General features: G+C 39.0%; 1 protein-coding gene across 1 annotated transcript; it reads left to right on the forward strand.

Moving 5' to 3' along the window:
* The first annotated feature begins 15,110 nt into the window (after window positions 1-15,110).
* On the forward strand, window positions 15,111-29,152 carry tmem38b (transmembrane protein 38B). The gene is made up of 6 exons (XM_059358274.1): window positions 15,111-15,529; window positions 24,287-24,443; window positions 24,834-25,018; window positions 25,103-25,190; window positions 26,555-26,672; window positions 28,207-29,152. The coding sequence occupies exons 1-6, from the start codon at window positions 15,406-15,408 to the stop codon at window positions 28,498-28,500; spliced, it is 966 nt and encodes a 321-aa protein (XP_059214257.1). The 5' UTR covers window positions 15,111-15,405; the 3' UTR covers window positions 28,501-29,152.
* Window positions 29,153-72,089: the final 42,937 nt, after the last annotated feature.

Genomic DNA, 72,089 nt, shown 5'->3' on the forward strand with positions numbered 1-72,089 from the left:
AGGGTGTACCCTGCCTCTCGCCGATTGTCAGCTGGGATCGGCTCCAGCCCCCCGCGACCCGAGTGCAGATAAACAGTTAAGGATAATGAATGAATGAAAGATAGTTGATGGGAACAGACAGATATAAAAACTCCCTGGATGGTCCCATTTACCGAGTTGGGACCCTACATAGAAGATGTGTTATATTGCACATAGGGTTTAAATATATGTTTATTCCAACACCACATAAATGCAGCATAATTGCCCATCTCACCGCCACGAAAATGAATTGGGTTGTTCTTTGGCCCATTGTACCCTTTCACCAAGTTTTATGAAAATCAGGCCTGCAGTTTTTCCATAATCCTCCTGACAAACAAACAAACAGAGCAGAAAACATGAGCTCCTTGGTGAAGATAAAAACAACAGTAATCCTGCAGTATTAAAAGAAGAACACACGTATGTGCACGTATAAAACCCACATTCCCTTTTCTAAATCAGTGAGAAAGTGTGTGTGTGTCCTTTCCAACATGTCTGGACATGTATCAGAGGAATGTGTGCTATGTATTGTGGTGGACAGAAGAGGCTTTTTCGGCCGTTCGTGCACTGACTATCAACACAAGTCCAAGAGGCTGTTGCCCCAAGCCCATGCACCACCCTCAGAAGCTACCAGCACCACCCTCGGCGTGGGAAAATCACACTGGAATGTCTTTAAGAGACACAGCAGCTCAAATAAACAAGCCTCCTCCTCTACAGGTATGTGCTGGAACAGATAATGGGGGAAAGTGTATATCTGCCTGCATGAGCCTTTGTCTGCACGTCGAGTGTTTCTTTTGGGGACAACAAAGTGTGTCTATGTGTTTGTGAGCATCTGTGTGTCTGAGCCATTCCTCATCAGTGAGCAGTGAGTATACACAGTAAGAGGCGGTAATCAGTACCAATTATCCTCAAACACGAAGAGAGTCAAGAGGAGCATTCCTCCTCAGCACGACAACCGCTTAAGTCAGGCCTGATTAATCTAAATGTCTCCCTGAAGCAGCACGGGAAATTGGTGGGACTAGAGATGCAGAAAGAGGGAATTATATTCATTTTAAAATGCAGAATGATGATGATGATAACATGATGTTTTAATCATGAAAATAAGGGAAGAAGTTGATTTTTGTGCAATCAATCATAAACATTTATGTCACTCAGTATTTAGGAGACATAGTGAATTCAAAGAGTCCTTGACAGCATGCTTTGCATTGCTTAAGTTGGGACTTGGCATTGAGTTTAACACAGAAAGCCCAAAGTGCAAAACACTGACAGTTTTCCTTCCGACACTTTTTTTTTTCTCTCTCACCAGTTGAAAACAAACAATGAGCGGGCAGAGCCTTTGGCAGTCTCTCAGTGGGTTTAGCTGTTTTAATTGACCTGCAGCCCAACACCCTGTTAATGGTGATTTTAGGAGAGAGAGGAGAGATTGATCACTGGACTTTGGCCCAAACAAATACAACAGATGGTCAGCTAGAGGAAGAGGGAGAAAGAGAGAGCAGAAAGAGAGAAAAAACAACAAATTGGAGCTTCAAAAAGATAAGAATGTGTTTTTTCCTCGCAGACTAAAACTGAATACTAAAACATCCAAGCTTGTGGGAAGCTGGAGTTTTGGTTCACTTTACTGCTACTGTTCTTACTAAACTTACATTAAGATATGCAGATACACTGTGTAAGATAATCCTGTGAAAACAAGTTGCATAAAAACACCAGTTTTATGATTTGTTGTTGTCATTTACTATTTTTCAGGATTTTTAAAAATTGTTAGACAATGAAACAAGTATTAAATTGTGATAAAATATGCCAATTATGACAAAATACACTTAAAATAAAAAAATAAAATAAACTTCTTTCAATTTTAGTCTGAAAATAAAAAAACCCAACATCTATTAATTTCATTTCTTACACTGTACTGCTTATTTTCCATGAAATTGATATATGGTATATGATATATGATATGATATATCATGATAGTTTAGCTTGTTTTTATTTTTCAACTCATTTGGCTCTTTAATGTTCTTAATTGTATTTAAATGTCCTTTTAATGTTTTATGGAAAGTGTTTTGAAATGTCTTGTTGCTAAAATGTGATACATATATAAACTTGCCTTAATACCTTTAAAAATATGTATAATTAAATTCCTTTAGAGTCTTCACTCTGGACAGACATGGATGTTACCTGTAACTTCAGAGGTAAGTGGAGGCATACAACCGGGAGGCAGTAATTCTAGTTTCATGATGGCAACATCATCTGATATGTCAATTAGTGTTTAAAATGATGATTAAAAGCAAAAGTATCTTCCCCTTTCATTCAAACAGCCCCCAACCCTTCTCATGCACATCATCATTTTGCATTTTGCAAAAAAGAAAATCTGTTTTTCCGTACATCCTAAAACACCAAGACAAAATTTTAAGATTTATACACTCTGGTTTGGGGGGAAAGCTCAGTTGAGAAAAGAGATATAATGATATTTTGTAATTTTAATTTGCTTAATGTGTGACTTTCTCATCTTTTAACTATAAAATAGGCTATTTCCATTTACATCAGTAGGTATAAAGTTAAGTGATGTTTCCTTTAAAATTTCTGTCATGGGAACAACATGGCCTATTTACCCAGGGTGCAATGTTGCGGGTCATCTTCTCTCACTGATGGTCAACAAGTTAAAGGCCAATGTGAAAGGTGACAGTGGCTTGACCTCCATCATGCCAGAGCAATGTCTGCCTTCTCTCTCACTCTTACACGTGTCTTCTGGTTAAACCTCCAGTTTTATATTTACCCTGTGATCCACAAGTCCCTCATTTGCAAAGAGTAGAGGCACAAACACAGACTTGAGGGTTCATCTTCATCATCATCATGTAATTTTTTCTAAATCGCCACTTTTCTTGCCACTGAGCTCTCTCTGACTAAACAGCCATAGTTTCTATTAAGGTATTGCCACAGCCATTTCTCTAACCAGCTGGTTTCACCAGAAGCAGACAACACCCACATTTGGCCTTTCTAAATGATACAGTGTGGCCTGGTAGCAAAGAGAAAGTGCACGTGTGTGTTTATGAGAAAGAGAGAAAGGAGGTTAGTGAGGTTTGTAACAGGGTGTAGTTCCCCCTCCACCCTTTCCCCTCTGTGTCTGATTGTATGATTCATGCAGAGGTGTTTCATTTGTTTTAATGACTGGAAGGGATCCAGCAGAAAAACTGAGCTGGCCCGTGTGTAATCCTCAGCGTTACCCTGGTGAGACACACAGGAGCATTTAACACGCCTTGTGTGCTGATTGCACACGGAAACAACGGCTGCATCCGGAGAAAGATGGAGAAGGAAATGGAAAGGGAAACCTGACGGTGCACTCCAGAAACTAATCAGAAAGCTGGCCTAGAAATATGACTTACATTATTTCTGAAAGAAGCACTCAAACCCTAGTACCAGTACAACAATATACTTCAAGTATGAAAAGGAAAAATTACTCACTATGTAGTCAAATTATGTATGACATTAGTAGATTGTTAATACTGATGCATCAGTGGAAAAGCAGCATTTTACTTTTGTAGCAGGTTGAGGTGGAGCTGCTTTAATTTTCTCAAGTAGTTCCCTATCTAGCAGTCAGGCCCTCTCCTCTCTCCTTATGGTCTTAAGATAAATCTAAAGACTCCTGAGGTGATTAATGGGGACCAACATGTCACTCTGATTTTTAAGGGGTCCCAATACAAAGGTTGGTTACCACTTCGATGTATGTACTGCATTTTTAAGTGTACTTTTTATCATAAACATAACTTCTTATGCTGGTGATGTTATAATATGTTGTTCAGCTGCTCATACAATATAACATGAGCACTGGGAGGAATTTTCTTTAAATTTGGCACTAACCTCCACTTAGACTTAAGCATGAACTGATTAGATTTTGGAATGATAGGTAAATGTCACAATGACCTCTCATGAATCATTTTGGTCATAACTGAGCAATGCATACTCAAATTGTGAAAAAAATTCACACAAATGTCTCATAATATCTTCTTGGGCATAGGTCAAAGATCACTGCGACTTCAAATCCATCCCATTCCTCTGAATACAATATCATAGAAAGTCCTTGAGGGCATTTTGTTCAACTTTGACACAAACATCCACGTGAACTTAAGAATGAACTGATAAGCCTGCTGGTGAAAGTTCACTGTAACTTCACAAAGCATGTTTTTTGTCATAACTCAATAATCCATATACTAATTGTGACAATATGTTACACAAATATAGGAAATATGGGTAAACATATGAATTCATAACCATTTTTATCCAAAAGGTCAAAGGTCAACTACACTAAAACATCATAATGTTCTTCATAAACTGCAAGGTGGTAATTTTAGTTTGTTGTATAATCATAATATGCAAAGTAACTATTTCTGTCAAATAAATGTTGTGGAGGAAAATGTACAATATTTCCCTTTGAAATGCAGGTAAGAAGAGGTATAAAGTCACAAAAAATGGAAATAATCAAGGTAAAGTTGTAATTATTATTTTCCAACTTTCATTACCTTTTTCCCAATTTCTGTCAATCAATAGCATCTCTAATAATCCCAATAAACACAATTTTTCATTGCATTACAGAAGATTCAGCTGTAGATGTTACAGTGATAGCTTTATCCTTTTTGGAATCATTCTGTGCAACTTTCTTTAGTATAATAATTATCGTACAGACCTCCTCTGTGTAATCAAAGAGAGGACACTTGGGCAGAGTCACTGGTGTTTAAGCTAAGCCATCATTTGGTACGTGCGTAATCAGAGACTAAAATAATCTGTTTATAACATGACTACTAATTTACCACAGAGTGACGCCAGCCACACGACTGCCTGTATCGTTGTGTGGTCAGACTGACACACACCAGCACACATGCTTGGTTTGATGATGCTGTAGATAGAATTCAGTGCATTTATGTGTCGTTGGCGTGTGTGTTTGTGTGTAGTTGGCAGCTGAGAGCACTGTGGAAAGGTCTCGAGGGTGAGAGGTTTTTCCAGCCAGACCCAGAGGCAGCCAATGTCCCACATATATCTAGTTTCCTGAGGCAGAAAACAACAATCTGACTCACTGACTGACCTTCTGTGTACATTTAATGTACTGGAGACCACATTGTCTCATGTGTCACAGTCACAGGGAATGGTACACTTCAGGCTATTGCTGAGACTTGAGAAGTTTTCTTGTTAAAGCTTGTGTAGTGAGATTATTTGCAACATTGGGAACTAGTATACAATTCAGACATAGTGATACAGCTGATAGCAGGTCAATGATGTTGCACAAACCAATAACACTACTTGGCCCCTTAAGATCCAGTTTCTAATTTAAAAGATGCTATAATTTAAAAAAATCATTTAAGCAGCTGTATTTATTATTGTGGTTACTATATTATTACTATAAGTTGTTATTAAGTGTCCTAAAAAAAAAAAAAACCCAGCTAAATATGTGTCAAAAAGACTAAATTATTTGATCAGGTATTTGATAAAAGTGAAGCAGACCGAAATGTTATTAATCAATAAATATTACAACAATATAAGTGAGACAGATTGTGGGAGTTGTTTTATTGTTATTAAAAAAGTTGTTAGTAAAGAAGTGCCTTTTCACCAACTAGCAGACACCGAACCATAGTATTATTTTGGAGCTGTGTTTGTATCGATGTGAATATATGTCCAGTATCCACTGTCTTTTAGCTCTGTATTGGTCTCCAGCCAATAGCTGCCTGCTGCATCTGAAAGCGAGGTAATGAAAGCAGTGAAGGTGAACCAAAATAGTAAAGTTGGGGGCTAGAAAACCAAAACAGTGGGTAGTTCGGTGTTCACTTCCCGTTTATTAAACTAGAAGTCAACATTGTTATCTTAAGTGAACTTGAACAGGGTTTGCTTATAATGTGGGAATTACATATTTCTTATTCCTGTCCATGAAATGATTGTGACAATGTGATCTATACAGACAGATAAAGTGTATATTAGTACCTAAGTATATTTACTCAAGTACTGTACTAAAGTAAAATTTTGAGGTACTTGTACTTTACTTGAATGTTTTCATTTTTTGTAACTTTTTACTTGTACTGCACTAAATTTCCAGGCAAATATTGTACGTTTAACTCCACGACATTTAGCTGAAAGCTTTAGTTACTTTACAGGTTGAGATTTAACATAAAATATATGATCAATTTAAAGTCATTAGACTTTAAAATAAATAAATTACATCTCAGTATATGAAGTACTTAACATTAAAAAACTGCTTGCATAAATGCATCAATACAAATAATGTAATAATATATTTGGAATATAAAAAACAGTTTGAGTGGGTCCACTCTGCATAAAGAATACTTTTACTTTTGATACTTGAAGTACATTTTGATGTTGATACTTTTGTACTTCTACTTCTTGCATGTTTTGCATGCAGAACTTTTACTTGTAGTGGAGTCATTTCACAGTGTGGTATTAGTACTTTTACTTAAGTAATGGATCTGAATACTTCTTCCACCTCTGTGTATATCTTCTCAAAACTTTATTTATCAACCAACCACAATTAACAGAGGATTGCGTCTGAAAACAAAAACTATCCAACTTTATGGGCTACTGTGTAAATAAACCTCTGTATGTGAAATGCCATGGCCCAATGTCACTTTCTACCTCACCTATTCAAATGCCTCCAGTAGTGATGTATGGAAGTAGTTATTATAACTCAAACTCTGATCTTTTTCCTAACCTTAACCACTTTAAAGTATAGTTTTGGTGCCCAAACCTAAACACTAGTTAGAGGAAGGGCCATGTTTTCATAAGATACCATACAACCAGTGCATTATTTTTCATAAGATATGTGGTGAATTTGTTCATGAGAATATGTTCAGTCAGAGGCACTCAAACAACAGATTTGGTTCTCTTCAGTGCCCAAAACAAAAATCACAATGAATTAGATGAGCAGGCCCAAAATACTAAAGAATCTCAAGAAAGTGATCTTCCCTGAGCACAATACAACAATGAAGGTGGTAACATCACTAAAAATTTATTTTTTTGTAATGTATATTGAGAGACAAAGGGATATTTACAGACAGCATAATTATGTGCACAAATGTGATGTTGTTGTCATACAGTGCATATAATTATACATTGATTATTTGTATTTTATCCTGGATGTCTTTTTCAGGACTGGTCTGCGTTTTGCTTTGTCCTCAGTCAAAAAATGCTACATGGGCTATTTATACATATATTTACATAGACTGTCCAAAGTATACACTCTAGATTTTCTCACACACATATATACATAATGCATAGTCAGCCCTTCTGTTCATGCAGTCAGCCTACAGTTCTTTGTCAACACGGCCAGGGATAAGCTGCAATTGATGCAATGGCCGTTTGATAAGATTGAACTACAGCATTACGGTATTAACACAGTAATCACATTATTTTAATCGACATCAATGTAATGATGAAGGAAGTCTAAAATTCAAATGAGCAATACAGAGATTTATTGTAAAAAACACACTTCATGTATTTATTTTAGAAAAAACACTTATAAGGGGGTCTTTCTTGGATAATTTTAGTGTAGGGTTTGTGAATGTGGTTTACCAGGACACCACTACAGCAGGGTAGAGGCTTCATTCTTTAGTTAAAGCTGTTTTATTTTGGGGGGGAAAAATCCAATACCTGTGTCTGATTAGTGCGAGTGAAAGGATTAAATGATTATATGCTTGTGGCTACAGCTCAGAAATGGTGTTTGCTCATTTACACCTTCACTTTAAGCATCTGAAATCAATGTTGATGCAAGCCGGATCAATGCTGCTATTCACTGTCTGATTGAAACTAGTTGCAGTGGTTTTATTCAGCTGGATGTGGCCAGCAGAGAGGGGGAAGGGGTTGGGATTACTTGAAGGAACTGATCCTGAACCCCTTTTGACCTTTTCAGTCATTATGAAGGCAGCACTTCTGTTTTCATATAAACGTGGTGTTAAGGATAAAGACAAGTGAGTCTTTGTGTAACCAACGTCTTTGTGTCTGCTGAGGAAGCTTGATCATGAGACTCGTGGCAGCGAGAGGAACCTCAGGAGTTCGTCACACTGTTGAAAAGAATAAAGCATCATCGTGCTGTGTGTCTTTGTGTTTATAGCTGGAACCGTGTTGCTGTTTTCCTGGGAAGTCGATCCCAACACGAATTGCTTGTGTGTTTGTGTAAAGAAAGTTCAGTAGAAACAAACACAACGAGGTAAAAGGTCCAATATAATCTCCCCCCACCCATGTTCTTCACACAGCTGAAACCCTATACGACTGGTTTCACATCGCTATCGCTTGACATATTTAGCTAACCACAAAAATGTTACTGGTTGTTCCAGAGCAATTTAGGGTTAGTTTCTGTTTTAAGCAGTGTTGCTGGGGATGAATGTTTGAAGGGGACGCGTCACAGCGCCTGAGTCACCAGGTCTCAGATAGATGTTGATGTAAGCAAATCTTTGGCGACATTGTTTACCTCGCTGCAACCTCCAGTTTCTGAGGAAAGCTTTAAACTTCTCACTGTAGTGATATAAGTACTCATGTCTTTCACTTCCTTAAAAGTATACCACAAAAGATACGTTACACAAGTGAAAATCCTGTTTTTAATACAACTTAAAGGGTACAGTATGTAACTTTTCTGCATTGAAATGATGAGCACTAAGCTATTTTGTTTTATTTTGTTGATTTGTGAGCTTACATTATCCCAATCTCCCAAATGCAACTATTTTCAAACCTAGAAAAGCATGTTTCATTTGGTCACCTTTCATGTATCAACATTGTGGATGTCTGCGGTCACTGTAAATTGACAATAAACTTTGTGTATGTTGGTTCTTTTTTATCTATACATTTTAACTGGATGAAGGCTTCTAGTCATCGGACATCTGCATCTTAAGTTATTCGAAAACCAAGCTGAGCAAATGTTCTTTGTCTGCCAAACAGTTTTGGAGAAAAATTTCTAATGCGCAACAACTTAATTTAGCGTTTTTATGGTGGTTTTAGTCAACTGTTCTGTTTGTGTTGGAGAGGAGACCTCTGCTGATAATTCGGCCTACAGTTAAAACCTGAATGAGGAACACTGAAGGAATTCAGGATGAATTTGGGCTATTTTATCTTCGTAACATCTCTTATTTCAGTGGTAAGAAAAGATTCAAACACACATTGAGGTTTTTATTTTACTACACTTTATCTGTTTGAGTCTAAAGATTTCTTTTAAATTTACCGAATGTTATCATTAAATAATGCTTCATGTGCATATTTAAACGTAACATTTTAGAAAACCTGCAATACAATAAATCTATACAAACGATAAAGTAACTACTATAAAATACATGCATGGAGTACAGAGAATTATATTTATCTTTGAAATGTAGTCGAGTAGAAGTATAATGTAACATAAACATAAAAGTACAGTTTTTGAGTAGATCTACTTTGTTTCTTTTCATTACTGGTATGCTGAGCTTAATATGCATATTCTCTTGACTTTCTTTAAGAAGAAAAGTGAGTTTCTGCAGGAAACTAAAGAACTGCTTTTTCACTGAGCTACATGTTTTCTTTTGTAAATGTGTTTACTGTAAGTCTTGCTCTTGTCAAAAATGCATCCGTCATTGACAATAGGGTTCAACTTTGAAGAATAATTGTTTGCAGAAACATAAGCAGGCAGTTTAGGAAGATTAGGGGTTCAACCTATAATTAAAAGCTGTTTGAATGAATGATTCACAAGAGTCCAAGAACGCATGGAGGAGAAATAAGCCGCAGCTGTGAAGCAATCTCACAGTCAAGTATCAGATGGGAGCTCGGTTGTGGAAGAATATGTGACTTGAATAACAAGACATTTTACTTTGTTTATCTTCGTTTGTTTGAGATAGTTTTAATAAATCTGAGAACTAGAGATGTATTCTAAAACGTGCTTTCATTGTTCAAATAATTGTGAAACCACGACCCACTGACCCTGACCCTGACCTTCTATTTAAATTTTCTGCCTGTGTTGATGGGAAAAACTCATCAAAGTCTGTACAAGTTTATTTTACTTGGAAAGTAATTTACTGCAGAGCAAAGAGAGAGTCACACACGTACACACAAATAATGGATCCGCTCAGTGGTTCAGTTTGATTAATGGGCTGGCGTACTGCATCTCGCTCACCATACCAAGGAATTCGCTCTGTTGCTACACAACAACATGCAGTAAAAAAAAGCTCCTGTGTTTCGTGTTGTTTGACCAGTTGTGTGTCATGTGGTTGCATTTGTAGGGGAAATTCCACATGGACGTTTTTACACAGAAACAACACCTGAATTATAGTGTAATTTGAACAGATGTAGGACATGTTCATGATTACTCATCCTTTCTTTATGTCATCTTTCAAAGGTGTGGCTTCTGCCTGGTTTCTGCTTTCCTTTATCCTGATTCTCATCTTCAAATAAAACTTAAAATCATAAGCTTATGTTTCCTCTTGCTGCATTGTGGTGCTTTAAAAAAATCGCAACCCATTGAGTCCAACATACAGGTAAAAGTAGACACCACAACAGCTATTGTTTGTTAATCAATGATGTCAATAAGGCTTTAATTACACAATTACATTGCTCTCTGTGCTGGAAATACTACTGATATACCAAAACATCTCTTTTAAAGCTGCTATAATCTATACTTTATATGGAACTGGTGACTGTAGTGACAAAAGATAAAAAAAATATCCCTTGACTGTATAGTAGGATCTTTAAAGCCAGTGACTAAGTTTACCTGCACACTAATGGTCCAACATTATTTGATAGTTTGATACAGGTAATTCAAAAGCATATTAAGTTTGGATAGTACAAATTTGGCCCCATTCCAAATGGCGCATTTTTTCCGATTAAAACATGTGGGATATGGCAATATTATTAGGGTATCAGGAGCAAACTTTGGACACAATGCAGGTTGTGATCATACCGATGAACAAGTCTGCCAGCAAACTTAGAAAACATTTTTTTAAAAGAAAAAAAGAAGCCAAGTTGCATTCGCGGCTCTAGCTATGTCAATTTCCCATATTTTCACATGATAAACAACATGTTTGGGCATCAACCCCTGTCAAACACAGCAGTCAGCCAAGTATGTTCCATTAATTGGTGCATGGCTGCATGTAAACACAAATATTAGTGGAATATGTATTTTCATTAGCCATGTAAACACCTTAGTGGGAATATTGTACCTTTTGGAAAAAGGGCAAAAAATTATATCTTGTATCTGTAACTGTAGTAATGATTTTGCTTTTATGGCCTGCAACATTACTGTTTTGGTTCACTCCTACCACTACCACTCATGAGCATCATTATCTTCAGATGCAGCCTTTTCCTGTCCACTGTACGCTACCATTAGCCCAGTCCCAAACAGCAGACAGAAAAAGTTAGCAACTAGCCGATGAACACAGCATGGAGCATTTAGTCCAAACAATGTTAACTTTGTGTTTCACTGCCCCCTAGTGGCTGAAAAGAAAGCACCTAATGCAAGTTATATACAGCATAATAAAAGCCGAAAAGTTAAAGATGATCAACAGTTATTTTTGTTTAATCTAGAAAATGACCCACATAAATATATAATTGGATGGATGAATTTAGGTTGTGATTCCCCAAATGCTGTCGCCTGAGTTTTCTCATTCATCGTCACTCTTAAGCAAAGAATGAAACGGACAGAAGGCAAACACCATAGAAAGGTTGCTGCTGAGCACAAACAAAGAACCAGATTCATAGAAGCCATGTCAACAATAGATGTTTAAAGTAAGACCTTTCACTATTTGACTGCACGGTTGTCTTACTTTTTTAAAGTGGAAGAATATTGAGCAGAAAATCAAATTTTTCACATAACCAAGCTTAAACTGTGTGGTTTATTTTTAGCTGCCAGCATCTTAGTCTTACCTGACCTTCAGCTGTTTGACATGAATGTATCAGGAGCTGTTCAAAGACCAGCAAACTCTTCATGTACATATTAATTAGAAACACCAGCGCTTCAGCCTGGCACGACTTCCCCTGAGAAGACAGCTCTGTGGGGTTTGAACTGAGGGGTAACAAGCTGGTGACAGGCTCGGCAGCAACAGACGTAATTGAATAAAGATTCCAGTTGTTCTGAAATCCCCGGTTTTAGCCTCTGGGTCTTTGAGGTGGGCCCCAGAAATCTAAGGAATGAGAGGCCGTCCCTGTGCTGTCAGTGCTGTGGACACAGTTTAATCCTGCACCACTGGGAGAATACTGATGAGAAGCACTCAGAGGAAGTGAAAGGTGTGTGTGTGTGTGTGTGTGTGTGTGTGTATGTGTGTCAGTGTTAAAGGCATTGACAAGCGCTGAGCCTTGACCCTGAAGGACCCTCGGCCCTATAATATATTTATGGAAGGTGTCACACAATATAGCTGGGCGATATCTAAAAAGCAGGCTCCAGTAATAATGTACAGCTTTCAGTGACGTCATATTGTACCAGTCAGAGGTTTCAACAAGCTGATACACATCACCGCTCTCTGCCAGCTACCAACACAAATACAGGAGTGGTCTCTGGTGGAGTTTCACATACGTGGTTACATCATCGCCCGGCGATGTTAAGTATTGTGCTTTGTCAATGTTATCAGTCCAAGATCATCGTGGCTTTGGAATCATCTCATCTCCAAAAGGTAGTTTCCATTACGAAATAACAAGTCATACAATGGCTTAAAGGTCACAAAAACATGGTCCAAACCTCAGTTCAGCCCAAAGTCGGATGACTAATCAACTTTTCATCCACTATATTTCTTTTTGACAGTCCTCTGCATGCATTCACCTACTGATTTATCTTTTTTAATAATAGAACATGAAATATTACTGATTATTAGACTGTTGCTGTTGATGGATGGGTATGTTTCAGTAAGATTTTATCTGAGCAGATGTCAGCATAGTAATGTAAGTAATTGATGGCTGACTGCTGCCACCCAGTGGCCATCACCACACACTACAGCTCTTAAAATATAAAAAGAGATTACTGTGGATTTCAAACTGTGGATCATAAATTAGTTGGGTGCTCTTGGAAAAGTCGTAAAAAAAAAACCCAAGATAAACAGGGAGAAAATCCAGGCACTTCAGAATATAAAAAAACTTATCAACGAGGAAGGTAATATCATAAAAAGCCTTGATTGTAGGAGGTAAATCATTCAAATTGAAAAAACAAAACAAAAAAACAACCACTGTATGTCTTTGTCAGGGCTTTTAATAAACATCTGCACAGTACCAACTTCCAATGTGAGGCCATCACCTACTCCGGATAATAACATGACAGGTGAAACAAACAAAAATTATTAAAACATGAAATAACATGAGATAAGATTAGACAGAAAATAAATCTACATCATAAATGGAAGATAGCTAACCATATATATGTTCTTAGTTAACGCCAGGATACTTGTTGTATTGATCATTGATATTTTCTTTTATTTCTTTGTGCCTGGATTGGGTTTCTGTTTAGCTCTTAAAAAACCTTTACACATTCCACTATTTTGACTCATATATAATTGACTAATAAACATTGACTTTATCTGATTCAGTTGTTATTAAAAGCCAAACAGTCAAAGGTGAAAAAAAATCACAAAGAAACGAAATAACATGGAGCCACCACCAGGTGTCATGCACATGCAGGCCAGAAAATGAGCTGATAACTTGCATGGATAAAGACTGGTGTTGAATGCACCAAAAAATTAAAATTAAAATTAAAAAATCAGCTTTTTAGTGTGTTTTTTGTGTGCAGTACAACCAACCTCGCAACTTCTGTAAATATATCACGGTTTGCTATGAAACCACTGTTTTGAATTTGTTTAGTGTACTTATATCTGATATTGCTGAAACATGTACAGTGATAAACTGATGTTTATAACTGGTTGTATCAACAAAGTTCCCATGTGCTATCAAACAAAGCAAAAATGTCTCTCAGTGTGAGACAACACACTAGGTGGTGACTACCATATATTTTGTTTTTAGTCATAAATACACTGTAAAAAAAATGTACGCGGAAAAACTGCTAAACCAGGACAGTAAAAGACCGTAAAATGATAAATTACTTAATTCAGTTTCAGTAACAATGAAACACTGTAAATGTATATATCAGCCAAAACAGTGTTTTTTTTTTACAGTTTTGTTTTTTGAAAAATACATTACTCCACTGTAAAATACACTGTAATATGTATTTAATGTAATATATATACAAGCCACCACTGTAATTTTTGCATTTATCTTTTGTGAAAACAACAACAACATTTTCTCACTGTGAAATGTTCTAAACACCATATCTCTAACAAAAATATATTGTAATATTTAATGGTAAAATCTTTAATCTATGCATTTTTATTTATTTTATTGTCAATTATGACAAAACAGCATTTCTTTTGATGGAAAAAAAATATTTATACAGTAAAAAATGGAATAAAATTGCAATCTTAAATGTGAAATTAACAGTGCTAATATCATTTTACTGTAATATTACAAAAAGTTGCACCGTATTTATTACGGTAAAGTTCTGGCAACCACAGCTGCTGGTTTTTTTTACCGTAAAAACAACAGGGTTTTTTTTATTTACAATGTACATGCATTCCCTCACGTTTGCAGGTGAATGGTATTTCAAATACCATTTCAAGGCCCTCAGTACAACATTTGAGCATGAAATCTTAAAAGTGCAGTGTAAAAATGCACAAAATTACTTCTTGAATTTAATGTTGGTCTGCTGTTCTTGCACTGAAAAAAAAAAGAAATCAGTAAGTGTTTATTTTTTTATTTGCCTCAAACCTTTTGTATTCCTATTTATATTGTTATACATGCATTTGAGCATGAAATATGTTACGTTACTGCACTGTAAACATATTTAAAATTGCAGTTTTATCATACATGGTTAAGTGCACAGTCCTATATGTGGCCTTTTGGTAGAGTCGATGAAAAATTGTGTCCCCCTCCAGCATTTAAGTTGCCCATCTCTGGGTTAAACCATACTGATCCAGTGTGTTTACGTGTGTCATGTGTGTTAGCATCATCACCTCACAGCGCCACACTGTGACACGTGATTGGCTGGCCCGTGCTCGGCTCCTCCAATCAGAGAGCCGCTCTGGCTCCGCCCGCCACATCACTAGCATGGCGGAACACGGAGCAGGAATTCCGGCTATGCGCCGCTGACAGCGTCGTCGATGTAGTAACACCATGATGACCATCCCCTGGCGTATCAGATCTGTTGCCCGGCGATGAGCAGCGATCAACTAACCAGCTGTGAGCAACTTGGCAGCAGTTTATCCGCAGACACACACAGCTGTTTGGGCCAGGCGGTGGATCATGAAGCCCTGATGCTCTGAGTTGGACCGGTGCCCTTTTCTCCACTCGAACTCCTCTCCGGGATTAAGCAGACTAGCTTCCTCTTGCTGAAGAGTTTTCACAGATAGGATCATGGATTTGTTCGGGGTGCTTCACTTGGACGAGCTGTCCCACGGACTGGCAAACTTGCCCATGTTTCCATACTTTGACATGGCGCACTATATCGTGTCGATCATGTCCCTGAGGGAGCAGCCAGGTAAGTGGCTGACGCGAAGTTAAAGCGGATGATCACTGACACTTACAGCTGTCACCAAGTTTATGCAAGTTATTTTATTTGTTTGCGAATTGTAGAAATGTAGAAAATTGCAACTGTGGCCTGGAAAAACTTCTTCTTTGGACCGTAAACTATCCTGGTATTTCACGCACTCCAGCAAAATGTCACGCAGGAACAACAAGAGGATGTTGTGTTGTAACTTAACTCTCATTGCACAAACACTCACTATTGCACATCCCGGAGCTATTCTTCATGTCTTATCTCACAGGTGTTTTATTCCATTATTAGTTGTTTTCATGTTTTTTTCCCATTCAATTTGTTCCTAATAATTTTATATTAATGTTTTTTGTTTTAATAAACATACTAATATAGGCTAATCAAAATGACCCAGTTGCACCAATCCACTTTTAATAGATGAAAATATTTATTTAGTCCCAGTTTGCTTGAGATTAATCAAAATATGGTGGATAGGTTTGTAAATAATAACGTGGATTGTACTTTGGGATAAAATGCGCAATTTGTATTAAAGAAAGTAGATATTTTAATTTGTTAAGATTTACTGTAAACAACTTACTGTTGCTAATTTACTGTAATTTTTCTAAAATGTTAATTACATTAATTACATAACTGAGCCTTATGTTATTATGCATTATTTATTGTATTAACAGTTATCACCATCTTGGTAAGGAGGGTAAATGTAGTTGAAATGAAGACTGTGTAATAAAATGCAATTAAAAAGCATCACAAACTCCTCCAGAGTTATCATAAAGTTGAAGCAACACCACAAAAATAGTTTCAACAAAAAGAGATCATTATAATCTTAATAAACAATGAATATATATGATGATATGATGATTAAAAGTATAGTTTATTATTGTTATGATATTATATACCGGTATGTTTGGTTATATTTAAACATAAAAATGTGTCTTAATAGGAGTGTAAGAAAATATTGATACACTTGAGTATTGCAATATTGTGTTTTATGATACAGCATCGTTTTAAAAACACTATCAACATCTATGTACAGGGACTAAGATAGATACATATGCAAATCCAACTTTTCAGATTTTGCATCATGATACGTATCGTTCATTGCTAACACACAACCCCAGCAGATAATGAGGCACTTTGGTATCCTATCTTAATGAGATAAATGATTCAAAAATAATCTAACTTTTAAACACGACATTGAGCCGCAGCTGATTGTATCAGCTCAGACCAAAGGCAGACACTCAGCCAACAGTGACAGTTATGTCACTGAGATAATGTCTGCAGGAACAGGTGGACTTTAACTTTCCACACACACAAACACACAAGAACACACACTCACAGTCCATTGTAGTCCCGCTGCTGTAAATCAGCAGTACGTCTATTTTGGAACTTGCCTTGCAAAGAATCTGAGCTCCTGCGACCTTTAACCCTTCGTCCTCTACTACTATCTATCACTCTGTAGCTGGGAGAAAGATACACAGAGAGAGAGCTACAGCAAAACACAGGCCTAAATCTCAGGATCATTTCAAAAGAAACTCAATGAAACCAGAAAAAAAGACACTTGGGGAGCCAGCTCCAGTTCCGCTTTTCCCCAAAAAGGAAAGGAATGCCATGACACACTTAACCCTCCACTTATTTTCTTCTTCCTGTGTGAAATCTTTCCTTCCTGCTCTGCAGTGTCTGAGAGTTTAGTGCTGCTGAAACTTCTCCAACACCTTCAAAGATTAGTGCTTTTATAATTAAGAATTAAACACAAAAGCTAATAGGTTTTCCACGAAGCTTGCCACTTCTCCTCCCATGTTAACGAGACACTGTCACTGCAGTTTACTGTGGAGTTATTTAAAGCAGATGTGTAAACATTGCTGTGACTGGATTGTACAGGACGCAGGAGAACAGGGACGGTTGAGTGTCAATCAGTTGCCCTGTCTTTAAGGCCAAATTATGCCAGAGTTATCTAGTTTAAGGAGAGAGGAGGGATGCCTTATTTACAGGCTTACATAATGTGTGTAATTTGACAGCTTGTGTCTTGCAACAAGCTGCAGCACAAGGCACAGTCCCTCTGTCTTTTCTTGCCTAGCTGCTGGAGAGTGAATGAAGCTGCCTTCAAGTGCAGTTGGAAATGTCAATATTATAAAAACGCACTGATGGAAAACAATAATTGGGAAATAAAGAATCTGCTTGTGCTACACTGGGGGGTTGAAGTTTGCAACATGATGTCACACAAAGGGTTATTTTAGTGACAATTTCCCAGCCGCCACACAACCTGGAGCGAATCACCCCACTGCCTGATCTCATGTGAACGCAGCCTAACTGTGTGTGGTGGGAGAGAGACTGTTCTGGTTAAGGCTTTAATTACTGTTTTCAATCAGGCTGCTGCAGCAATGACCAGTTTCTCAGATACAGTAAGGCATTGTGTGCTCTGTCTCTACTGAATGGGCTTCATCACCACTATAGATATGGCTCACAGGCGGCCTGTAAAGCGGCGACCTCTAGTGCTGTATTACAGGGTGGTGGATGGCCCCTCATGAGTGAAATGAAACATCAATTCATGAGTCTATTTTTAAGTGTCCAGACATGCATACATTGAGTAACATAAGGTATTTAATCCAGACTATCGTTTTTTATCCGAAACTTAACCACATAGTTTTATCAAGTAATATTTGAGGTATATAATCCCAAACCATTATTTATTTATTTATTCATTCATTCATTATCCTTAACTGCTTATCCAAACTCGATCCCAGCTGGGATTGGGCACGAAAATGGAGCTGATACATAGAGACAGACAACCATTCACACGCTCATTCACTCCTACGGGCATTTTAGAGTCACCAATTAAACCTCAGCTGCGTGTCTTTGGACGGTGGAAGCTGGAGGACCTGGAGAGAATGCATGCTGACACGGGGAGCCAAACCATTATCTTTTCCCTAAACATAGTTTCAGCAGCTAAACCTTTCAAAACTGAAAGTGAATCCTTATTTAATTAATATTTTTAAGCACACAGTTACAATCAACAGCAGTCAAACAACTTCTGCATTAGTATTCATTACATAAAAACACTTGTTACATTACATCCTGCTGATACATTTCCCTTAGTTTTCCCTTCTTTGTTCTGAAAGAAACGTGACTGGTCATTTATTGGGCTGATAACAGCGTCTCTGCACATACTAGTAGGCGGAGCAGGCCCCTAACTGTATGCATGAGGCAGATAACAACTGTTAACAGACATTTAATGGGCTAATAACGTTTAAAATAGTTGGACTTTTGTGCATGTAAATAAACTCATGCATTAAATATGTATGTGTGTGTGTGTGTATATATATATATATATATATATATATGTGTGTGTGTATAAGAATATGAATATAAGACACCTTTGCTTTAGGCATGCACAATATGTTTCTTATAACTGATAATTACCTGCCTCATATGGCTTTTAATCATGTATTTAAAAAAATATTTTTTCAAAGAAGTCACCCGTAGTTTATCCATTTGTAAAAATAAGAACGTCAAAGATGGTGACAACTGACATCACTATTGTTAACACAACAAAAACAGTTCTGACAAAAACTTTTCAAACGTTTTTTTTTCTTGCAAAAACTTCACAAACATACTTTGGCTTTTATAGAGTATTTTACCTAATTATACTTTGACTCAATCTGTCGAATCAGACATGTCAATGTGATAAATACTCAATCCGAGAACAAAGGCTTTTATAAAGCAGAAAGCCAAAGATTGCTTAGTCTGCAGATAAACAGAATGATAAAACATATTATTAGAGACTGCTGGATAAGAAATGGAAAAGGGTTTGGGGCAGCTATGCTTCGTCAATGAAAGCAATTTAGTTTTGTATTAGCAACTTAATTTATCAGTTATAATGTCATTACCAGAATAATACATACTCATATATATTCTCCATTATAAGCTGTCTGATGTATATCGTGCATCTTTACTTTGCCCTCATTTGAAATTACTTCACAGGCCGATCTCAGATTACAACAACTGAGTTTGTTTATGGCTCTGAAGAGAGAGAAAGAGAGAGAGAGAGAGAGAGATTTCCAAAAAGGGAACAGTCTTTGGTTTGTTTTTGTAGAGATGACAGATGAGGCACAGCAGGAGTACACTCTCTATCTTCACATTAGAGACACACAAAGAGAAAAAGACCAGTGAGGAAGAAACAGACAAAAAGAGGAATTGAAAATACAACCAGTCTGACATGTCGCAGCTGCAGTGTACCTGGCCTGTATTCCTCAAATTTGACTTGTAAATGTGTTTCCTTCAAATGCAAAACAGGAAATAGGATCTTGATTTGGTAAAGGGGTGTTTGTTCTCCAGCATGTCAGAATAGTCCAAGCAGTGTGTTATATTTCAGCATAAAATGTAAGCAAAGCATATTTTTTTTTTACTATCTGGAAAGCAACTCTTGCATATGTGCTATATTCAGATTACACTGTGCATAAGTTACCACCTCTTTAGTGAAACGGGGGGTGCGTTCTAACACACAGACTACCATAATTATTAGAGTGCAAGGAGAAGATTAATACACAGTATGTCAAATGCAGAATGCCAAAAATACAAGGATGGCCTACTGCATCTGGTCACATTTTTTGCAATATGCAAGCTATTATGGAGCCAATGTGAGCAAGAGGATCGAAGGTCAATATTATGGGCAAGTGCTTTGAATACTGCATGCAACAATACTCACTTAGTAGAGGTGTGGGGAAATGTGCATAGAAAATAACACAATCCATTACGTCCTTCATTTGCAAAGACTTGAGGCCATACTATGTTATGGAAAAAAAGGGTTTTAGCTACATGCTTATGATACTGGAAATCCGTTGCAACGTTATTTCACGGACACAGCTGTATGAAGCTATACAGAGCAGTGAAGCTTAACATTGAGGAAAGTTTGAGAAAATGCTGCAATTGTTGTTGTCCATACCTGTTTGATATCATTTAAGTTAAATTTGACTGAATACTATTTTGGTCAGTAAGAGAAGAAAAAGTGACTTTTCTCTTATTTGACAAAACAGTTCTTGATTTAATTGAATTTCGTGGACACAAAATGCAGTTAAACAGTTAAATCCCAATATATTGTATCGCAATACTCAACTTATCGCAAAATGCTTAAAATTGCAATCATAATAATTTGCGACTCAAGTATCGGGTTAAATCGTATCGTTGGGCCTCTGCTGATTCCCACCTCTATTACTTAGTTACTACTTAAAAAGTATGCAATTTGGAACAAAACAATCATATGTTAAAGTTGGTGCCAGTTGGGCTGAGACACTGGCTGAAGCAATTTGTTTTGCCCTGGAATTAACAGTGATGACAAAGCGACACTGTTTACTATGTAAGCAATGTGCTGCACATGTTGAACTGTGTTTAACTTCTGTGAGACAATAAGGACAGATACTGAGCATTTATGTCTCATGCAGGCTCTCACAGAAGGAAAGGATGTTTATGTGTGACAATCAGGGTCCCAGACTGTTAGCATATTTTAAACCACTCTTTCCTGTCTGACATTTGGGTGCATTTATTTTTTTCAAACTCCCCCCTCTTCTCACTGTGGTAGCTAGTTTTCAACCACAACAGTTCATTGCTTCAGACTTTAGATCTAGTTGTGTCTCTACACACACAAAAAACCCAGCTCAAATCTGTTACCAGTGACACGTCACCATGCTTTTCATGCTGCAGTTATGCACAATTCCCTCTTTGAGCTGAAGAATTATTGTACTTCATGTGACTCACCATCAATAATTCCAGTTATCTCTGGTGTGCAGCAGGGATGTGTGGGAGAGTTGAATTTTAAGTTTTCTTCAGTATCAGTTTAATCCAGTCATAGTTCTCTGTACATCTATGGCTACATGGCAGATAGGAACTGTTGATAGCTATTTGTGATACTTTAAATGATGCTATTTGCCAAAATGAAAATAAATAAAGCATTAAAAAGCCTTAAGCTGTAGCCCAACTTCATGACAACAGTCTGCTTCCTGTTTATAGGAGGGACTTTTATGATTGACTTTTTTCAAGATTTTTTTCACATTACTGAGGCTCACAATGTCCCTTTGACATGTTTTTTTATATTCCTGAAACACTGACACTCCTCTGTCCATTGATTTTTGTACACCTATCCTATCTGTTTCACTTAATTTCACTTCAATGTGATAAAATGAGTCAGTGCTATTATAGATGTTGTGGGTATTTAAGCTTACCATAAGTAGGTAAAGTTAGCTCCACCCCAGTGAGCTATAACAGTAAAACAATGCTTACATGTTGTTGAATCAGAATTATTCTAATAATGTTGGATAAAATCATGTATCAGCAACAAAGGACAGTTTACTGCAGTACTTTTACTTAAGAATGATTTTGGATGCAGGTATTTTACTTATATTAGCATTTTAAGTTATTGTAAGGGTACTTTTTAAGTATTTCACAGTGATGTATCAATTTTATTTTTGCACCAAAACCACTTTAAAATAAAACTATAGTACTATATACAAAATATATGAAAAGGGGCAGAGCCGCCTCTTTTTTCTTAAGGAAGCTCAGATCTCTTGACATCTGCAGTAAGATGCTGCAGATGTTTTATCAGTCTGTGGTGGCAAGTGTGTTGTTTTATGCTGCAGTCTGCTGGGGAGGCAGCATCAGACACAGAGATGCAAGGCGGTTGGACAGACTGATCAAAAGAGAGAGATGCACTGTCAAGATGTTCGAGGCCATCTTGAAATACTCGGACCATCCGCTACACAAAACCTTTATGGACCAAAAAAACAGCAGTGGACAGCTCCTCTCTCTCTGTTTCAGGACGGAGAGATTTAAAAGATCCTTCGGTCCTACAGCCATCAGACTGTCTCATTCTTCCAGAGATACCAGACTAACTGAATTTCTCCTCGGGGATAAATAAAGTAATTTTGATTTGATTTGATTGAGTAATTTTGATTGATTGATATAAACTATATGATTTTTCTCATTTAGAAACTTAAAAACTAGATCACAACTTTGTGCACTTTTCTTTTTAAAAAAGTGGTAAATTAAACTGATTCTCGATTTTTTCCATGTTCAGTGACTGAGAGCAAAGTTACAAGGTGAGCAGAGCAGACTGAGTCCACCGGGAGTCTGCACAGGAGGCAGATAGAGCTATAAATCCTCCTGGTTTACCGATCTCTCTCCAGGAGTCTATAATCTGTCTGTAATCCTCAGATTACCAGTTTGGTCCTGTGTGCGGTCATAGTGACTCGGGGCAGGTGGCTCAGGGTTGACTGAGCACTACCTGCCTGAGGTTAAGTGAAGCATGCATGTCTTAGTGGACATCGGCAGCATTAATGTTGGCAGAGTCGGTCGGTCTGAGATAGTATCAGAACATCTCTGTAAAGGCAGATTTGAAGTTCTATAAAAGGTTTACAAAATCCCAGTGTAACTGTGTCAACAAAACCTGTTTTGACACAAATAACAATCACAATAAATCTTCCTTTCATAGTGAAGATTTACAGTAAGAACATCCTGTACTGTAATGACAGTGTTCTTTTTAAACAGGGCGGAAACACACAGGGAGCATTGAGCAGACGATGGTTATCTGCAGTGCACTGATACGGTTTGTAACTGTAAATGTTCTTCCTCTGCTCTGCACTTTGAACTGCACGCCCAGGAGCAAATCATGCAACTCTGCTTGACAAACATCTTTCTGTTTGTTCCCTGTAAACATATCAGTATTTGTTCCTCGAACTAGTTAATATTTATACAGTTTCAGGGATTGACAGCGGCATGCATGAGACAGGGAAAAGACCAAAGTATCAAACTCCACAAGTTGAATTGGTCTTTACAACAATACTGTCGACCAGGCAAATGACCTCTTAATCTAGACTTAATATTTGTTTAGTTTTTTTTTACTGTTATTATGTAAATCCCTTTATCACACTTAAGACTGTTTAATGTTTATTATGGTAAGAATTCAACAATATGATTGACTACATTAACATGCACAATTATGTGCAAGTATTATGCAGATATGACAGTATTATGAATTTGCTGCAGGTCCTGTAAAAAGCACATTCTGTTAGGATATTAGGAATTAGGCTTTATTCCAAATGATGTTTTATTTTAAGTGTTATATTCTGATTAGGTGTGTGGGGTATGTTGATAATATTCTGGTTTTTGGAGCATTCTATATGGACGTGTATACAGTGCATTTGGAATATGCGTCTCAATGGGGTTTTTTTTAAGTCGTCTGTCTGTTTATGGTGAGCTTTGTGCGTTGCTGGGGTTACTGTGCACAAACCAAAGAGCCAACAGTTTGTAATCTGAGATGCATGTCCGAGAGACAAGCCCACATTTCTGGTTGGAGGGAGAAACACACCTTCATTTACACATTATAAAAGACTCTGATATCAACCGGTTTTTGGATATAAATAAACACTGAATGAATGAAAGAGATAAGCTGTGTTTGCACAGTTGAAAACAAGTTCACTACTGATGTAAAACTTTGAAAAAAATCATATTTTGCACAGTTGCATGTAAATGGGAATACTTAAATTCTAAGCTTAGTAGAAATATAGTGTTTTTAGGGGAAATAAGGGCCAAACCAGAATATTTGTGCGTGTAGTCAGTGATTGCAGGGTGTTCCCAGGCCTTTACAGATCTTTCTGGCCTTATACATTTTATAGAAAATGTACCACATAAAGGGGACTCAAAGGAAAACCACATGCCAGTGATCCTCCTGATAATAGTACCTTTGTTCTTGTTCAGGTGCCCTTCAGGTGTCCAGAGTCAGCCCCTTAGCCTGCTGGTTCAGCTCCATGCTCTTCTGTTTTGGCGGAGCTGTGCTGTCTGCCATCATGCTGGCCGAGCCGGTTGTTGCACCTTTGTCCAACAGCACCAGTGTTCTGATTGCTTCGATAATCTGGTAAATATCTTGAGGCTGAAACACATATTACACAGATTGAGAAAAAGGATTAAAGAGAGTCCCTCTGCAACTCTGAATAAAAACTTCTCTTGTGAAGAACTGCTTAATTATTGTAAAGGGAGCATGAAATGTGGGGGACACTGAATGAAACAGAGAGGTTATTGTAAAGTTCTCATATCTTAACATGAAGCCTTTGGTGCCCTCTACCGGTGGCACATATAATGACACCCTCCTGAGAAAAATACACAGCGCCCTCTGCTGTTGAAGTCAGGTACTTGACCAAGACTGTCAGGTGACACTGTCAAAATGCTTATGAACACATAGTTTACACACAGCATGTAAATGTGTGTGTGCGTGCAGTCTTTATTTGAGCCATATGTGTCTCTGCAGGTACCTAGTGTTCTACTGTCCCATGGACCTGGTGTACTGTTGTGCTGCCCTGCTGCCTCTCAGGCTGCTGCTGTCAGGGATGAAGGAGGTGACCAGGACGTGGAAGGTGCTCGGAGGGGTCACCCAGGCACACGGCAAATACAAGGATAGTCTGCTGGTTATGATTGCCATTGGGTGGGCTAAAGGTCAGTAGCTGCTGCTCCTGCATGCCAAGGGATTTTTAAATAGATCACAGTATATGTATATGATTCTCTTTCTATCCCCACTAGGTGCTGGAGGAGGTCTGATAAGTAATTTTGAGCAGCTTGTTCGAGGCGTATGGAAACCAGAGACTAATGAGCTCCTCAAGATGTCTTAGTAAGTCTTCTACAGGACTCTATTGATGTTAAATTAGTGATTTCTCTGTGTTCAATTGTGTGAACAAGAGTGTACTGTGATGATTGAGTGTAATGTGAAATTTAAAAGAATAGTGACAATAGTTTGGGAAAAAAGGCTGATTTATGTAATGGCCACATGTTGAAGTGTGATGTGTCTGGCACATAACCCCTCATGTCAAACTTCAATGTTTCACCATCAACATATAACAGATTGATAATTAAGTTTCAGAGTTTTGTTTGTCTTGGACAGGGCCAGGATTTCCCCTGCTAAATTAAAATAAACTGCTGGCCTCTTGGTTGCACCTTTATATACCTTACAGACACAACAGTGGTATCAATAGTCTCATCTACCTCTTGGCAAGATAGTGAATAAGAGTATTTCCCAAATATGAAACTACTTTTGTTTGTCAAATCCAATATACCCTCTACTTTTAACTCTATGTTTGGTTTCCACCAAGGGAATGTCTGACTGTTTAGCTGCAAAATGCTTCATAATGTTCACCTGCTCGTTGCTAGTTTAGTCTGTGTGGTGTTAAGTGCAGAGTAAGTAGAGTGGGTTTCTAAAGCTTTGTTGTCTGAAGGGTGTGAATATTGCACTGATAAAAGCAGCAACAATCTACAAGAAGAGTAAAGTTGTGGCTCAGAAACCCAACTACACATAGTTATACTCAAATCTGGGGACATGCTACAACTTGTACCCATGCATGTATAAAAATCTTATCAAACATGTTCCCTTTGTTAACTTAACCCTCTTGGTACTAAAACCAAGTTTGAAAAGCATTTTTTTTAAATTACACCATTTATCACAGTCAGAAACTTTAAAAAACAAAAACAAAAAAAACCCAGACATTATAGTCAAATTCTCAACTTTCCAGCAACCCTTGATGGATCTTGTGTGAAGAATGAATCTGTCAGGAAGCAAAATTGAATCCTAAAATTGTGATATTTCATCAAAATCACTTTATTCTTCATGTCTTGGCATAAATAAACCATTTGTACTAAGACCAGACCCTGTACACCATGATTGTGCTGTTTCCATAGAGGTGCAGAGCTCATATACTGTATATTGCAGTGAAAACAAGGACACTGTGATTAAAATATGACAGGAGCAAAAACACGCCCAGAAACAGCTTGGGGTTCAGGGGGTTAATGCAGCCTTAATACATGATTTTGAGTTATTTACTCAGTGAGGCCCTGTACATCTACAGTGATGATGTGTGCTTCCAGTTTAGTTCATTTTTGTGTCATAATTCAAGCACATAATTCATAAGACATTATGTTATCAACCTCACATTTTCATGATTCCTACCATATATTATATCATAACTGCTCTTGTCTGTTCAGCCCCACTAAGATCACGCTGATCGGGGCGGTGCTGTTTGCTCTGCAGCAGACCCACTACCTTCCTCTCCAGAAGCACCACCTGATGCTCGTCTACACCGTCTTCATCGTCGTCAACAAGGTCAGTATTTAGTGTAGCTTGTACCTGACATGTGACCTTGGGAATAAATACCAAAGGTTGTAGTGATTTTGATGCAGAACAGGAAAGTTTTTGCTTAGCAATTTAAAAGAAAACTATTTATTAGATTTCTTTGTTTATTATTTGATCTTAACTCAGGTATAACAGTTGTTGTTGCCGTGGTTCCCTCCAAATCCGTGGCGCCTTGTCTTCCAAATGACCTTTCTCCCTCTGCTTTTTTGAAGTTTTAGCTGCGGTGACTCACATTAGCTCGGTATTACCCGTAGGGCTGGGGCTTTTGCATCATTTTCATCAGCTTGCATCATCCTCTCTTCTCTTCTCTGGGAAACTTGTGCTCTTGACTGAGACACAGATAAATCTACCATGTCTTCTTTCAACTCTCGTTCTGTTAGCTCCCTCCGTCTCTGATCTGTCAAATTAACGCCGAGCCATTACATCAGATTTAAAGAGTTGTGTCCAAACCTGCTATTTATTATTTTGTGTTCCTGATGATGAAGATGTTATGTTCTCATCTACTAATGAGAAATAAATAATAATGTTGTCCATGTACTTGCACAAATAGCACAAGCATTTAGCATAACCATACATTTTCCAATGCCACCTTGTATTTGTAGACTTGACTCATCACATGATGTTAAATGAGGCCACTATTATGGTTGTTCATTTTTCTGACAACAGAAAAACAAGAATATGATAATCCAGCAATAATATTTTTTGGCCACTTGGGAAAAGAACCAGTTGTAAATGCAACACTGACACCTTATAAAGTTAATATGTCAAATGTGTTAGTAAAAAGTTGGCTATGTACACATCCAGCAGATACAGTGCAACATCAACATTCTTATGATGTTGTGTTTCTGACTGATATGTCCAATATTCCTACTCCTACTAAGGGGATGTCCAACTGTTTAGCTGCAAAATGCTCCATTCAACGTTCACCTGCTCGTTGCTAGTTTTGTCTGTGCGGTGTTAAGTGCACAGTAGGTAATGTAGAGTGGCTTTCTAAAGCTTTGTTTGTTTCTAAAGCTTACTTCTGGTAATAATGTACCAGAAGTGTAAATTCATGCCTCAGAAAACCAAAGCAATGAGCTGAAAACTCTTCAAAAGTTTCATGCTGTAAAAACTGAGATTCAGATCTCTTGTGAATTTTAAAGCCTACCTAGGTGCTCTATAAATACTGACAAGTTTTAAAATGCTCAACCCACAGATAAATGTACATATCCCGTATTCAGAAACTATTCATTGTTCAGAACTACTGATCAATCAGAGCAGCTCTAAAAGACAGGCGCAAAGACAAATTGTAATTTATGAACATTAAAGCATGTTAACATGTTCTCGTAGAAAACAAAAACAAAATATAAGTACAAGCCTGAAAATGACCATAATATGTCCCCTTAAAGCTCCACAAACCATAGTTTTGAAATTACAAATATTTTATGTCTAAACCTACAAAAAAACTTCTCCCTCTTTCCTCACATTTTGTTTATGTTTTGACACATTTATCTTCTTTTTCTAGTCAAGAATGATGCTGACTGGCTCCTCCACCTCACCATTTGCTAACATTGAGTCAGCTATCTACAAGACCCTCTTCACCGGTCACTCCCCGTACGCCGCCCTCACCGACGAGGTAAAGAAATCGTGCATCGATAATGGCGCAACCAACGGGTCAACCTCCGCAACCAAAGAGTCCGATGATAAGGGGGCAACGGGAAAGCACACTACGGGTTCTCCTGTCAAGGAAAAAAGTGTATCACTCAAAGCCAAAGAGGAGTCAGAGAATGCAGAGACAAACTGCAAGAAGACCAACTAGTCAGCCTCTGCCTCATAGCGCCTTTTCACCTCTAACCAGGGTTGTGGAGTCATTTCTGATTCAGATCGGTCACTTCAGGACTTTATGTGCTATTTCTCTGTTTAAGACTTTTCTTCCATCTTACACATTTCTTTCTCATTTCTCTCTTTCTCCAAATGCAATTTCAATCTGACTGCTGAAATAGAATGTCAATAAGAGCTGACTCCAACCAACCCTGCACCTTATTGTGGGATAATCACCCCGTCCTTAAAGTACTGTGATATTTATGCTGTCGGATGTGAACATCATACTATCCTCGGGCTGATTGCACACTTGCAGTACAATGTGTAGCTTAAATTTTAATATATATATTTATAATGGGTACAAGCTGTTGATAATTTTATCTCTGGGTTTCGGGAACAGTGCTGTGCACCTGCTGATCTATGAATGTCTATGTGTCTTTTTCTGCTTCGTGTAAATGCTATATTTCCTACTCTGAAATTGTTTGAATCATTTTTAAAAAAAGAGATTATATTCTATGACACTCAGATATTTTATTCTATTTATACTAAATAATTGCACTCTTGGATGTATAACAATTCAAAATGGAAGACATTTTTATTGTCTTCGGTTTCTTTGGGGATTGCTTTAAAAAGCATGAGAATAAACACTTTAAATGCACTAATAAATGTTTTGTGATTTCTAACCTCACCACTTTAGCAGAAAGATAAGTAAAGTTTTGTGACATATACCCAACTCAATATTACCTCACTTTCAAGGACCAAACGGATCATTAGTCAGATTTTTTAATGTGTAAGTCCCGGATAGAGAGCTTCTAATTAATACAGAATCAAACATCATGTAGCTGTCTTGGCACATTTGTTCGTAGTGTAATTTTTCAGATGTTAACTGATATCAGAATTAGCTGCTGGTAAGTTGATATAAAGCAGCACAGCGTCCAGAAGTAACCTCTATAGGCTGAAACATTGCGTCAGTATAACATCAGCACCTGATTGATACCTCCGCCTCTTTAAAAAGCTGCTGGAGAGAGATCCCCCAAATCCCCCCCAATTCTCATCTGTGTAACCTCAGACAGCAGAGAACCCCCCTGCGAATACAAATTAAGAACACAGGAGGGGGGGGGGTTCAAGAGAAAAGAGAAGACGCTCAAAGACGATCAAAAGCGATACTGGCTGAGATGATGTACCTGCCTTTCATATGCTTCAAGTCCACAGATGTCAGATGTATGCATGTCAGTTATGGGCTTGTATCTCAAAGTGTTTGCTGCAAAACTGCTTTGTGTTAGCATGCGTGTTGATCTTCCTGACTCTAAAGGTGAACTGTGTGACCTGAAAAAAATGAAAGGTGCGTTAATAAGCCGCTGTTTTCCTCCCATGACAAGAAGGCAGGTGACATGACGACAGCTCAGAGCCTGAAAGTTCCCAGACAATTCTCTTAATGAGGTCCAGACCTGTGTGACCCCCACCACAATTACTCACTGAACTGAGCAGCCCCCCCACCGCCGAGCTCCTGAGCCTTTCACCTGCTCTACGGCAAATCTCCTCAGCCTATTTTTTATCCCCGGACTCCTGTCTGTTTTCCAGCTGTCAGGTGCAGATTAATCCTTAAATAAACTGGCTTACATGCACAGATACAAATTATTCACACAACGCATGCACACATTCCTGTACGCTTGACTTTGAACCCTCAGTGGCGTCTGAGTAGAGGTCACGGATATAGCAAGGATGGGGCATATTGTGTCTCAGAAGTACCACATTTACCTCCTTTCAAACACACAACTCACGCACATAGATACACAATGCACGTATATACTGTATGCACACACATTCCTACACATATGACTTTGAACCCACAGTCTAAGTAGAGGTCAGGGACATACTGAGACCATGGCATACTACCCACAAACAAACCCACACCAAAGAGGGAGAGACACAAACACACACACTCAGGAGAAAGGCAGATGGATAAATACTGAGAGGCCATCGGGATACGTCTGACACCGACAGCTTGAATCTGTGACCTGTTTTGTTGATGCCCTTTTATTTTGTGTCTCATCATTTGACTTAAAGGATATATCCAGAAATATTTTTTCAAAACCAACAATGGATTGATCCCACCAGCAGGATCCTCCATTGCCTCCACAGAGCAAGTTATACTTTCAGTTCGGTTTCTTTGTCCATCAGAAGAACCCATTATATATTGGTACGGATCTGAATCATATGCAGATACACAGATAAGTTGTGAGAAAGGACACAGCCTTGGTGGAGGTCTGCATTCTCTGAGTGCCCTTCTAGTAACCATGAAAATGGTTGCTGGAGGTCATTCATTTAATTCATGTTTGAGGAATGTTTGCAACCAGCCATTACAAATTAAACTGTATGTGATCAGTTTTTAAAGGTTGTCATCTTTAGAATGAGCTTGAGGAAGTCAGAAATAGTTGCAAAATTGCACAGTCGGTCTGTCTTTTCATGGAATTATTTTCTACCTTGAATGAAAAAGAGTTTACCCCCATATTTTGGGGCAAAAATATTAGAAATTGTGACACTTTTTTGGGGAAAATCTGTATTATCTCAAAAACAAGCTTACAGAGATGGGAGTGGATCTTTCCTTCATCTCCTGGATCACAGATTACCTGACAGGAAGACCACAGTATGTCAGGTTGGGGAACTGTGTTTATTGGACATTAATGAGCAGCACAGGGGCTCCACAAGGCACTGTTCTGGCTCCATTCCTGTTCACACTGTACACAACAGACTTCAAATACAACTCTGAGTACTGCTAAATCCAGAAGTACTCCGACAACACTGCTATTGTGGCGTGTATCAGGAATGGACAGGAATTGGAATATAGGGATCTGATGAAAGCCTTCAGTGACTGGAGTCACAAGAACTATCTCCTACTGAACACCTCAAAGACTAAGGAAATGATCATTGATTTCCACAGGTTCAAGCCCCCTCCTCAGCCAGTGAATACTTGTAACCTTTCATCAGACACAGAGATGCAAGGCGGTTGGACAGACTAGTCAAAAGAGCTGGTTCTCTGGTTGGAGCCAGGTTGGACACACTGGAGGAGGTGGTGGAGAGATGACCTGTCAAGATGTTCGAGGCCATCTTGAAATATCCGGATTATCCGCTACACAAAACCTTTATGGACCAAAAAAACAGCAGTGGACGGCTCCTCTCTCTCTGTTGCAGGATGGAGAGATACAAAAGATCCTTCGCTCCTAGAGCCATCAGGCTGTCTCATTCTTCAATAATCTACAGAAGAGCTAACTGGCTAACTGAATTTCCCCTCGGGAATAAGTAGTGTGTAGCGTAAGAAGTGTGGATTCACAAAAAAGGGAACAGGGAAATAAAGGTCCCAGGGTCAGGTAGTAATAGATTACAGGTAATTTTGATTGCAGATTACACAAAATAAGTAACCATAATCAGCCCAGTTTAGATTAAAGTTACATTATCAAGGATTATTTGATTACAATTGATTTATTATGCCTTTTTAAAATATTTTAAAAGGTTGCCAGTTTTTACAACTTAACTAAATAATGATGCATGGATAAATGGGGGTTTATTCCGTTTTATTAACATTGAAAATGGAAGATGAACATTTTGAGTCAGTGCTCCCAAAATCCTTTTCGTGGCCTTTGATTAATAATCACTAACAAAAACTTTCACACAAACCAACAGCATCCCACATGCTGCAGAGTACACACAGTATGCACCCTTTTTTTAATATTAAAAAATGTAATGCAAAAAAATAATAGTATTTAGATTAATTAATTTTCTTTCTTAATCCAGTGGGTTATGGTGCTAATTACAAAAATGGCCATGTAATTTGTATTCAGTAACTGACTAAATTAAAACCACCGTGGCTTTATTACACAATTCATATAAGATGGCTTTCTTTCCATTATGCGACTTTGTCATAAGGTTTCAACATTCAGTTTCAGGTAAAAAACACACACACCGAGTTCCAAGAAGCTTCAAACACTTTTGGTAGCTTCTTAACTGCTGCCTGGAGGACAGATCCCCTGTTGCTGAGCGGTGCAGGACAGGTGATTACCACTTGGTGGCGTGAGGAGGCGTCATCTCTGATGGCTTGATGCCTGGGAACAGACAGGCTGGCCAGCAGCTGCAGGCAAGAAGGGATGGGGACAGGAGGGGACCTTCTTTGCAGAGCCAATGGTAGCTGCCTGCACGTGTGTGAGTGTGTGTGTGGTCTGGTTTAGCTGTGCTTGTGAGGATTTACTATGGACAGTTCATTATTCTTGTGAGGACATTTTAGGTTGTGAGGGCATTTTTGATGGACCAAAAAGAAGATTTTAGGCTTAATGCTTCATGAGGTGCTCCTTTAGAACCCCAAAATAATTTTGTAGATGTTCTGAAGGTCAACTGAGATTATTATTATATTCTTTTAGATGTATAGGGGTTTCAGAGGCTTTGCTGTGCATCACATCCACACCACAGTCCTCTTATTTAAAGCAAAACCAGCCAAGAAGTATGTATATATCTGCGTGTGCTTTAGTCTGCCTGTGGTGGTGCATGTGCATGTGACACGTAGAGTGGCAACAAAGGCTGAGTCCATCAAAAAGGCACAAAGAGCTCTGGGGCACACACACACACACACACACACACACACACACACACCTAGAAACACACATGCGCCCACACATGCTCTCTCACCAAATCCCTCCAACCACCAGAGAGACCAAGACCCTTTGTTTTCCTCTCTTTCTCCAAAGAAACAAACATGACCCACACACTCACAACCATGATATCATAGCATCTTTGTTCATCTTCATAGGTGTTTAACCATTTATTATTTTGGTGATAAGATATCTACAGTGTGAGGATTTTTTTTTTTGCTTAATTCCAGTCAGTCTGGGTCATCTCATTGACATGTGGCCCCATCAGACCTCCCCTCACTCCATGGAAATGACTGTGAAAGTGTTAAACTAGCTGCAATCTTGTGGCTTGTGGCTGTGCACCTGCTCCAACTCTGCAGTGTCTAAACGTGATGTCTCAGGCTCAACGTTGTTTGGCCTCCCACCACCGCACACTGACATGATCTCTATTGGGACCGTCTGAGCTGATGTCTGCCGTGGATGATACATTCACACGAACAAAAAGTTTCATACAGTAACAGCAAAATTGCACGGCAATAACTTTTTTTACTGACAACTTCTTCCTTTTGGGATTTTCTTTTCAAATGATCAAAGTGTTTTTTAATCCAAAGTTTTGTCAAATGACTCTGCGGGTGATGCAATCAAACTCATTATCTCTTCAAGTGAGATGAAAGTAAGGAGAGAAGTGCTTGGGACCACACAGGAAAAGACTTAGGGAAGTAAGGCAGAAGGAAGGAGAAAGGCAGATAGAGGGCAAGAAAGAAAGAGAGGGGGAAATAGTAGCTAGAGTGAGAAGAATGTGAGGGGAATACATACTGTAGGAATGGGCATCATGACAAGGCTGTGGTGGTGTATGTGATGTTGTATGCATGACATCTCTCTTTCTTTCTTTCTCTCTCTCTCTCTCTCACACACACACACACACACACACACAGCAGTCCCTTCAGAGAGCTCCAACTAAACGCCAAACCAAACGGCCAATGTCTACCACCATTCAAGATCTGACTTGTAAAGAACAGCTGCGAGGAGAATGCCCAAAAAATGGAGCTACTATAATGTTTCCTAAGCTGGCTCTGTGTGTGTGTGTGTGTGTGTGTGTGTGTGTGTCTGTGTGTGTGTGTGTGAGAGAGAGAGAGAGAGAGAGAGAGAGAGAGAGAGAGAGAGAGAGAGAGAGAGAGAGAGAGAGAGAGAGAGAGAGAGAGAGAGAGAAACACAAACACTGGAGAATGTAAGGGTTAGCTTATCTTGATTTTTCACTTATTTTGCACTTACATTAAAAAAACGTTTGGCACAACACTTTGTACTTCAAATCGACACGTGAAGGAAGCATTTAACATCTGTTATAGTTATGTGGCTTTGTTTAATATATTCTAGTTGAACCTCAGATTAAACTGGATTTTAGAGTAATATAGGAGTTAGTTATGCACGGATTACATACAGTAACAGTGAATTTTCTCATTGATCATTTTTTTTCAATCTTGGCACTGCCATACAGGTGTCAAACATTACTGCCAATGGCTAAACGGTGGTGTAGAAAACAAAGAAACAATGTGGTTAGCACTCTTGCTAAGAGCAAGAGGGTGGCCAGTTCAACTCCGGCCTGCCCCTTCTATGTGGAGTTTGCATGTTCACCTGTGTCAGTCGGGTACTCCGGTTTCCTCCCACAGTCCAAAATCATGCACTTAGGTTTAATTGATGACTCTAAATTACCTGTAGGTGTGAATGACAGCGTGACTGTCTGTCTCTATGTGTCAGCCCTGCGATAGTCTGGCGACCTGTCCAAGATGTACCCCACCTCGCGCCCAATGTCAGCTGGGATCGGCTCCATCCCCCCGCGACCAGAGTGCGGATACGCGGTTAAGGATAATGAATGAATGAATTACTGCCAATACTAGGCTTACATAGGGGACATGCTGTAACGTTTAGCCCAATCCCATTTAGATTTATGAGGAGCATGAAAGGTTAAAAACACTAAGTAAAGCCTCTAAATGACCATAAAGTTAAATAAACACCCCTCTGACTCAGTGTCAACAAAAACTTGATATGTAAACAGTAAACGGACCTGCACTTATATAGCGCTTTTCTAGTCGCTTTGCGACCACTCAAAGCGCTTTACACTACAGACTGCGCACATTCACCCTTTCACACACACATGCATACTGGTGGCAGAGGCTCCTAAACGGTCCCACCTGCCACCATTGGGAATTCATTCACACACCGATGAACGCAGCATCGGGAGCAATTTGGGGTTCAGTATCTTGCTCAAGGATACTTCGACATGTAGGCTGCGACGGTCAGGGATCGAACCACCAACCCTTCGGTTAGGGGCCAACCAACTCTACCAACTGAGTCACAAAGGACTCTTTTTTTTTTTGCAAACTCATTGTATTAGAACTGCTGTACCTGAACTTAATAACAACTTGCCATTTTATGAACAGCTAGACTGAGCAATAACTATTAACATTTCAGAACTACGGCCCAAACGTGATTTGGCCTTTATACATTTATGAAATTATGAAATTTGGAAAAAAATATGTTGCTTTTCCAGCCATGAAAACATCATCTGGATGCAACTAATGTAACTTACAGTATGAAACACTCTAATCTAAGTTTGATTAATTTAATAATGGAATGAATCAAATTTTGGCATATGTTTCACTTGCAAAACTGTAAACATACTGTTCTGTCTCCACACGAGGGGGGGAAAAGTTCAGCTAAATCCAGCTTCATTCCTATAAAAGAAACAATCTTTGTTGTAAAATATGTCAGACATTTCTCTCAGAAGTTGTATATGTACATGACCCTGCATGTATTCATGTAAAGACTCTGCAAAGAAGTTCTACCAAATACTAAGTCTTCAATGCTCACAATAACCATGTTTTATGTCACTTTTATGGTCATAATTATAAAATGTGATGTGATTGTGAGGTGAAGGTTTGAATAAAATTAAGGCTTTAAAATCTGGTACAAAACAGCAATTTAGAAACTTCAGTCTTCTCCTTGACTGCGACACTACACAGTTAGTTTCATGCATTCGTTTCTCTGGTATTTTCTTGGCTTTATGAAGTTATGGTAATACGGCCACATTTCCTGAGGAAGGTTTGAAGATTCCTCAGATGTTGGCCTTTCATTTTTAGCTCTGGTTAGATGTTCTGCTGGTGCTTCTGCTCTCATACTGGTTCCTGTTCCACCTTGGAACAAATGAAATGAGAAATGAGGTACGCTCTGGGCGTACAGTCTTCTTTTGTTCTCCTCTGTATTTCTGTGCACATGAGCATGGCCAGTAGTTGGTACATGGTGTGCTTCAGTCACTCCCCCTCCTTTTCCTTTCCTCCTCCTCTTCTTTTCTTCTTTCACTGAGGAAGCAGATGGCGTTTAGTGTTGGTCCTTTTCCCTTTCATGAAAGGACCTACTAGATATTCTTAGCCCAGGGTCTGTATGGGGTAAATGTGACCTTGCTAAGGGAATGGAAGTGGAGCTACCACGCTACAATGACTACACCCCACAGCCGGTTATTTACTACAGAACGGGTTTGTGTCAGTGGCTCATAGGGAACGCTGTGTAGTCCAGTCGCTGGGATCTGTTCATATTTCCCATTGTTCCTTTCTCAATTTTCTCCCTGGTTCCTTCTCTCGCTCCATCAGTCTGCTTTATTTTCTTCTACTAATCTGCTGTATCTCCTCCTCCCTCCCTCCCTCCCTCCCTCCTTTCGTCTCCTCTGTGTCCCTCTCTCACATCCTGGGGGACCCTCATTTCACCATCATTGCCCCTCCCCTCCTCTCCGCTTGGCCCCTCCTGTATGCAAAGCAGGTGTCAGCCAGGACAAGGAGGACAGCGACTACCTCACAAAGGAGGCGACAGGGTCTTGGGGGCGAAAACACACACGTACACACACACACACACACACACACACTCTTAACACGTGCAATCTCCTTCTCTGTCTCTGCTGTTCGCCCTCTCTATCTACATGCACATGCACTTCACACATATGTGCTCCCTTTCTTTCACTCAAACACACACACATATACACACAACTCCCGTGGGCTGGGCTGGGGCTGGGGACAGGGAGAGCTGGAGCTGTCTGTCTGTCTGTCATTAGTATTCCAGCAGGAGGCTCCTGGCCCGGCCAGACATCTGAGCGGAGCAGCCGCAGCAGATAAAGAAGAAGCCATTAATCCACGGAAGATTACCAGCACTGATACTTTATCCCACCGTAATACAGCAATGCAACCAGACTCATTCCATTTACAATGCCGTCAGAGGAAGAAAGAGGGAAAGAGGAGGTAGAGAGAGCAAGGCGAGCTCACCTTGTGGATGGAAAGATGGCAAGACACGCAGAAAGCCAGCTTCCCTTCCTTAACTCTCGTGATTTGAATTTCTCCTTTGATGGAGCAGGGGTTGTGCGAATGCGTGTGTGTGTGTGGTCTCGAATTTGATTTGTAGATGTTTTGAATTCAGAGTGGTCACCCCCTCAATCGGTGTGCCACAGATGGCCACTGTTTCCCAAATCTAAGTTGGTCCAAAGAGCAGCTGGCTGTCTTTCCTACACCATGCTGTGCTTGTTTAAATCTAATATCCTTAATAAGTGTGTTTGTATGGGTCTGAGCATGTGTGTGTCGCTGATTAACTTCCAAAAAAAAAAACAGCCAACACAAACAGGCAACCAAGCCACCCTACACCAAAATGGGCACCATTCTTTTTAAGGTGAAAGATCGCATCCAAAGATGAGACCATCATTCTTGTGATAAGACTATCAGCACAGTCTGGAGAACATGATACAGTCGAGGCAAGCTGTTGGAAGATACAGTGAAACAAAGAAAAGAGGAACAATAGTGCAGCAGATGCAGGAGATTAGATTGGAGTTAGATTTATACACGGTAACTGATAAAGCCCAGTCATGGTTGGGATTTCTGGATGATGAAACAAAAAACCAGAAGGAGGAAGAGAAGGGACTCAACAAGCAGCGATGACAGATGAGCTGAGAAGAGGTGGAGACAGATAAAGGAGACAAAGGGATCCTGGGCCAGCAGGGAGGAAGGAATGAAACATTCAATAGAGACAGAAAGAAAGATGAAGGTGCAGGAGTGAAGGAGAGAGACAGTGGGAGCAGAGTGTCCACCGCTGGTACAGTGCTGAGCTCATGTGTCCTGTAAAAATCCAATCCTTCAGACTTGGCAGATAGTGTTACCATGAGAACAGCAGTGGGGTTATTGTGAGGAGAGAGAGAGAGAGTGAGGAAGTGAAAGAGAGAAACAGGGGGGGGGGAAAGGCCAGACTTGCTCCAGCACCCATCTGTTACTCCAGCTTATCCTGGCACCGAGACCGACCTGCTTCTGGATAGGAATGCACAAGTCCAACCATGAGAAAGGCCACAAAACAAGGCCAAACACCAAGTCTTTAGACTGACCTGCAACATGGACCTAACCAGTGTCTATGCTGCAGTAGGTTTACAGCTGCATAAAACATTTTAGCTGTTTTGATGTGAGCCAACTCAAGTTTTTGTATTTGTTTATCTGTAGATCTCCACTGCCAATGCTGGATGAAGATCTGGCAGAACCAGTTTTACACTGTGACAGGTGGGGAAAAAAATGAATGCTCTACTTGTTAATCTAGTACAGTCATGTCAAAGTAATGTTTCACCAGTTAATCTTTCAGACACTACCAACAATGTCTTCTTAAAAACAGCATGAGAAGCTGAGCTCCCATTGCTACCAATCGCCAGTGTGAGCTCCCACTGTGGACAACAAACAAAGACTTATCTTTCTTTCTGGCTTTTTTATTCCTCCAGGGACAAAGTTTTTTAAATCAAGTAAAGTCCAAAGAAAACAAATAGGCATCTAAAGCATGTGCACAGGTTTCACTTCTGAGACTTTGTGGGAGGATGTTCCAGAGTTTAGGAGCAACAAGAGTGAAAGAAACAACTGCAGTGGTGGGTGGATTTTATGATCTAGATGAAGTCTGTGGCTCGGCATGATCTTTCAACACATATGAAGCAACAGGATAGCCTTTCTTGGGGGAGCTGCATTGGTGAAATGTATTCGTATTACAATTTGACCCTGGTTGTTCCCATATAATAAAAATGCAGTTTTAATTTCAAGGGATATCTTCTGGATTGGAAACAAAAGTACAGTTGAAATGTGGGTTTTGTAGTGAAATAGTCAGTTTGTTGATGTTTGGGCAATAAAACTAGTTGGTTAGGTTTAATATATAATTGACTGGGTAAAAAGGAGAATATTTGTTACATAAATATCCTGGTAGAAAGTTCTGTTTGTTTGTCCATCCATCCCACTCCAACCACCTCCATGTGTGGACATGTGAGATTTGTGATATGTTATTAATTAAATTCCAAAATTGACAATATAGTTTCATTTAATTGGAATCATTTTAAATCATTTTTTCAAGCCCTTACAGAAGTGACTTGAACCTGCAGTCTTTGCAACAGCCAGCATAAACATTAAATGAGTTAAATGTCCTTGGTCATAATGATTGCAAAGTAAACAACACTGACATTAGAAAGAAATCCACCAGGAATATGTGCTTGCTTGTTTGTACATGTGATTGGCCAACGCAAACGCCTTCAAATGATGACTAGGCTACATTTTTTTTGTCACAGGGCCAAAGTTGGTCTGAACATGAGGGCCTGAGGGTAAAACACAAGAGAAATGTTTGCACAGACATCATTGTGAGTCTAAGAAGACAACCACTTAGACTCATAGTGAGGGAGCTGCCAGACATCCGACACCCAGCTGGGAAACCTTCGACATCTACCCATCCAGTCTCAGAGGACACAGAAACCTGAGCCCTTCAGGTCAATCTCAACCTAATCAGGGAGAGAAAACAATCATTGACTTCATTCGAGCTCCAAAAAAAAGATCTTCCTTAAAACAAAAGTTTTTCTATTCAACCTGGCAACTGTGCATAATGACACAGAATGAACAGGTGGTTAAAACCATTCTCGGAGTACTAAATTAATCTTCAGCTATTTCTTTGAATGTCCATAAAGAAACGAAGGTCAGCACTTTATGTGAAGCCTTACAGCCCTCACTAAATATCTGATGTGCTTCGAATTAAAAATTACCACTTGGACAAATGTCAGGTGCTGTAACCTTTAAATTTCACCTTCACAAGGACTCACATTCATAGACTCAAAGCAGAGCAAAAATGTTCCTTTTTACTGCCGAGACAATGAGGTAAAGGTAGAGCAAAGCAGCTCTTATTGATGTGCAAGGCTCCAGCCTAATCCCAGCTCTCTACAGCATCAGTATTTATAGTTGTTATTTCTCAGTTTCGCCCACTTGTTTTCAATCATTAATCTTGACTATCTCAGGAACAGTTTTGTGCTCCTGTGTCTGGAGGAACTCTTCATCTTGCTGCTCTCCCTGGCGTCGATACAGAGGCAGACATGCAGGTAAAAAACTCAAAGCCAGTCAGTCTGGGTATGATCAAATAAAAGGAAATCAATGACATGGAACGGATGGTTAACCAGTAACTTAAAAAGCATCGGGTCGGGTGGAGGGCCTTTACAGTGGCATTTACATAGATTAAGTTTTTACTCATTTTAAATGAAAACAATCTTATTGGGTGAATACAGGTATAGTCAGACAGTATGAGAAAAATAATGCCCCCTTAAATGTTGATGAAGTTACTCCTTGCATTTTTCTCTCAACCAAAACTGTATTTTACCTCATTATACTTGTGACTTTTATGTCTTCTCCAAATTGAGTTAATGGTAAATTTGTATAAGATCATCAGTGACTGTCACTAGCAGTGTTTCCCAATGTTGGTGCTGCGGCTCCATGGGGTACCGTTTGTTTCATCTTCAAAGTATTTCACTTTATATTTGTGACACTTGTCATCACATTCTCATTCAAATTGTCCTAATCCCTGATTGGTGTTTGGAGCAGAGACCCCACTGAGGCCAATGATGCATTCATGCGCTAATCTAATGTTCCATTTCTAGAGTTTGGAAGTTGTTCTAAATTCGGTATGTTTATAAGCTTTGAGTCGCAATGTGGAAAGAACGTGGAGGCTACAAAAAATACATGTTGTAATTTACTGCTTGGAGCATTTAAACAACATGATGACAGCTGTTTCTAGTGTTTGCATGAGAAATAAGAGCAAGGTAAACGGATATGAAATGTCATAGGAGAACACATTTTTCCGATTATTCCCACACCTCATCGACTCATCACAACCTCACTCTCTTAATGAGAGAAAACTAATACGAGTATCCGCCCAGTAATTCAGATCCACTCAAAAATGTATGTATCAATATCAATTTAAAATCAGACAAAAAGTGCACTAAACAAGTATATATCACAGATAATAATTACAACAATAGAGCTCTATTCATGTTCAAAACCATCCATAACATCTGTGAAAACGAATCTGCATTCGTTTCTTAAAAGTGTTATCACTTGTTGATTCTTTAATATTGTTTAATAACCATTCCACAAAGCCCTGTACACCACTGTATTTTTAGTGTTTCAAGAGGTTAGCTGTCAATAGATCTGAAAAAGATTGAGCAATATCTTAAAATACAGCTTTCCTCATGAAAATAAGCAGACTGGAATTTACAGCACTCCTTTAACTGAATAAAGGTTGAGATCACTCATTCAAATCTTTGATCACTGTATGATCCTCTGCAATGAACAAAGAAATGTTCACAATCAGTCTTTATTATTACAGCAATAGTTTACTTTTAATGATACCGTCTCCTTCTGAGTGATCTAGTTTTTGTGGTCTCCAAGGAAGAAGTTTAATTCCCCATACACCCGTGACCTCCACAATTAACTCAGCGACCAATCACATCAGAGAGAGAAGGAAGTGAATGTGAGCCACTCAGAACTCTGGAGACTACAGGTCCTCAATACTTCATCATCACTGTCATTATCAGGCATAGACCACAAAACCGGGTGTTACTAGGGAGAATCAAAGTATCAGAGGGGAAAGGTAAAAAGATTTTTAGAAAATATTTATTTCTAAATTATGTTTTCTTGTTTTTCAAATGGATGCCAATGTGGACGTGTCAGTCAGTAATGTCACATTTAAGACCTGCAAACCCACCATATTTCTTTTCTTAATTTTACAAAATTCTGTCCATGAGAGGAACACTTTCACACCTTTTCACCTCATATCTTTGAATCATTTCTTGCACTCTCAAGGGATCAGAGCAACACTGTGACCAAATGTGTTCTCTCCTCCCACCCTCATTTACCATCATCTGCCAGTGGCTGCTTATTTAGTGGGCTGTGTAGTCGATTGTGGCATATCGCCACCTCCCACAGAAGGTCATCGATTTCTTCTTGGGAGACACTTTTGTGTGTGTGTGTGTGTGTGTGTGTGTGTGTGTGTGTGTGTGTGAGGGAGGGGGCTCTCTCGATGGTTGTCTTTCATCAGGATATTGCCAGCGTTCAGCAGCACTGAGCGCTAGATTTTGAAAGGTGGGTCTCCAAATTTGAGTTTTCTATAAGTGACATTTCTCACAACTCGTGTGAACAACACCTTTCTTTAGCATGAACCGAACAGATGTGGTTTCGCTAGGTATTTACAGGATGTGGTTTCGGCGGTTTTGTTCTGGGGTTGCGCGAAATGCGAAGCATGTTTTGTTTGTGCGTAGTCATGTCGATCTTTATCTATTTTTTCCTGAGAAAATGTATTTTGTTGTTGCATATTTTTTTCTTTAGTCACTATTCAAGTCAAGATGGCGGCAAAGATGACAAAAACAATGATTCATTGTTCTCATATCATGCAGAACTTTAGTGAACATATCTGGTTTGAAATTAATCTACAGATATTCCAGTCCAAAATAAAACCAAACTTTTTTATGGATTAGCTGTGGACTGATTCTGCATATGGGCTACGCGGTGGTGTAGGGGTTAGCACTCTTACCTCACAGCATGAGGGTCGCCAGTTCGACTCCCCTCTTTGTGGAGTTTGAATGTTCTCCTCGTGTCAGCTTGGGTTCTTTCCGGGAACTCAGATTTCCTCCAGTCCAAAAGCTGCACTTGCACTTAGGTATAATTGGTGACTCTAAATTGCCCGTAGGAGTGAATGAGAGCGTAATTGTCTGTCTTTATTTGTCTGCCCCGCAATATTCTTACAACCTGTCCAGGGTGTACCCCGCCTCTGAATGTCAGCTGGGACCGGCTCCAGCACCCCGGGACCTGAGTTTGGATAATCGGTTACGGATAATAAAGGATTCTGCATTGTAATGTAAAATCTAATGGCACCATATTTTGGTATTGTAAGCACTCTCGTTTCTATTTTTGGTCTGAGTAGTATTGACTAATGTTTGAGTGAGCTTATATTGAGTTAAACAGTCCATGTGGAGAGGAAAAGAAGCAGAACACATTGACCAAAATGAAGTATCCGGACTGGTTCAGATCGGTTGTCATATGACAATGTTTTAGCTTTTAATAGCTTAGCTAACATGGCTAACAAAAAATTATAGACGTCTCTTAACAGCAACTCCTTTATCCGGTCTCTAGTTGCTAATAGGACTGTAAGCAATCACCAGGGCACAGAAGAGGAAGCCAAAATTTAATAATATCTACACCGTAACCCCAGAAATATCAGTACTATCTCCAGAGGCTAAATCAGACAGACCATAGCTGAGATACACACGTGTATGCATGGTTCCCTCCAGGATTATGCCTGCTGGAGGTAATTAACCAATTTGAGCCTTGTGGCCTCATGCATCTTTATTATTTTCCTCCATTTTTCTGCTGTTGCACAAAAACACCAGGAAAGAGGAGGAGAGCTTTTAAAGTGCACCATCATTCAAATTGTGATCCTTAAAAACGGATCAAGAAAAAATGTCTGAGAAAGCAACGATTCACAGACACACTCACGTTAATATCAGCACCTGCGGTCAGCACATCTTTTGAATCTCAACCTGATCTTCTCTCCTCACCCCATAATCTCATCTTTGTCCCACAATGCACTTCCTGCCTCCTCACCTCATCCTGTTTCCTCTAAGCCGAGAACATCACAGCCTCGCTTTGAAATCAGGAAATGAAAGAAAGTCTCAGTATTTGGCAGAGTGAGGAACCATTCTTCCATAAACACTGTATGATAAAGGTTACCGAGTCACAGTAAGAGATAGAGCACCACTGTTTTCAAGAAAGGGCTTATTCCCATTGGTGGATGGCTTTTTCCCATTGAGTAAAGCTCCCGTTGAATGATATGGCCTGTCTGTGTTGACAGGCTGGAGATAAGGAAGTGCCCTCAGGTATTAGTTGTCATTCCTTTTCACAGAGAAAAGCAGCTGAGAGTCGCTACCTTATTTTTTTTCCCCTTTCTCCTCAGTGGAGCACCTTTTCCTCCTCTTTTGGATGAATAGAGAAATTCACAACAACAAAGCCTTCCACTCTCATTAAGTCAGCCGCAAAGCCAAGCACCACCAAGGAGCACAATATCTGAGGCAGATGAGTAATCCCCCCGCTCGATCTAGAAGCTGGTACAGAATTTCAAATGTCCATAATAACTGCCGGAGAAGGAAGTGAAGGACACACACAAACATGAAGCCCATACACACACACACACACACACACACACACACACACACACACTGCATTCACGTACTGTATGTGTGTGATGAAAATGAATCTGTTATTGACCATTAGCTCACTGCAGCAGAGCAGAACTAAAATGTCCTTCATCTCAGAATGTCACACTGTGAGTGTTTGTGAATATTTGTGTGCACAAACTCCTCTAAACCAATATCTTCAAAGAGACAGACATCGACTCCAGTCAGATTTTTGACGATTTAGGGACCGCAGCGTTTGAGATGACCATTTAATAAATGATTATATCAGGGGGCTTCATTTGAATTGAGAAATAACCTCATGAGGCAGCATATTAGATGCATACACCTGCATTAAAAAATTATAGAGATACACTATACAGTAATTAGCTGTAGTCCAGAGAGATAAATAGACTGTTATGGCTTCTCCTCAAAGTGCAGCAATACATTGCAATACCGTATTTCCTTCTTTTGCATATTCAGCAGCAGAACAAGAAGGTGGCTGTAGCTGGTGAGAAGGAAATGCTATTGGTAAAGCCATTTAGCTCCTGCCCACTTTGGAAATATGGAGCTGAAATGCAGCGATGAGTCAGCTCTTTTTGCTGGGAGGATGAATCATTCATCATGGCCGCCAGCAGGGTCCAGGACCGGGATGGAGGGATGGAGGGGCGGAGGGGTTGAGGGGAGGTCGATCAGGACCTGATGGCAAGTTCCTCTGCTGACTCCACACACAGCATACGAGGGTGGAGCAGCAGCAGTAGCCCATGGATCATATCATGAGAGGTGGAAAGGAGGAGGCTGAGCTGCAAAAACTCTGATCATGATTAACTTAAAGCTCCAAGGAAGAATGAAAGATTTAAAGGAGGACCTTTGGGTCAATTAAGGAAAATATTTTAGACGACATGCTTCCAACCTTGTGGCAACAATTTGGGAGAGGCCCTTTGATGTTTTAACAGAAAAACATTACTGGTGCCCACAGCGAGGTCCATAAAGAAGGAAATGACCCTTTTGCCAGACAAGGACGATTCTGCAAAACCTGAATTGCATTTGCATTTTGCTACGTTTTTAAAATAATTTCTCTCTATAACATTGGTTGGACTGTGGTTTCGGCAAAAAAACTTCTGTATAGTTTGGTTAGGTTAGGGAGCATACTCTACATGCCCATGAGCCCATCCAGACCTCCAGAGCCTTAAAGGGCCACTATACTGATTAGAAATGTTCCTGCACCTCGACATCATTCCATCATTCAGATTTGGGTGGGTGCACTTCATGCAATGATTAGCACTTTACACATATTTACACAACTACTTACAATATGTTTCCTCATGTTCTTGCATACAACAAATCCAAACACTGTGAATGTCTTCAAGGAGATACAGTGTGAAATGTGTGCAGCATTCCCATATTCAAAAGATCATCAGGTATTGTCCCTCTCAATAGTTTAATTGTGAAGCAATTTTTAAACTCTTTTTTTTTTTTAAATGCTAAAAAGAAATGTGAATTAAGGTGGGTTTCCATCAACAGGTTTACAGCACATAAGATACCATACAGCATAATTTTGTCAAAAGCTGAAGAAGAAGTGCTATAGGCCACCCATTACTGTAATCTGCCAGAGAAAAGAGTAGAAGAAGTGGGGGTTTGCGAACTAGAAACAAAACAAGTTGACCTGGCCATCTGAGCCATCTACAAGAGAAAAATGGAGCAAGGTCTTGAAGAATTTGGTTGAATTGGGCAAGTTTTAAATTCTCTTTCATGTCTGCTGGTATTGGCTATTTTTCATAATGTCTAGCGACAGAGACAATATTATCCAAGAAGATGCCAGCGGCAGAAAAAAACGATCAATCATGTGAGTTAATGTTCACCATGTAAGCACTTATTCAGCAAAGGGGTTTCCATATTCTTCCATTTAATGCATCAACTATTTTCAACAAAGGCAAAAACCACCTCAGGTGTGCAGAAAAACTTTTGCCAGAATTTTGCCATTCCCATTCAGCCATTTATTTACTAATGTGATACTTTAAAATGTGCATTAAAAACAATGAATGAATGCAAAACTATGATGACAGTTTCTTCTCGCTGCCTTCAAGTGTGGTCATTCTGAATAAGCAGATACAATATTGTCAGACAACATGTCATAGACTAGTACTTTTCCAGCAGTACCTACTCTTACTTTTCACCTTGCTACATAAAGGTCTACTACTTCCTGCTCTGGAGCTGAATCTTGACATTGGTTGTAAATGAGATCTTCAGCATTAACATATGGATGCCATATTCGTGTGTCCACATACTTCTGGCCGCGTCATAGTTGTGTATTTTTGTTTAGCACTACATATGATCAGTGTGTATGTACCATCTGGCCTCAATGGACAGCACATTCCTGACGTTTTTTTCTACATTCAAGAGTCACATCGTCCTCTGAAGAACCTTTAACGCCGTAATGTGCCTCGTATCAGCGCTTTCTTTTCTCTTGAGAGAGAGCGATAGAGAGAGACAGAGAGAGAGAGAGAGAGAGCTTAGTTACATCCTGGTAGGACAACCTCACCCAGAGGGCTGGGGAGAAGACGAAAGGGGAGGGGAGTAGACAGAAAAGAGGAGAGGAAAGCAGAAGAAAGGAGAGATGGGAAAACAGCATTTCAGGGAATATGAGGAGAGCAAAAGAGAGCAGAGTCAAGCTTAGGAGAGGCATCAAGTGACCTCCTCCCTCCCCATTGTTAAAGAACATAAGAGCGAGGCTGGCTAGAGGCCACCAAAGGGGTAGAATACATTAGAGACCAGCCAGAAAGAGAGAGGGGAAAAGACGGAGGTAGAGAGCTTTTCATGTTGTACTAAGAGCAAACATCAACACTGGCTGAACCAATGATGATTTTTTCACTGACATTCAGGATGAGCTGTATAACTGTTGTACAGGTCAAGTTGATGTCTGGGTTTTTCACTGTCAAGACATGTGGTTTCTTCAAAGGGAAGGGAGGAAATGGATAGTGATGAGGAGTCACTGGACTGGGTTTGGAGGGACGATGAATACAGGAAGAGGAAGTCGACATCACAAAGGAAATGTCTGGAGAGGACAGGGAAACAGGTGGCAGTGCAGTGTAATCAAGACAGATCTACATGTGGAGATCCAACTCTGAGGAATGCTGCTTCGCTGTACTGAAACTTACCAGCCACCTGGAGATGATAATAATCAAACAATCTCAACAATCTTGATCATTGTCTTCTAAATAAATCAGTCAGGCCAATAACCCTCAAACTATTGTGGCTGAATACACTGCCTGATGACACCTTTGTCTTATCCCCATGGCACTAACTCATGTGTCGTCTTCTGACTAGATCTTGTGTTGCTTGTGGTGCATCTGCTAAATGAAATTGTTTTTTTAGCCAAAAAAGAAAGTTAGAAGAGGACAGGAACTGCACCAAAATCACAAAATACAGAATTTTTCTACACCCTTCTCAAAAGCCAACCAGATTTCAGTTTGCTGAAGACAGATTCACTTTTAAGGCTGCTTTTTAATCTGGTTATATCTTCCTCTCAGTGCAGTCTTGTCATTCTCAGTTGGGCAGGCAAGAACACAGTAATAGAACCTATGTGCAGACCAAAAAAGGAACTGTAACCCTACCTTTAACACACAAGAGAGACATTAGACTTAAAAAAGTGTTTCTCATTGAATGTGATCCAGGATTTTGCAGAATTATCCAATATTGCCATTCTCGTCTGGCAATAGGGTTGTGCTACACCATATGCAAAGTTTTCATAGCTAAGTCAAAAAATCTTTACACTTCATCATCAGCATTACTCTCACCAATACTGCTCCATTTTTACAAACCAATGATGAAACACATCCTTAAATCCTCAGCCACAATCTGGTTCTTATCGGCCTCCTCCTACACCAAGGACACACTTCAACATGGTGTCTGCGCTGATGAGTGGGTGAATGGCTGTCAGCTGCCCTCCACGAAGGAGCTGCATGATGCCAGGGTGACACGCACAAAAAAAAAGGGCAGGAAGGACTGCCACGGAGCCTGCACACCCAGGCAACCATCTGCTCTGAAACCCTTCCTGTGGGATACAGTGCCTCCCCTTTACAGCCCCCTATGGAACCGTCTGTAAACGTACCATGGTTACTGTTAACATGCTGCTTACTGTAAACTGAAGCGTGTTTGCACTGACTCACAGTGACGGGGAAAAGCTTCTAAAGGTTGTGTATGTTCTGCAGTGCTTGTTGATCATGCATTTTGTCCTCATCAGCTTGATTGTTCCAGTTTTATGGATTTCTTTAACTTCTTCTTCCTTTGACTAAATATAAGATTACTTATATTAGGAGTTCCTCTGACACACTATAATCACATCAAAAAGAAGGGAAAAAGTCTAAAATGATTTAGGATCCCATGAGAAAAGATGTCAAAAGATATATAAAAAATACTCTATTACTAAAATAATGTGTTATAATTGTGTTATAATCTGTAAATCTACAAACATTTTTCATTTCAAAGTTAAACTCAGATTAAAAGTGACCACACATGAATGTCAAAATTTAAATGCCAACTTCTGCACATGCATCATTCTGCACAGCAAAGTTCAAACATCCAAGAGAATTAACAATAAGCATTTTTTCTGTTGAGGGGCGAATTTAATTATTTGGCTTTTTTTTATATTTAATTCAGTAACTCAGCTGTTCAAGTATATATCCTGCAAGTTTTATTTAAATGAAGAAGGTCTTTCAAGGATTTATTTTACAAAAAAAAAATATCAACTGCACAAAAAAACACAACTAACCTCCGATAAAGAAATAACTGTGTCAGAACTTTGTCTCCAATTTTCTTACTTCTTGCCAGTAATCCTCCGAGGAAATTATGGACTCATAAATCAAAGTGCTTCGATTTTATTTCCTAAAATAAAGGTCTAAATGTTGTTTCAAAGCATCTGTGTGCCAAAAATAAAATTGATGTGGGGAAATAATAAATCCACTGCTTATTTATTTTCTTCACCTAAAAGTACTCACATTTGGAGTCTAAATGTACTGAGCAAAAATTACTTAGATCCGCCTAAAAATGGATAAATCGCGAGCTCCGAGAGTAAAACAACAACATGAGATCAATGTTCTCTTTGGTAGCAACAGCCCTGATTGTTTCTGTATATTTTGCATCATTTAACTAGACCCTATGCAAAATCCTGGTGAGATCTGTGCCATTGTGCGTCATAGAAATAGACGTATACATAGTGTGACAAACAAACAAACAGAAAGAGTTCTCAGACAGAGAGAGAGAGAAGACACATCTTAGAAAACTTCCACAAAGTCTCAAATTACTATCATTTTCTGGCAATCTTCTTTGAAACGCTGTTCAATTTCTCCAAACATAATTTGTCACATCTGTGACATACATACTATTTTGCCCATCACAGCATGGAGCTCCCAGTTTTTTTTCCCATCACACCAGAGGGAGCCCCTGTCACTGCTCTGCCATGTTTTGTCCCTCCGCAGCTTCTAATGCCTCATCCCTTATGATAAATTAATGCTCAATGATGATGACGGATGTCACTGTGCCAAGGTAACTGCCATTATGGGGCTTAGATTGAAGACCGGTCAACCGAGGCTGTTGTTTATACTGTCTCCCTGGTGTAAAGTGCTGGTGTGGAGCCTGTGTGATACCAAGGGTCATTAGCTATGGGAAGGTCAGCGGTGTTAAGCTTATGCATTTAAACTTGATGGAGACTGATAACCAGCGGAAAAGAGGTGACTCGTCTGAGCCTACTTGCAAAATAGCTTGAGTATAGCTATCACCAAAAACAATCAAAAACACTCCGCTAACACTTTACTATTAATGCTATTTAGCATTTATATGCTGAGCTTGAAGGTCCATTCCTTACCTTGGAAATAGCAGTTTGAAAATTAAAGTTGCAAACCCTATTGCAGCCCTGGCTGATTTAGTGAGCCAGAAGTAGTCTGGTTTAATACTTCTCTAAGTACATAGTGATTATCACCAAACTTTCAATCCAGCCTGCAGAAAGTAATGAATTCAGAAAATGTTTAAATAAACATTATAATCAATGCTGAAAATGCAAAAACACCCATTATTTCCATTGTTTTCTCTCAATGGGCAGTTACTGGATGTAACTCTAGAAAAGCAAGGAGAGTGAGTGAGGCCAGAAGGATGGTGATCGCCAAATTATAGTTTATTAAAATGCAGCACAGTGGCAATACAGACAATTCATACACCAGAAACATGGAGCTGCAAATATACATTGAACCCACATTGGTCATGGATGACGTCTTATCATAGTTAATAAAAATGCAGCTCTGTGAGGATATAGACTTAAGTGATTATGGTTTATTCATATTTCCTGCCAATCAGTAATCCATTCTGCAATTATGTTTCCTTAATTACAGATATTAACCATCACTCCTCTGTGAAGTGCCTCCTTGGCTGAGAAGTCTAAGAACATTTTCTAGTTCAATATCAAGCCAATCATGATGGATTTCCCTTGAATTTCCTGTTTTCAAGGAGTCTGTTCACACTGATACCGATTCATTTGATATGAACAATGATAGGTTAATTACAGGTTTTTTAATTACAAGTATTAGTTTAAAGGTCAGCCCCTGTAGTGGCCTTGGACAAATGTAGTTGATGGCTCCTCATAGTGTTTCCTGTGACTGCTTCACAAAGGCCACCCCATGTTTATCCGGTGGAACAGTTTTAATGTAAAGAAGCAGCAGTAAATAATTAATCATTATTAATAATATAGAGGGTAAACAGGGTAAACTTGATACCTATGTTGGAAAAGTGGATAACAACAATGAAAATGGCTAAATAGTGAAGTAATCACTGAATGTAAATACACTGAATGGATTTTGTATTAACCAGAAATTGGGTTTAATGTCACAAAAAAACATACAGATTATAAAGTTAACTCAGTGTCAATGACTAGATTTCTTCTGGAGCTTCAGACAAACCTTGTGGCCTTTGTCAGTAGATGAAGCTGTACTTCATTAATGCCTATAAATTAAGAAATAAGGATGATTCATGCATTTAATGAATTAATGCAACTATTATTTATATTATCACTCATTTATCATCTGTTATGTTTTCTTTATGTAAGGTGAGGTATTAACAAATAGTTTAAAAGAAACTTTGAAATGTAATTTTATCTGTTTAATATCTACATCTACACTGGATCCATTCATTGTTTGAACACTGCTAAATGAACTGAACTTGGCTGACAATAGAAAAGAAAAAAAACAACACTGTTGACCTTGTAACCTTTGCAGGAAACGCAACCGAGAGTCTGAGTTTCACATCTCAAGATTAACTGGAAAGGAAATGCTGCTGACTGGGTTGGTAGTGAACGTGTGAAAATGCTATGAATCAAATTCAGCGAGTGTTTTTCAAACAAAGAGGACGTGGTAAGTGTGTCTTCTGCTTAGGCTCCAGAACAAACTGAGAGGAGCAGGGTTGTCCAACTTTATGAAGAATTTATGAGATACAAAACAACATTTTATTCATTCATTTGAATTAAGTCAGCCAAGATTTCTTATTGATTTCTTGAACCTGAGGCCATTTTTACAGTTGTATTATTTCTAGGCTTGTGTCACTACATGTTCCAGCCAGGCCTGCCAGATGTTATTTTAAGAACAGGTTAAACTATTCAGTGGTGGTGTGATGTCTTACATATCCTGTGATCAGAGTTTCATGCATTCCTTATAATGTGTTACAGTAATCGGATTACTTTGCCATCTTTACAGGAAGTCGTGTTTTGGGCTCAGAGGCGGTACAACAAAAAGAGGACAGATGCCCACCGCAAGATGGTTTTATTTCCATGTTGTGTCCACTCTAAGCAGACATTCAGCAGTCATCTTGATAACTCAGTGTTTCAGTCACTATATGTTCCCTTAGCAAACTTTATGGGGTAAAGTAAAACTGTTATTTTTAACCATCAACAGTAATATCATAAAAGGTTTTTTAAAACTCTAGATTTCCTCACAGAAAATCATAAAATATTTGACTGAGGTGAAACCAACATTTATCCATTACTTTTACAGACTGTGCCAGCAGATTCAACAGACCGAATCAGTGAAGAAGAGCCGAGTAGCAGCACAGTCTGTGGAATTATTGGATTTTAAATGTTGATTTTGCCCCGTGCAAATGTTTTATCATTCCGGACAGAAAACATACATCTGTGAGACCACACAAAAAAACCTTGAGGATGCAATTTGTTGCTGAAAAACAGTTTGTGCTTTTGCTCAAAGATGTGCATTGCTGATGTGCTGAGGTTAAACTACGGTCAGTAAATACCTGAAAAGTAGACTGGGTTAAACAACAATGCTTTGTTTTCTATTTCTACACATGTGAAATGCAGAATATGTCATGGAGTTTGGATGTGGAGGCTTTGGAATTGTTTAGAGACACCGTTAACGGAGCTGAAGTGTAAAGAAAATTAATATAACAAGTAATTACTTTTGTTGTTGTTTCACAGTCACAGGTTGTCACACAGTGTTACTTTTAATTGGCCGTCATTGTTTGAAAAGGGCGTGTCTTACGTAATATAAGCAGAGAAGACGCCAGAGGCGAGAGGAGAGGAAGAAGAGGGGAGAGTGGCGTGCTGCAGACAGTGCAACCCCCTCTGATGGACAATAATTGATCATCCCTGAAGTATTCTATTTTAGTTTCTCACTGTTAACCTAACTTAACTGAAATTGCCTCTATTGAAAGCTTGCCACACTCACCTGCATTCAGGTAAGGCCTTCATCCTTTTCTTATTGACTTAAAAACCAAGACATTCAATGTATGTGTGGCCTGTTAATATCGGTTACCACCATAAATCTTAGCAGAGATGAAGTCCCTGAAAACTAAAAGAAAATACATTTAAAAATACTTCCTGTTCTGTGATAGAGTAATCAGAGAAAAGTATGTTGATGCTTCTTTGATTGCCCTTCAGTAAGTCAAGCTTTGTCAGTGAGAGGTATTCTAAAAATTTCTGAAATAATAGTTATGAAATATCAGAGAGAAGTAGACAGAAAGGAGCTACAATCACAATATAAGTTGTCAGCAGAGTATTGTAAACGAAATGGTCATTTAAATCGAGGGAAAAGCTCACCGGTCTCAATGCAAGCATCAGACATCTTAAAAACTCATCTCCTCAACATTCTCTGAGGTCAGAACAACAGGTTAGTGAGCTAGTGTGTTCAAGTCAGTCAGACCACTGGACACTGCGCAACTGGATGACCCATCTGCAGGTTCCAGGTCAGCTACAACAGCGACGGAGAGTTAGACGGAGACGGTGTGTTGGCGTTGCTCCACCATTGTAGAGTAACATTACAGTATATGACTGGAAACGCATCCAACATGTTAATGCACATTGGACACGACACCTTGATGTGCTGATCATCGTCCATCCATCCATCCATCCATCCATTCTCGTCCGCTTATCCGGGGCCAGGTCGCGGGGGCAGCAGGGTAAGCAGGGCATTCCAGGCGCCCCTCTCCCCAGCCACAACGTCCAGCTCATCGTGACGAATAAAAAGCAGCAACTCCTTATCCCCACTGCTTTCAAGCAATTTCACATATAAAGTCCGGTGGACTGACTCGGTTTGGTTTGTTTCCACACTGAGTTTTATCAAACGCACCAAGCATTGTAAACCAATGGCACACTGTTGATGCTGTCCTTCATCTATTAGACAGAATATGTGAGGGAAGGAGCATCCACTTTTTCGAAGCAAGGCACAGACTTAAATGTATTGTTGGCAGAGTTTTTTCACTTTTATGCAGCATTGATCTGTTGTGAGAATCCATTAGCCACCATTCTGTCGCTTAATATTTTGAAGACTCTTCTTGTGTGTAGCCACAAGAAGCTATGTCATGTGATCGTCTGGCCATATTTCGATAATGACCCATTTTTCAAGGCTGTTACTACCGTGCCTGATTTCTGCCAAAATTCAACTCAGAATGGCTGTGTTTTTGTTCGCTTCCTTCCTTTGGTTCGAACTTTGGTGCAAGCGAACCGAGACCCCCATGTTTTAGCGGACCAGAGTTCGGTTCTTTGGTCCACACCAGTGTTCTTTCAAGCATTCACACCAGCAAAAACCAAACAGACTATCCGACAAAATGCACCTGAGTTTGTTTTAAGCGGACCAAACAGCTCATGTGTAGACTACCAGACCAGCAGGTCCCTAATCCATCTTGACAAAACCCTGAAAGCTCCTGTGTTTAGTTACAGTTCATTCATTAATTGTCCTTAACCGCTTAACATAGACAGACAATTTAGAGTCACCTAAGAAAGCCAGAGTACCTGGTGAGAACCCAAGCTGACACGGGGGAGAACATCCAAACTCTACACACTCACTTGCTGTGAGGCAGGAATGCTAACCACTACACCACCATGCAGCCCTTAGTTACAGTTGCAAACAAATAATTGGACAGTGACTGTTCTACGGAGGGGCTTAGCAAACCTTCAATAAGATGAAAAACTTATTAGTGGAATAAAAAATGACATAAAAGTCATCAGTAAAACAAAGATAAGGTAAAAACCCTCCAAGGTATAAGACTCAGGGTCGTGTAGTGCAACAGTAAACAACTGTTGCATGATCTACTTTTCTCTTTCTTTGCTTTTCAATCTTTAAGCTCAGTATTCAGCTCACAGTTGTTGACGCCTCCATCTCTCCGTCTCCTACAGTATTTATCCTGTCTGTCATTTCCTCTCTTCTGCCTTTGCACCTCGCCGCTCAATTATATTCACTCATGCACGTCTTAGCGTACAGTATGAATATGCTTATTAGATGCTGTTGTTGAGATCCGTTTCTTCATGGAGCGCTGGATTTATATTCATGGCCATGGATGCACATTGTGAGGTGTGTAATGATAGAGGAGTCATGTCCTACCACACGAGAGTACGGAGGGAATAATATTTGTTATGTTTGCATCAGCTGGAATGAGCCTGTGTTGCACGTACATGACACCTTGACTCAAATGCAAAAAGAAGTATATTGGATCCGTGTGTGACTCACGGTTGTTTTTGATCATCTGGTGACGCAGATTTAACGTAGGAGAGTCTATTGTTGTTCATTGATGACTATTAGATGTCGAAGGTGAAGCGTTTGAGGGAGGACAAAAGCCTTTTAAGGATCTTTAGGTAATGAGTGCACACATTTTTTTAAATAATGCCATGTATGAATTTGATCAGGACTACTTGTTAGCCGAGAGGTGGGAATAAACTGCAGCTGAAGAGAAGAAAGGAGACAAAGGGGAGTAGAAGATGAGACAAGAGGAAAAAAATGCAAGACCTTATGATTGTCTTGTTTATGACAGATACTTTATAGATCAGGGAATATGAGTAATTCTCTGCTCAACTGACTGATGCTACATCCCTCACACAATCGCTAATATACCTACCAACAGTGGCTATGTGAACAAAACACCAAAAGCTTCAGCTGCTTCGTGATCTCATGTTTTGTCATTCGATATACAAAAACACAAGTCATTACAACGCCACATTAAGTCTTCACTCTGGAAGCTTTATTGTGCAATTGCCAATTTGAATGTGTAAAAAAAGAAATAAATATATAAAAGGGTCATATGTTTTTAAAGCAATGAAAAGATGCCACCAACAGAGAGAGCACAAATGAGACAATAACACAGCAGTTGTTCTAATTTTTTGCAGAAATGACGAACAAATAGCTGATGGTGGTGGAAAAGAAAAAGCCATTGTCATCATACATCTGTTCTCTGTGGTGACATTCAGCCACGAGTAATACAGCGTGGAGGAGCAGAGGATGAAGGCATCTGCAAAGAAATGAGCGAGTGAACTTTGTAACGATGAACAACAACTTTTAAATGACCTGTGGAAAATGCTTCAAGCTTTATTCATTTAGATTTTGTTCCCTTTCTCACTACCAACTAAATCCAACAACTCATCCACATTGAACAACAAAATACATTACATACCTTCTGTTAATGACTGTTAATATTTGAGGTGTGGTTTGGTTCAAAGACAAAAACAACTTGGTTAGGTTTAGGGAAGATCATGGTTTGGGTTAAAGTACTTAGTTATGGTTAGGGAAATATTGTAGTTTGAATTAATACAACTACTTTAGGACCAGAGGTGGAAGAAGTATTCAGATTCCTTACTTCAGTGAAAGTACCAATACCACACTGTGAAATTACTGCAATACAAGTAAAGGTAATTAAAAACCTTACTGAAGTAAAAGTACAAAAGTCTGCGTCAGAATGTACTTAAAGGATAAGTAAAAGTGCTCGTTATGCAGAATGGCCACTCAAAATGTCTAAATATATATATTATATTATTAGGTTATTGTTATTGACGCATTTATGTAAGCAGCATTTTACTGTTAATTTTAACTATTTAGTATGCTGTTTAATAAACTAGTAATCATTCTCATGTTAAATCTTGACCTGAAAAGTACAAGATTTACCTAAAAATGTCGTGGAGTAGAAGTATAAAGTCTCAATTAAATTACATCCCACCACTGTTTAGGACCTGGTCACATGGTGGATGATTACAATAATAATAATAATAATAATAATAATAATAATAATAATAATAATAAAAACATGGTTAAAGGGGACCTATTATGTTAATTAATAGGTTCACAGTTTTTATTTGGGTTTGATGTTTGATGTTTACATGATATAATTTTTTTAACACCTTTTCTTGCCAAATTTCCCAATTTTTTTTCCACTCAGGATTTTCTGGGAGCAAGTTCAAAATGTTTATAAAAACAGATGGATGATTCACTTAATGTCTAAAAGAAAGGGGGAAACAAACAGTGGAGTCCTGTATTAAAGTCAGAAATTTACATTTACAGGCCGAGATATCCTGACTTCACCTTGTAGGTTCAAGTTAAAAGAAAAAATACTGGATCCTACACTTCCCATACTGTAATCCAGTCAAGAGTCTTTTAGTAAGACACTCATGTCCCTAGTTTTTAATTCATTGTTCCTGTTCAAATATGTAGTATCCCTCACCAAGCTGGAATACTTGAACAAATGCCATAGAAGACATTATACAGCAGTTATCCCAGGCTGTGCAGTAACTCCATGACTAATAAATGGACTTCAACATGTCAAATTGGTGTAGTGCCCCTTTAAGAAATGTATGTCGATTCCAGAATGATCTGTTGAAGGCTGCATGATGGCCTACTTACCCTGATCTGTTCTGCAGCACTTTACAATAATGTTTTGACAGCAGTAATGTTTTTCTGATGTACGTTTTAAAGGCAGCAGTGACTGCACTGCATCACTGTGGATTGTCCTTGGTTTGCTGTTGAGGCAGCGTCACTCTGAGACAGCCATCCTGACATCCATCAAGGGACACGCAGGCCAAACTGGGCCTACGTACAGTAATGCTAAACATCTGCTCGCATTCCTCAGTCGTCTCTTGGTGCTTTGTTCCAAGAAGCAGAGGGAGGTGACGCTGGCCAGAGCTGTCCTGCTACAACATCTGGAACAATCTCAGGTCCATGTCTGCTGCTTCACTGAAATCCTGAGATTCCGCAGTTAGTGTGTCTTCAAACCTAAGAGTCATTTCACACCAAGCGTGAATTTTGTTGTGGATTTCTGCCTGCAGAAATATGTGTCTGACCATTGAAATCTAACTCAAGTCATACCTCCAGGTCAAAGGTCATAGAATGCTTGCTGCCAAACGGGGGAATGTCTCATTGCAACACCCAGTGCACAACAAACACTGCAATGACTACCTCAGAAACCAAATAAGGGACAACATACACTCACTGGCCACTTCATTGGGCAGAACTGTTCAACTGCTTGTTAACGCAGATATCTAATCAGCCAATCTCATAGCAACAACAATGCATTTAGGCATGTAGACATGGTCAATATGAGCAAGAATGGTGATTTAAGGGACTTTGAATGTGGCATGGTGTTGGTGCTAGATAGGCTGGTCTGAGTATTTCAGAATTTTCTAATCTACTGGGATGTTCACGCACAACTATCTCTACGGTTTTCAGAGAATGGTCAGAAAAAGAGAAAATATCCAGTGAGCCAAAATGCCTTGTTAATGCCAGAAGTCAGAAGAGAATGGCCAGACTGGTTCAAGATGCTAGAAAGGCAACAGTAACTCAATAACCACTTGTTACAGGTCCAACCCTATGTTGCAGACGGGCTACAGCAGCAGAGAACCATACCGCCACTTCATTAGGTACACCAAGTGGCCGGTGAATGTATGGCCTGAGGTTGCCCAGCAGTTGGGATATGATGAAGTTGGCAATGTAGCTGACATTGACAACTACACAATACATAAACCTATCGGATCACAAATGTAATGCTAAAGCTAGCTTTTGTGGCTAGCCCTATTCCATACATAGGCTATGCATCAGCTACATACCATCATCGTATACCAGCTGCTGGGCGACATCAGGCCATATACTGCTTCTTCTGGATAGGTTTTCGTAGTGTGAGGTCTAAAAAAATGGAACAAGTGACTGCTGAGAAACAGCTTTAATCCTTGTTCTTTTAGGCCATGTTGGACTTTTCTTCTCTGTAAGAGTGGAAGGTGTTGCACTAAAGAAACCCTTCTCCAAGCTGTGGAGGAGGCTTGTGGACACAAAGCTTTGGACTGATGCCAGGGTTGTTTCTGCTGCTAGCTGACCAAGGGCCTGTGATGTAGACACAAACCTCTGGTGTGACCCAGCCCAGAGGTGGAATGCTGGGGAAGAGTAAAATATATATATTTTTTAAACTGACCAATTCTCCTCTGTATTTATAGTCTGGGGAAAATGTTGCATTATTTCAGGAAAGGTTTAAAAATAACCTGTAAATTTCCAAAGACAGAAAAAGACAGACAGATGGACACATTCAACAAGTCAAAGCAGAAGGATGGACCAAAACTGTATTTATCATAAAGAAGAAAATATGAGAGGGAGTAAAAACACAATGTCCCTCTTTGGTTGGGAAAATTGAGGGAAAAACACTTCCCGAAGAATAGATTGTCATTATGACTACCAGCTGCCGCACAGCGACACCATGGTGACAGGTCTGAGATTGGAAATATGATTGGCTAATCCTGCAGGATGAAATGAAATACTGAGCCTTTCTGAAGACCAAGGTAAACTTTGCTGAGGACGGGGAGTTAATTGAAGTGTCACTCTATTCCCGATTTGAATGACGTCTCGGACAAATGAGAATCACTGTTCCCTTCTCCCTCACTCCCCTGCTCTGCATAAATCTCTGTTTGGAGGTCACTGACTCTGAAAACAGCATCCGGTCAGTTAGTTCACACCAATATCTTAGTCACTCTCAGGCATAAAATGGTTGCTCGGTTTTATCTGCTGCCAGTGGGCTTGACTGACATGCATATTAGCTCCTTTCTCCCAAGGCTCTGAAAACACATCATATTTTCCACAACTTTCATTTTCTCTATTCAGATTGCGGCCACATTGAGGTGTCTTTGTTGCATACTAATTGCGAGGTGCTCACCTCAGAGAACAAGCCGGGCATCTTTGTAAGGAACCAACTATTTTTCACTGTCTGTGTCGCAATAAAAAGTGTCATCCAAGACAGGTTGCCGCATAGCAAAGATTCAGCGCCATCCGTGGAGAACTGGTATAGATCAAAACATGAACGAAATGTGATTGTTTAGGGACAAAAAAGTCTACATAGCAATATAAATGCAGGCTTACTTCATCTGCAAATCCTGCAAACCTACTTTTTGTTCCTCTCGGCCACGAGTGATCTCCCGCATCCCAACTGTTGCTTCTCCCCTTTCCCAGTTCTAATTCCACCTCAATCACCTTTGCTTCTGTTTCTTAATTAAATGCCAACAGAAAAAACAAGCAGCTTGTTTTCTCCCCTGAAATATTTCACATTCCTCTGATGCATTTCTCAACCTTCACGCTCCCATTGTTGTGCTGCAAAATATGGTGTTTCCTGCCCGAGAGAAAAGATGATCACAAATAATGAAATGCCGGAGTGACATGTAAAAACATTACTGTTCTGAGGAGAGAGGCTTACCCAGGTACCAGATGTCTCTCCAGCACACACATGCACAGTTTCACCAATTAAATAAAGGGTTTGGTAGACGGACAGACATTTAAAATTACAAAGATTTCAATGCACAGATTAGATTTTGTATTATGAATAGGATTCTGCAGCATGGGACTATAGAGTTGAGAGGATGCATCTCAAGTCTCTATTCCATCTACAGCCCTTTTCATTATATGCATGAAGAAAATTTTCAAGGAGAATGGGACGCTTACAGAAAAGGATATGTAAAAAAAAAAATGAAATGAAAAGCTTCGGTAACCCTGTTTTGTTGCCCATTTCATAGATGTCGTGTGTGATGAAAAATGGCCTTGCATTTAGGATGAAATGAGTAAGATGCTGTGTGTCTGTGTTTGTGGTTTAGGATTGTATGAGTAACATGATGATGTGTGTTGGAGCCAGAGGATGCATGAGTCGCACTGGAGGACGGAGGAAATGGCAGCTGCTGTGGCACGATCACAGACTTGAATACAAAGAAACCTCAAAAAAGTAAAAACCCAGACCACTAAATATACTTTGTACTTTTTTTATAGGACACCTGCCATGGACGGGTTTTTTTCCTCACATGAACATGCTTTTCTATTTTTGTTTGGTTTGATTGGCGTATTTAAGCATCTTTCACCACATTGTTACAGCAGAGTAAAGCATTGTTACGGCTGTAGCTCAGTTGGTAGAGCGGGTTGCCCACCGATCAGTTGGTGGTTTGATCCCCGGCCATGGCAGCCCACATGTCGAAGTATCCTTGAGCAAGATACTGAACCCCAAATTGCTCCCGATGCTGTGTACATCGGTGTGAGAATGAATTCCCAATGGTGGCAGGTGGGACCATTTAGGGTAGTCTCTGCCACCTGTATGAATGTGTGTGAACCGGTGAATAAGCGCAGTCTGTAGTGTAAATCGCTTTGAGTGGTCACAAAGCAACTAGAAAAGCGCTATATAAGTGCAGGTCCATTTACCATTATCTATATGGGCATAAAGCCACTTAACAACATCAAAGACGGTCATGCCATTGCAATATACAGGATTACCTGCAAATAAATAAACAACTGAACTCTCTTTTTGTTAATTTAACATGAAAAAGACCGAAATAATTTACTAAATGCCTGCTATGTGCTAGTTTTGTACATTACTTGTTAGTGTTTTAATTTTAAGGCGGTGCTGAACTTAATGACAGTAACAGGCTGTAATTTGTCTAAAATGTGCTAAAATCTGTTAAAAGGTTTTTCGTGTGTGTTTGTCAGCAAACATGCAATCAACAGCAGGACTCTAACTACATCATATTATGCAAAATGGTGACCTCATTTGAACACACTTTTTATTTGAATATATAGTTAATAAAGTACACAAAGGGATGCAAAACAACCATAAAAAGGCCCAAAATTACCACAAAGTGAGGCAAAATGTCTACAAAGAGACACAGAAAGACGAAAAAGGATGCATAAAGACGAGGCTACAGTCGTATAACCATAAAACGACCATAAATCTTAAGCAAAATGGCTACAACACGACTACTAAGTCACGCAAAATAACTACAAAAGATGCAACGACTAATAATGACACAAAATAACCACAGAGATGCAAAATGATCACAAATAGACACAGAAAGACAAAAAGGAGATTCATAAAGACTAAATAGTTGTAAAACTACTACAAAATATAAAAAATGACCGCAAAAGTGGTACAGAATTACAATAAATCTTAAGCAGAATGGCTACAAAAAGAATACAAAGACATGAAAAATTATTACAAAAGATATAAAACAACTAGTAATGGCACAAAATATCACAAAGAGATGCAAAACTATCACAAAGAGACACAGAAAGACAAAAAGAGATGCATAAAGACTAATTAAATAAAAATAAATATAAACAAAAGATGCAAAATGACCACAAAACTTAAGCAAAATGGTTACAAAACAACTGCAGTTACACATGACAAATGACTACAACAGATGCAAAGCACACAACAACCACAAAGAGACGCAAAATGGTCACAAGAGCAACAAAAAAACAGAGGTGAAAATGTGCTGTGTTTCTATCAGTCTGTGTGTCTTCCTTCTATGTTGAAGGGGCTTTTTACATGTCTGTGTCCAGGGGCTCATTGTCTCATGATCTCTGGCTATAGACTGTTCAGTTACAAATAGCAGCCAATTATTGACAATGTAATTATTTTTAATGTACAGTCATTTATTGCCAAGTACCAGACCTTTATATGGGTCCCTATTCTTTTAAACACAACCATTTAAAAGTATATAAACCTGCCTCTGTTCTTTTCTTAAATATGTTTTAGGAGCCATTAAATCAATCTCAGATCCAAACTGTCGAGGCAAAAGATGGAGACAAAAAGTTACCAGAACTGGATGGAGGTGGGTGGATATAAATGCACCAATGAAATGTATTTACGTCTCTAATTTAACCACTTAAACATCCCTGTATAGGAGGAGAAGCAACTTTTACACAGTGCATTTGTGTAAAAAGCTAAAAGTACAGGTAAATGCTGCAGATTATTTATGAACGAATGAGCATATGTGCAAAGACACTGTGGCTGTTGCTGTGACACAGATGTCTGGCAGGTGCAAGAGGGGCCAAGTTGTCAGAGCAGCAGCAGAGTCCGTAAATATGAATATTAATGTACAGTAGAGGAAGCTGCATTATTATGCTAAAACTGCTCCGTCCTTCTGGCTGAGGCAGAGTTACAACCACAATGTACTGATGTACCTTTCACTGTTAATTTAGTCCATAAACTATTTTCTTTTTAATTATAGAGGAAAAGGAGAAACAGAAAGAACAGAGACAAGAGGCTAAATACTGGATCATGCTCGTAGTATTTCAAAAAGACACTATCATTTCTTTATGTTCAGGCCTTCAGCAGAAAGTCTCCGTCCCCTGCTGGCATCATCTGACACATGGTGTGTGTGTGTGTGTGTGTAAGAGAGAGAATCGAGAGTAAGGGGTCTGACAAAGGAATGTCTGAGTGAAATGAATGGCTAAATCTGCCCATCAATAAGCAGCTTGGGCCTGTGCCACGAGGGCCGCATGCAGATGCAGCTCCACTTAAAAAAAAAGAAAAGAAAAAAAGATACATCTGGAGCGCAAATTGCGAGTGTAAGCGTGTGAATGTGTGTGTGCGTGTGCATGTGCATGCCGCATGCAACTTGGTGCTCCTTCCAACAAGGATTAAACTCTCAGACATAGACTCATCTAATCACTGGTGGCCCAAATGGAGAGAGAAAATCCAATCCCCTCCCAACAAAGTGTGATCACAAACACACACAGAAGCAAATGTGCACCACAGAGCACGGCTGGATGAAGAGCTTCTCCTCTTAGAGGCCAGATTGGTTTTTTAAGGATTGGTTCATACAAGTTGCCTTAAAAAATATCTTCCCATTACCATCACACAGGAGTAGAATAAGTATACACATTTACTTGAAACTATGATATAAATACTTCATTACAAGGAAAAAAAAACCTGCATTCAAAATCCAAAGAAGTCTGGATACAGACGTTTTGGCAGCAAAATGTACTTTAAAGCATAACAAAAGCACAATAGTTGAACAAGATCACACCACAGAGCTTTTATGTTAAACCCAACAAAACATTCCCTTTCTCTAGATGGACATTTGCCGCCTGTGCAGAAGAATGATTATCAATTAAATAAACAAGAAGTAAACAACCGCCCTCCCCAGCACCGCCTTACCAGACTTAACCACACAAAACTCTGACAATTAAGCAGAAAAATAATAACCTGCCACTTTAACAGCAGAGTAAAGCATCACCAAGGCAGACAACACAGAGATGTAAAGCCAACACAAACAGCAAACACAGCAGTTAAAGGCCCACAAACATTAAAGCAGAAAGAGCCTGCACAGTTTCTGCACATAGTGAGCGTTATCAAAAACAGAAATAAAAAGTCTCACACCTCACTGAAGGAAGAAGCTCCTGATGAAATGTACTGCAGAAGTCACCATTGGAGGATCCACCATGTTAGCAATTAGCTGAACCCAGCATGCACCTGGTGGGTGTGTTTGATTTCTGTCCCTTCGCGTGCTGGCCGGGTGGTGCTTTGATTTTTAGTTATTGGGACCTACTGGTTTAATCTTCAACAATGAATTGTATTTTATAAGCCTTTCATGTTTTAATATGCAACATAAAACCACAGCTATCTAATAAATGCAGTGGTGTAAAAATGATAGAATTTCTCTCTGAAATGTAATAGAGTAGAAGTTAAAAAAGTAGCATAAAATAGAAATACTCAAGTAAAGTTCAAGGACCTAAAAATGGTACTTTTCAAAATGTCTACAAAGAGACACAGAAAGATGAAAAATAGATGCATAAAGACTACGGAGTCGTAAAATTGCTACAAAATATGCAAAATGACCACAAAAGTGGTGCGAAGTGACTATAAATCTTCTGCAAAATGGCTACAAAGCGAAAAACAAAGTCACACAAAATTACTACAAAAGATGCAAAATGACCACAAAGAGATGCAAAATGATCACAAAGAGACAAAAGGAAAGAGATTTACAAAAACTTATACAAAGAAGTTCCAGCACTCTTTAAAGTATCCAGCAGATAATTTTGGTCCTCCACTTCAAAATTTGATGTTCATTTTCAGGGACACACTTGCATTTTCAGTTCATTTCTCCATGGATTGAGTGTTTTTTATATACTTTCATGGTATTTATGTAGCACCTAGACTTTGGACATTTAAAAGAAGACCATGAGATACAATTGAAAGTTAGAATCTAGTAGTATCTTTAAACATCTTTAAGCTTATAATACTGTATTTTGTCATTTACATTGTCTCACATTCACACTGCGAACTGTTTTCATTTAGGGACTATTTTGTTCAGTTGCACATAGTTGCAGAAGTCTAAAATACAGATATCTGAAAACTGTAGCAAATAAAACCCTGATAAATAAAATAAAAATAAAACTATCTGCATGGGGGTGGATGTGAGAAAATATGAACTAAATCATGATAACATGTCAAAAGTTGTGTTACCTGACAGGAGGAGATAGAAAAAGATAAAGATGGAATGATACAATAAAGATGCAACACAAAGGGCTCTGTCTGTTGAATGCATCAGTATCGTACAGTGTATGTATAGCATACACAGATACAAATGGTCAAAAAAGACCATGTTTATTGTTGGATGTTGTGGTGATACCGCTCATCTATCATTCATGCCAGCAGCGCAGTGTGAATCGAAGTGAAATTAAGAGAAATAGTGAGGGAGGAAAGGAGAGGGAGATGGAGCAGATCTGGCTTAGTTTTGATTGAATTCTGCACAGACAGTGGCCAGATACACCTGGGTTCCTCTGTTCATCTGAATCCGGATATTACCCCTGAATATAAAACATCAGAAGCCTGACAAGCTGCCTCCAGTGTTTCTGAGATAAGGTGGAGCTCCTTCAGATGCAGTTTTTTTCTTTTCTTTTTTTTCTTACAAAGGTGCTGGCTTTTTGAGCTGTCGTGCCCTCCCACATGATTATATGCAGAGGAAAGAGGAAGAGCAGAACTGAAACAAGCAAAAATCAGAAATGGTGACAAATACCTGGGATTCACTCTGTTAAATACATTTTGAGCACTGAGGCTGAAATAATGCATGTAATGTGGCGTTTCTACAGGTAGAAAGAATATGTGTCCATCAACAGAAAATGCAGACACGTATTGTATACTTCCCACTGAGGCGTGCCCACCTACACACTAAACTTTTGCTTATTTAAAGCAGATAAGATTACCTCGCAGCTCAGAAAACCTCTCAGAGCTGTCAGCGTTGACGTACACCAATTAGTTCACAAACTAACTGGATCATTAAGATGTTTATTTCCACTGCGGCTGCACTGTTGTTGACATCACGCTCATCTAAATCTCATTCCACGCAACAAAAAGCTAATTACTGTATCCTTCAAATACTTATCAGATTTCTTTCAGCACTTTTCTCTGCAGTACCTATGGAAACAAGTGGCGCTAGAATATATAATCAACTTTCAGGAATTTTAAGTACTTTAAAGTTTCACTGTGCACATATTTTATAAAACAGATCAGTAAAGAGAACTGAAACAAAGACATTTCAGCTTCTTCAAGTGCAACATGTATAGTCACACTCCCTTTTCATTCTGCTGCCTTTTATTGAGAACTGGGGGTTGTGGGCAGTGGATTGTTAGGGGGAGATAGCAGGTCAACAATAAATAATAATAATCGTGATGATGATGATGATGATGATAATGATGACGATGATGATGTTGATAATAATAATAATAATAATAAAATTTAAATTTATATAGTGTCAATGATGCTTTACATTAGTTAGGGATAAAAGAAAGGAAAAATAAATAAAAAGCCATAGAAATAAATAAATAAATAATTATAAATGCCACATTGAAGTGGTGTTCATCATCTGAAAGCTGTTGATCTGAAGATTAATTTTAGATCATCAGCACTGTGTGTCAAGTTCTTTGGGTCATAAATCTGAATCAGTTAATTAAACCTATCAAGTTGAATAAGGGTTCAGAATATTAACATTTGGCTTTTTTTGAAGTCACTTTCCATGCTCACATATGAGTTGTTACATCAATTTTGAGTTTGATTTGTTCAAAACATTTGGTGCTGAATTAGGCAATTTGTTTATTTAGAGAATATATAAAATTGGTCAAAAAACCCTCCAGAATATTACATCAATACAACAGTCAGCAAGAGCCTCTGACAGAAAAAAAAAAACACGGGGAAAATCAGACATGGGTCGATGTCCTGTCAGCCTAAAGCTCAAGGTTTCAATATTAATGAAGCGTAAATGTAAATATAGAAAGAGAGAGAAAAAAGAAAAAAGACTGATGATATGCTTCTTTGGTCACTCTGTGTGTTATTCCTGTAACTAACACTTCAGTTAGTGTGAGAGTCATTCTCTCGTGGCATCAGAGTCATAAAAGCACAGTTTTATGGAGATAAACAATAATAAACAGTGATTTCTGCTCATGGTTTGCGCTGCAGTGTTACCCTTCCTACGACCTCCTCTCACAGGAAGTGTAACTTCCTATATCATATCACTTCCTGACAATTATACCTCATTAAACCTCACACCTCCTGACTATTGCTTTCCCTGCAACGCCACAATACACATGCAATTGTGATTCCCTCAGATACCAAGTAAATTACCTCTATCTTCGCTGTGACATTCAGCACGGATGGTCATCAGATCAATAACTTCATAATGACGCCCTGTGAGAATGTTGATAGAACTGGGGAGGATTAGACTTTTGCAGACCTTTTGCTTTAGCTCCATCTCACTGATTCAGAAGCCCAAGAAAAAAAAAACTTTAGCCATAATCCCGATACAGGCCCTGCAATGTTATAGCCATTTCCACAGTTTTCTCAGATAAAATCACAACCTATATACCTGCTGCAACCTTGCTGTCATTTCCACCCGGTTACATCAGCAGCTCTATGTGTAAAACCTGAAAGGCTGAGAGGCTCCTGCCATTTGGTCATGCAAAATTAATGAATGTAAACTTTTTTTCAATGGGTGTTTGTTTCTCTCTCTCTGTGTACTGTATAGGTCTATGTGTGTGAGTGTGTGTGTGTGTGTTTATGTGTGTATATAGGCTGTGAGGGAGGATGTGGATTATAGCTCTGCTACCTCTGTCTAATGAGCAGAAACCTTAATCCACACCTACCAGCTACTAATGCCTAACCTGACTCACCTCACACTCACATACAAAGTAGCACACAGTATCAGTGCGTTGACGGCAGCGTGGCGCAGGTTCATGAGGGGTGTTGTCACCTCATGTTAAGGTCAAACTAGGACATCAGCATATAGAATATATACACAATGCTTTACTTGTGTACTTACTTGATTAAAATGGCCATTACCAAAAGAAGAATTTTAAATTGTATTTATTTTTACGATCACTGAACGACAATGTCAGTAATTTCAGTAGTGTGATGTGTGTGGGCGGGAACTAAAAGAGTTGTAATATGTTAAAGGTCGAGTGTGTAGGATTAAGTGTAATCTAGTGGTGAGGTTGGATGAATACCTGGCTGCTGACCCCTCCCCTTCCAAGCATATTGGAGAACAAAACTGGCTGTGGGTTTTTGGAGTTTTGAGGCTGACAAGAAATTATACTGTTTGTTTGTTTTGTTTTGTGTTTTTTTTAATCAGTTTTTTATTCGTTTAAGTAGAAATTTCACAATAGTACAACTTGAGTATTGAACATCACAAAATATATCTTATAAAAAATCGATGTCATGTAAAACCATTGTATTTTATATGAAGGTCTTTCCAGTGTACATTAAAAAAAAAAGATTTAACATGCATTTTTTATAAAAAAAATAAAAATAAAAATGAACCATGATCTGTGAAAGGTAAAGAACACCATTGCGCTAAATATTGTTTGAAATGGTTAGTAATGAAATATAAACAATGTTTATTGGGATTTTTTTCCGTTTCTGACACTTTTGTATAGTTAAACATGCCCCGGGTTAAATTGACCCATTTACATTATTGCTGTTCCTGAGAAACGAACATAAAAGAGGGATAAACATAAAAAATATCTTCATAAAGTTACTTTGGATTTGTTTTGTTTTTTCTACTTGTGTCCAATATACTGAGCAGGATGTTTTACTGGTGGACAAACTATTTAATAGTGACACTATTTAATTTTGTCAGGTCTAGTTTTTCATTTCTAGGCTTCAATTTCTTGTAACCAACTGAAATTTACACCCATATCTGTCATAAACTAAAACAGGCCGATATAGCATCCTGGACAATTTGTTTGTTTAGCTCTTCTTTCTATAACTCTTTGTGATTTAAATCACAGTGTAACAGTGTAAATTTACAATTAATTAACAGCTTAGGAAATGGTAAAACAAACTTCAATATATCAAAAGTTAAATGGACAACAGGTAGTAGGACAGGTCGCCCCGCTATCTCTCTTCTCCTTATTCCTTGTGTAGTGTTTGGTTAGTAATCATTGGTTATACATTACTTTTCATGATGCATTGTGGGATACCTTGAGGACACTATAGGGTAAAATACTTCCCACTACACACTCAGACAGCACTTTAAAATGGCAGTAGTGAGTGTTTTGGGACACAGCCTTTGTATCAATGCTCTAGGTTTGATGTGCAGGCAGTTGTGCACAGATGTTGATCTCCTCCAGACACTGTTTCCACAAATATGTCCAAAAACTGTTATCCTCATAGAAAAATATGCACACTAGCTGCAGTATCACTGTATCTTAGATTTCCTCAACCAAAAGGGGAGGAGACTCCAAGTTCAGCTCAACTTTAAGGTGTTAAACATATGTAGGGATCACACAAATGCATGTCTACACACTACCAGAAGAACCTGCACACAAACACAGGCCACATGCACACTGACATCAGCACCCTCACAGACTTCACACACACACACACACACACACACACGCACACACACACACACACACACACACACACACACACACACACACATGCAGGGGAGCTACACAATCTGTCAGCCCATGTGAGAATCCTATACAAGTTATCATATCGTTCAGCCAAAAGGACATCCTCTTTGAAAAGCCCCGCTCACAGACACACCATTTTATTTGTCCTTATAATTTCGGCTTACCGCAGCTGACAAGTGTGATGTCCTTTTATACACCGGCTGAGGGGGGAGAAAGTGCTGACATGGACACTTGTCCCATGAATTTTGTGCCAGCGGCGAGAATCTGCTGACGCGGACAACTGTCTCAGGAAGAAATCTCAACAAAGAAGTGAAATTAAATGCCGACAACTTCTTCTGTGCTTCCTGGAGTTACGCCCCAGCTTTAATATTTCATACCTGCTTCTTGCATATCTTTTTTTATTGACAACTATGACCTCACTAGAACTGGATTCAAGGGATCAAGGAAAAACAGAACATAACAGAGTGTCCTTTCAATGGACTGTTATTTTTTAAGGAGGAGAATTAATAGAGAGCAAATTGGATTATTGAAATATCAGATCAGGCTGTTCATTTTTGAGAGAAAAAATGAATGTGCCACACATTCTGGATGCCACAATTAGCACCAGTTATTTGTTACACACTGCAAAAATGACAAATTATGCAAAACCTTTTTTTTCCTTTTCTTTACTTATAAGTACATTTTAAAAATAAATTATATTCTTGGCAATTAATTTGTTCTTCCTAACTGTTTGGAATAGTAATTCAGTATCTTTTACACAAAAGCATGATTAACTAATATCATCCTTCTTTTATCTGGCTAAAAATGGCTGGTTCGTATAATTTCATGCACAGTGTATTTTACTAGTGGAATGTTTTATATTGAAACAAATTGCAAGATCAGAGACATAAGGGATCAGGAAAAAAGAGCGTTACCCAGAGCTGGGTGAAGTGAAACAACACATATCATGTGAGGCAACTGGCCACTCAAAGAAATATGGGTCACTATGTTGCCTGCAGTGTTGGATTTGATCCCTGAGATTTGACCTAAAGGAAAAATTCACCCCCAAAAGAAATCTCACAAATATTGGGGCTGTCATATTGAACCGACATGGACATTTCCAAACATGATTGGCAGTTTTCTTGCCAAAAGTGTAAATAAAAATTATATATAATCAGAAATATTTAAAGAATATGATGATTTATGTAGACTGTTTTCAAAATCCCCTTTGTGGGATTTCATAAGACCACAGAAGCCCAGTGTTTGTTGTGGTTTTCCCCCTCAGGATGCTGCATGCTTTTCATTTATTTCTCGTGATTGCATGACAGCCTTGGTGGAGAGATGAAGTGTGACCTTGGAGAGAGTGTGGCACCTTGTAGCACTGTGGGTGCATCACTGATATCCTGTTTATGCACTGCATCCTTCCTAATATGATGGTAGAATGTTAGAAATTCATGATTTTATAAGGGAAATGTTATTCCCGCTGTTCTTTCCCTTCGGTTTAATGAGAGCTTACAATACTTGAAACAAATAGAAGTGGAGGGAAGAACTCATCTCAGATCTCACCAAGACAAAGCCTCCGAGGCTTGATGAGAGCCTGGCAGGAATAATAAATCTGTCATCTTGATCAATATGATGAATATACATACATATCAATCTATTTCTGGAGACATATATATATGCGTTGGACCTACTGGCTCCCATGAGATGGCTTCTCATGCCTTTACTCATCCCCCATCAATTATTTGCAACTGACAACTATTTCTGACCATTGCACTTAAGATTTGAGCGCTGAATGTTTGTCTTTTGGTCACTTTTGTCCAGACCAAGTGATGAAATTCAGGACTGAAAAGTAAAGCCAATGTGGAAGTGTCTTAAACCAGCATTCCTTCTGATGTATAGATGTCTATGAAAAAATGACCCCACTTCTCACTTGATTTATAGGTGCAGCAAACATTTTCTTGATGAGTTTATCGACTCAATTGCTACTTTCAAGTCTTCTTCAATA

The sequence above is a fragment of the Centropristis striata genome, chromosome 19, assembly GCF_030273125.1.
Source record: "Centropristis striata isolate RG_2023a ecotype Rhode Island chromosome 19, C.striata_1.0, whole genome shotgun sequence".
Classification (NCBI taxonomy): Eukaryota; Metazoa; Chordata; class Actinopteri; order Perciformes; family Serranidae; genus Centropristis; species Centropristis striata.

Coding starts and splice junctions, on each gene's coding strand:
- tmem38b (XM_059358274.1), top strand. CDS start 15,406: ATGGATTTGTTCGGGGTGCTTCACTTGGACGAGCTGTCCCACGGACTG. Junction 15,530..24,286: donor GTCCCTGAGGGAGCAGCCAG/GTAAGTGGCTGA, acceptor GTTCTTGTTCAG/GTGCCCTTCAGGTGTCCAGA. Junction 25,191..26,554: donor GAGCTCCTCAAGATGTCTTA/GTAAGTCTTCTA, acceptor TTGTCTGTTCAG/CCCCACTAAGATCACGCTGA.